This window comes from Erithacus rubecula (genome assembly GCF_903797595.1).
Source record: "Erithacus rubecula genome assembly, chromosome: 11".
In the NCBI taxonomy this organism is placed as follows: Eukaryota; Metazoa; Chordata; class Aves; order Passeriformes; family Muscicapidae; genus Erithacus; species Erithacus rubecula.
In genome coordinates, this window is record NC_136663.1 from 1,018,279 (window position 1) to 1,083,280 (window position 65,002).

Here is a 65,002-nt window from a genome sequence, read left to right on the forward strand (position 1 = left end):
CCCAGAGGAGCTGTGTGCAGACAACGCCGCAAAACCGCTTCCCGCGCGGCTCTTTGCACGGAGCAAACATAAGAACAGCCTAAAGCCAGAGGGCTGGGATAAAAGTTGGGTTTCTCACTGTTCAGAGAGTGCTGCAGGTGTGGACACACCTATTCACCCTGCCAGCCCCTCGGCCGGTCCCGCTTTGTGCCAAGAGGGTGTTGGTGTTTATTGCCTTTTCCCCCAGCTGCCCACTGGCACTGGACTTTGCTCCTCTGTGCTGGGATTTCTTAGCAGCGGGAGGCTTTCCACGTGTGTTTGAGAAGGTACAAAGCCTGCCGGAAAACAATGGAAATAGCTGCCTTATGACTGCTGCGTGTCACGCACTCGGTTCTTGCCCGTTCGTTTGTCCTTGGAGCCGCTCGCGCCGCCTGGAACCTGATCCCGAGCGGTGCCGGGGCTGGCACGAACACGGCACCGCGCCACGGGCACAGACACACGGGCGGAGCCGTGCAGGGCGGCCGGGCCCCGCCGATGTGTGCGGAGGGCTGTGGGTTCCGTGAGGAGCGCGGGGCTCGGGGGGGCTTCCTGCTGCCAGGAAACAGCTGCTTCAGAGCTGAGTGCTGCTCCCGTGCTCTGCTTCCCACAGGGCCCCCGGGGTGACAGCATCCCGGCCGGCTCAGCAGCTCTGCCAGCTCCTGCACACCTCCAGGACAGCATCTCCCCCGATCCCCTCGGAAAGGCCGCCCCGATCCCCTCGGAAAAGCTCCCGACCCCCTCGGAAAGGATGCCCCGATCCCCTCGGAAAGGATGCCCCGATCCCCTCGGAAAAGCTCCCCTGACCCCCCGGAAAGGCTCCCCTCAACCCTCCCAAAGGACAGGCTCCCTCTGTGCAAGCTCCCCTCACCCCCAAGGGCAGGATCTCCTTTATTTCCCCTATGACAGCTTCCCCTCAGCCAGGACTGATCTCCTCATCCAAGGCTCCCCTTTGCCCAATCTCCCTTGGGCCAAGCACAGGCTCGCCTCCATTTCCTCCAGGACTGGATCCCCTCACCTGCTCCCTCAGAACCCTCTGGGACAAGCTCCCCTCAGTCCCCCCAAACACGAGATCCCCAAGACCGGATCCCTTCAATTCCCTCTGCCCAAGCCGCCTTCAGCCCCTCCTCAGCGGGCGCGCCGGGATGCAGCAGCCTCCGTTCCCCGTCCCTCCCCGGCTGCCTGCTGCGTGCTGCCGCCCGCCTTCCCCCGCCCTGCGCCGCGCTCCCCCCGCTCGCCGCCCGCGGTGATCCGCGCTGAGCTCACGGCCGCGCCTCACGACACCCCGGCTCGGCACGTCAGCCCCGCCATCGCGTGAGAGCCGCCGCCCCCCCGCCCGCCGCCATCACGCACGGCGGGAACAGCTGCCGGCACGGCGCGGCCAGACCCCGCTCCCAGACCCCGCTCCCAGCCAAGGCGGGCCCTCGCCAGCTCCTATTAATGCAGATCTTAATTAATGACCCCCGCGGGGGGCGAGCCGCCCTTCACACGCAACGCGCTCCCCCCTCGGCCCGCGCCTGGCGTGGCGGCACGAAGAGGTTAAAATGGAGGCGGGGGCGTGAGGCGGCTGCCAAGGCGGGATTAGCGCGGCTCGGAGCTCGGCACGCAAGGCGGGACGGGGCACGGCGGCCACACGCGAGGTGACACGCGTGGCACCGCGCGGGGCCGGGGGGGCGGAGGGCAGCGGGGCGAACGGGCCCTCAGCCGATCCTCGGCCTTTGCATCCCTCTGTAAGCACCTACTCGCCCATTTTCCTTCCCCCAACTCACTATTTCCCCCCTCTTACTGTTGCTATTTTACTTTTTTTTTTTTTTTTTTTTTTTTTTTTTAATAAAACTGTTGTTTCTATCTCTTAAAATTCACTACTTTTTTTAACCCCCCTTTTCTCCCCTATTCAGCTCCCAACCTTACTGATGCTTCACCTCAGAAATGAGTCCGTAAATTAAATTAAAATCACCTCGTTTTTTTGCTATGGCCTGCCCCCAGTATTTTGTGTGTGCCCCTAAATTATAGTTTTGGGGGGATATTGTTTTATATAAGTCTGCAGGGAATATTTTGAGGATGCAGGAACTGCTTTGGGCAGATGGTCCCTGCTGTATGATCAAAACCCAACAGCGATTTTGGAGCCAACAGGAACCCACCAGCGCTGGAAAGAAGGGCAGAAAGTGGAATTAATCCCGCTGAAACTCCCGAATCTCGCTGCCAATCCTCCCCTGATTTATTTATTTGCATGGCTGTGTGCGCTCCAGTAGTCTCACCGGGCCCAGACGGTTCATGGCGAGGTTGAGCTCGTGCCTCGGCTCTGACACGGAGATGACCCGGCTGCCAGGGCCGGATTTGGGGTGTCAGTATAGGATTCGGGGAGGCAGAGACAGGTTTGAGTGAAATTTGGGATATTGGGGCTTTGTGAGCACAGGGCCAAATTTGGGGTGGCGGGGCCGAATGTGGGATGTCAGGTTTTGGCTTTGGGGTGGCAGGGTTTGACTTTGGGCTGTTGGGGGGGTTTGGGGTGGTAGCGCCGAATGTGGGGTGGCAAGGTTTGGCTTTGGGGTGTCAAAGTCGAATTTCGGATGTCGGGGCCGGCTTTGGGGTGCCGGGGGGAATTTGGGGTGCCAGGGTTCGGCTTTGGTGTGTCAAAGTTGAATTCAGGATATCGGGGTTGGCTTCAGGTCCAAATTTGGGATGCTGGGGCCAGATTCAGGGTGTCAGGGCCGAATTTGGGGTGCCACGGTTTGGCTTTGGGGTGCCAAGGCCCAGTTTGGGATGCCGGGGCTGTCTTTGGGGTGTCAGGGGGGAATTTGGGGTGTTCAAGGTTTTGTTTTGGGGTGCCAAGGCCCAGTTTGGGATGCTGGGGCTGTCTTCAGGGTGTCAGGGGGGAATTTGGGGTGTTCAAGGTTTGTTTTTAGGGTGCCAAGGCCCAGTTTGGGATGTCAGGGCTGAATTCAGGATGCCGGGGCTGTCTTTGGGGTGTCAGGGGGGAATTTGGGGTGTCAAGGTTTGTTTTTGGGGTGCCAAGGCCCAGTTTGGGATGCCGGGGCTGTCTTTGGGGTGTCAGGGGGGAATTTGGGGTGTCAAGGTTTGTTTTTGGGGTGCCAAGGCCCAGTTTGGGATGCCGGGGCTGTCTTTGGGGTGTCAGGGGGGAATTTGGGGTGTCAAGGTTTGTTTTTGGGGTGCCAAGGCCCAGTTTGGGATGCCGGGGCTGTCTTTGGGGTGTCGAGGGGAATTTGGGGCACATTAAACCCCGAAACGCAGCGAGCGCGGGCCGCGCTCCCCTCACGGCCCGGCCCCGCGCCGCGCACGCGCCGTTGCCGCGGTTACGGCGGACGCCGCGGCCACAAAATGGCGGCGGCCGCCGCGCCCCCCCCGCCCCTCACGGGTCCCCCGGGCCGGGACCCCGGCGGGCCCTGAGCCCCCGCCGCTCCCGGAGCCCGGAGCCCGGCCTGCCGGAGGCCATGGAGCGGCGCGGCCCCGTCCACGCGCTGCCCGAGGAGATCCGCAAGGTACGCGCTGTGGAAATGCCCAGCCGCAGCACTCGGAGCTCCCGCAGCGCTTCGGGGATGGTGCCCAGGCCTGTGAGCACCGGTGCATTATCTGTACATTTTGCTCCTGGGTTAGGCTGGGCGCTGGCTTTCCTCACTCTTTGTGCGCTGTAATTACAGTCATTCTGTAGGAAGGCTGTTGTCGCTGCAGGTGAGTTTTGCAGAGCACCTCGCCCTGTGCCGCTGTTGTCACTGCAGGTGAGTCTCAGATTTCCCCTCTCGTGGCGTTTCGCTGCCGGGAGTTTGGAAAGACTGCAGAGCATGACATGTTCCAGAGCAGTATCAACACCCACAGGGACGGAACATTCCCCTTCATCTCCCCTCGTGTCTTTGTGTGTTCTTTTGTTTGGGAGACAGATTATTGCCGGCGCTAACAGCGCTGTATGTTTGTATGGTTTAGGAGGAGGCTCGAGTGGAACACGAGTCACTTTTTGTAACGCTGTCAGGTTTTCTCTTTGCCAATACAACGCCCAGCTGTCCTCATTATCGCTCTGCAGCTCATAATTGACAAGTCATTTAAGAGCGTTGTGTACTCAGCCTGGAGAAATTCTCCCTGGGTTAGGCCAGGAAACTGTTCAGGCAATTTCTGAGATGATTTCTGAGAAATCAAGGATGGGCAAGATAGACAAAGAAAAGGAAAAGGATTACTTAGCCCTAAGAAAAGAAGCTGTGGGACACTTTCAGACTCGTCAGCAGCTGTTTTGGTAGCAGGAAAGATCCCACTAAGTTTGTTTATTTAGCTGTTAGTTTTTAAGCTCCAACGGGGTACAGTGCAACAATCACTGTAAGCTTTTCACAGAAACATTTGTACCAAACTATTGGGTGAGGGAATCCTCCTGGAGCTGCTCACTGCTTAGTATTTCCTTTAATGACTCCAAGCTGCAGTTTGGTGGCACTTGAGCCCGTTTTAAGTTGGGATCAGTTCCTGAACCAGTTCCTGCTCCAAGTGCTACGCCAGGCACAGAAAGGCAGTGACATTCTGTCAGCAGCAGGGTCAGTGGCTGCTGGTTATTACTGAGCCAGGATCTTGAATTACAATAAAGAATACACTGGTGTCAGTTGAGAAAGGGTGTGAGCACTCTGGGAATGGCATTAAATTTCTTAGGAAAAATAAGTCGTTTAAAATGAATCCAATGCATCAATACAAAATCCATAATCACCTCCTTGTCACTTGTCAGACCTAACAGTGAGGGCTGTAATCAGGTATAATAATAAGCAGAATAACATGAACAAAGGGATGTTACACAGGAAGAATCTGTTAATATATTAATAGTTTTAATATCTCATTAATAGGAATTGGGTCTTCATGCTTCTGTCCAGGGCTGTTGAGGTTTCAGTTCTGAGCTGCAGGCTTTAAAAATAATGATGTGACTGATGGGAATTTAGAAAAGAGCAAAAATAGTAAAGAGCTTTAAAATCTCTAAGAAAGACTAATAGAGCTGGGTTTGCTCATTCTGGAAAACACCCGAGGGCACAGTCAGTGCTCCCAGGGGGAGGGAGGTGGTGCTTCATTTCCAGCTGCAAATGAGTCTTTTCCTCACATTTCTGCATCTGCTTTGGTTGAATGCCCTGAAACTCTGGAGTTATGGAATTCACCCAGCTTTTCCCTCGGAGTGCAGGATGGGGCAGGCAATCTCTGGAGATCCCTCCAGTGCTGGGTACACATTTCACAAAATCTGGTGCAGAAGAGGCAGGATTTCCAGCTGTGGATAGAGCTGTGCTGCTGTCCCGTCCTCCTCGTGCCACGTGTGAGCTCCAAGGCAACGACAGCCCCGGATTTTGGGATGAGAAAGTGTCGGGGTTTTACACATCCTGTGCTCTTGCTCATCCCCCCTCAGCAGCACGGTTACAAGACACTACAAGTCATTATTCTCACCATTTCCTGTGCTTGTCTCTTCTCTGCACACACGTCCTGCTTCCCTTCCTGCTCTGCTGCTCGGATTTTACAGGCTCTCCTCTGGAATCTCTCACAGCAGAGCTGGGGCCAGCTGTGCTCTGCTCTGCCTGACACAGCACACGTGCTCCCAAGATGGGTTTGCAGGGCTGGAGATTGCAGCCAGAGGAGGATATTCCATTGGTAGGTGCTGCTTTGGGATGGATGGAGGATGGATGGATGGATGATGGATGATAGATGGATGATGGATGGATGGATGGATGGATGGATGGATGGATGGATGGATGGATGGATGGATGATGGATGGATGATGGATGATGGATGGATGATGGATGGATGATGGATGATGGATGGATGATGGATGATGGATGATGGATGGATGATGGATGATGGATGGATGATGGATGATGGATGGATGATGGATGGATGGATGATGGATGGATGATGGATGGATGATGGATGGATGATGGATTGATGGATGGATGATGGATGGATGGATGACGGATGATGGATGGATGATGGAGGATGGATGGATGGATGATGGATGGATGGATGATGGATGGATGGATGATGGATGGATGATGATGGATGGATGATGGATGGATGGATGGATGGATGATGGATGGATGATGGATGGATGATGGATGATGGATGGATGATGGATGGATGGATGATGGATGGATGGATGGATGATGGAGGATGGATGGATGGATGATGGATGGATGGATGGAGGATGATGGATGGATGATGGATGGATGGATGGATGGATGGATGGGATGGATGATGGATGATGGATGGATGGATGATGGATGGATGGATGGATGATGGATGGATGGATGATGGATGGATGGATGATGGATGATGGATGGATGGATGATGGATGATGGATGGATGGATGGATGATGGATGGATGGATGATGGATGGATGGATGATGGATGGATGGATGATGGATGATGGATGGATGGATGGATGGATGATGGATGATGGATGGATGGATGATGGATGATGGATGGATGATGGATGCTGCAGTTCAGCTTGTAGCACTCTCAGGGCATCCAGGAGCTGCCTCACAGGGTGCAGAACACTCATTGTTCCTCTCCTTGATTTTATTTTATTTTACAAGATTTACATTTCTTTTACAAGATTTTATTTTAAAGGAAGTTTTAGTCTAGAGGGGAGGGAATTTCTCAGCATTGTGTTAAGGGAATGATAGATGTGAAGGGACTTTGGTTCTTCTTGTTGGATTAATTTTGCCTCAGAGAACTCTGTAAAAACTTCTACACGTCCCTGCTTTCTTCTCTCTCTCATTCCTTCTTTCACAACACCTTCATTGCAAGATGGGTGCTAAATGAAAAAAAAAAACAAAATCAGTAGGTAAATAAAACATCCACATGTCCATTATTAAAGTTTATTTATTTATTATTAAAGTATTCTTTTGTATTTATAGTTGCATACTTCTTGGAAACTAATTATTAGTAAAGATGGAAAATACTGGCTTTTAATGCCAATTTTTGATATATTTACATAGAGTTTCTGCAGTCAGACTCTGAGAGGTGTCACAGGGTACAGAAGGGAGTTAGTGTTTCCTTGACTCCAGTGTCATGGATGTGTATTTTTGGGGATTTCTGGTTTTGTTGCTTGGTTAATGTTTTATTTTGGTTTAATTTTTCCTCAAGGCTTTTATATTTCACCTTGGTAGTTGTCTGTTACCAGTGGTAGATGAATTTTTTTTTTGTGCCTGTGGACTTTAATTACAGTTTTGTGGAAGTGAAGGGAAGTAGAAGGGAAGATGCAGCTTTGCACTGAGGATCTCTCTGAAACAGGAAACAGAACAGCAACAGAATGCAAACAAAGTTATACTTAATTTCATATTTTATTTGTGAAAAAAAAAAAAAAAATTAAAGAAGTTTCTAGGGCCAGGACAGCCTCAGAGATTGAGTTCTCCAAGCCCAGGAGCTGAAGAGCTGAGGACAGAACATCCTGTGGTGTCCCCAGACAAGCAGCAAATGGGCACTGGGTGCTGCCCAGTGCTCCAGACTGGGACAGTCTGGGCTCTGCTTCCCTCTTGCTGCTCCCTGGGAACCCAGAAGAGGAGCTGGAACACCCAGTCCCAGCTGTGGCTGGGAGCCCAGCAGGACAGCACGTGCTGCATTGGCACCAGCAAGCAGTTCAAAGCAGATAAAATTCCAATTTGTGCCCTCCAGATAATAGAGGTGGAATGGCAAAACCCTTTTCAGTTCTCCTGCAGGTGATGTCCCCAGGCTGCTCCACTGCCCACAGAGGTTTTCAGCACTTGGCTGGGGAATTTGGGATGTTTGGCTCCTGCTGTGGAGTTTGAGTGGCTGGGGAGTGCTCTGCAAATGGGAGAAAATCCTGGTTTGCTTTGGGTTGGAAGGGACCCCAAAATCCCATGGGCAGGGACCCCTTCCACTATCCCAGGTGGCTCCAGGTGTCCAGCCTGGCTGTGGCCACTTCCAGGGCTTGTAGCCAGTTATCCCTGCACTAAGGGACATCCACACCCTCCTAGGCACTACAGACAAGCTCTTCTCATCACACCAGGGCTGCATTCTCCAGATCCAAGGTTTTCCCACAAAACCAGGGCTGGATTCTCTGCAGTCAAGGTTTTCCACCCTTTTCTCACAGAACCAGAGTTGGATTCACTGCAGTCAAGGTTTTCCACCCTTTTCTCACAGAACCAGAGTTGGATTCACTGCAGTCAAAGTTTTCCTCCCTTTTCTTACAGAACCAGAGTTGAATTCACTGCAATCAAGGTTTTCCACCCTTTTCTCACAGAACCAGGACTGGATTCTCTGCAGTCAAGGTTTTCCACCCTTTTCTCACAGAACCAGGACTGGATTCTCTGCAATCAAGGTTTTCCACCCTTTTCTCACAGAACCAGGACTGGATTCTCTGCAGTCAAGGTTTTCCACCCTTTTCTCACAGAACCAGGACTGGATTCTCTGCAGTCAAGGTTTTCCACCCTTTTCTCACAGAACCAGAGTTGGATTCACTGCAATCAAGGTTTTCCACCCTTTTCTCATAGAACCAGAGTTGGATTCACTGCAATCAAGGTTTTCCACCCTTTTCTCACAGAACCAGAGTTGAATTCACTGCAATCAAGGTTTTCCTTCCTTTTCCTACAGAACCAGGGCTGGATTCTCTGCAGTCAAGGTTTTCCACCCTTTTCTCACAGAACCAGAGTTGAATTCACTGCAGTCAAGGTTTTCCACCCTTTTCTTACAGAACCAGAGTTGAATTCACTGCAGTCAAGGTTTTCCACCCTTTTCTCATAGAACCAGAGTTGGATTCACTGCAATCAAGGTTTTCCACCCTTTTCTCACAGAACCAGGTCTGAATTCACTGCAATCAAGGTTTTCCACCCTTTTCTCACAGAACCAGGTCTGAATTCACTGCAGTCAAGGTTTCCCAGCCTTTCTGCAGCCAATGTTCTCTGCTGAGAACTGGAGGGGCTGGGATGTGCTCCCAGGAGGGTTTGCTGGCAGTGACCCCTGGGGATGCACAGAGTCACTCAGGTAAAGGTCTGGTGAGCAGTGTGCTGACCCAGCCTTGTCAGGAGGTGCCTTGTGGCAGCACTCAGGTTGTGCTGCTGTTTGCAGGGTTCCTTATTCTGCTTTTCCTCCAGGCAGAAATGGCTTCAGCTACCTGAACTCCTGCTGGTGTTTCCTGTCCTGACACAGGCATTATCCCAGGGCATGTTTGGAATGAAGCAATTTTCTGGTTTTACTGCCAGCCTGTTTCTCCACTGCTCATGGGGTCAAAGCAAGCACGGGGATTTTTATTTTGCAACTGTGATTTTATGGGCAGGGAGCAAATAATGAAGTGAGCAGAGTGGCTCAGCAGTACCATCTGTGTTGCTTTGGGGTAGATGCTGACTGAAAACTTGGCTCAGACTACACTTTGTTTCTTTTAAAAGAAGTGAAGTTTCTGCTGAGGCTTTTAAAAAATCTTTCTTTGACTCAGGCAAATACCAATTTCAATTTGGTACCTCCTCATTTTGCATTTACATGAAAAGACTCCCCCTTCTTCCCCCCAAAAAATCAATGGTGTGGTTTGAGTCATCATTTCTTTTTGTGCAATAGGGATTGACTGGTGTGTCAGAAGAGGGACAGACAGGATGAGAGACATGAAAATAATGTGGGAGAGGAGTGAAACAAAAAAGAAAGTAGAATAAAGCAACATACAGAAATCATTTAAGACCACCCAACTGCAGCATAAGGGTTTTTTTTTTTTTTTTTTTTTTTTTTTTTACTTTTATCTATTCAGCTACAAGTTGATTTTGGACAAATACAGAGTTTTTTTGTTTTGACCAGTCCTTGCTGAAGCAATCTGAGTCCTGACAGATGCACCAAGGAACAAGAGCTGTGGACCAAGGAGCAGAGGGTGTTGTGAAGGATTTCCAGCCAGGGCAGTGGGGTGTCCATCCCTGCAGGGATTGGCATGTGGCAGCTCTGGGCTGGGGATTTTTGCCATCCTGAGCAGTTTCAGGGCTCTGTGGTGAGTGATCCATGCTGAAACACCAAAGCCCTGCCAAAGGAGAGAGCAGCTCCCTCTCCTACCAGAGCCAGCTCCATCGTGGCTGTTTGTGGGTGCAATGTGAAATTCCAGAGGAGAGGGGTGGTGGAGCACAGCTGACACACCCTGCACTTACTTGGTCAAGTTCAAGTGCTACAAATTCCTGTCTCATCATTCAAAAGGCTAAAAATGGTCCAGACCACCAAATTTTTTTTTTTTTTCTTATAACTTATGCTCTGCAGATGAAACTGAGTCAGACAGATATAATTTGAGTGATTATCCCTCTTGGCTCAGTCCTCCCTTTGCCTTGGTAGCTAAAGAAATCTTTGTAACCAGGGGATGATATTTCCTTCCAAAACCAACTGCAGAGTGGAAACTGCTCCCCCAGATGCTTTACAGCATCTGTGCATCACAACTGGAGCTCAAAGTCTTATGGATAAACATCTTCCCACATCAAGCACTTTGTCCTCAGCAAAATTGGTTTTTTAATTCCTGTTTGATTTTTTTTCTGTTCACTGTTTGTCCTCAGGACATGCAAGTCCCCTTTCCACTCAGAGTTCTGATAGTTTCCTTTTCTATTCCTTCCAAACTGTTTTTCCCCTGATTTTTTTTTTTTCTGCTTTAAATTTAAGATGACAACAGTGTATTTATCAAATGGAAACAGTGAAATGTAGAATCTGAAACCATCAATTTGTATTTAGTACACATCCTTAGTGGTTACTCAGCAATCTCACTGTTCCAGAAAAGGTCATTTGTAAGCATAAGAACTGATGACAGTTTGTATCCTGCATATTTTGTGTAATGGTTCATCAACTCTGTGTCTAAGAGACAAGCAAAAAAATCTAGTGGAGCTTTTCTCCTAGAAAGACCATTTATTTATAAGGCTTTTTTATTTCATTTATTTACAAGGGGGCAGGGATTGGTGGGATATTGGAATTCCTGGGTCCATATATTAAGGTGGATATTTGGATCAGGTTCAGTCTGTGCACTTCTTGCAGGGTAATTATTAATGTGCAGAACAACAAGGTCCTGATTTACACAAAATTTCCTATTCTGTGATTTTTTTTTGACTCTGTAGCCAATACTGTAAAAATCCAACCTGATCAGAAACCTCCCAGATTTTCATTTCACCTGAGGCATGGATGGGAAGCAGAGCAGGACCCACTTCCAGAGCCCAGACAGAGAGTATTTCTTGTTCTGTGACTTCACTTCTTTTGAAATTCAGTAACAAAACCGCCTTTGAAAAGGAAGAAGGTTTGCTACTTGCACAAACCCTTTTCAGCCCAGGCCCCTGGTGGTTGTCTCTTGTTTTTGGTGGGAGGAGCAGTGCCAGCTCAGTTTGTGCTGCACAGAGCACCGTGTCCTCTCTGATAAACCCCTGCCCTGCTCCCTGCACAGCTCACTTTGGCCTTTTTCACTGCACTCATTCCACTGCTCTGCAACTTTGGGTTGCTTATCCTCAACAACAGTTTCAGGTTTCCAAGCACAGACTGCAGCTGCCAGGAAAAATAAACTTGCATTTTCGGCTCCCTCAGAGCAGCTGTAAGCAGGGGGGGTTTAAACTGGGGCAACATTAAGAAATGGGGAAATAAAGCTTGTCCAGGGCATCCTGAAACACCATTTATATCAAACTGTATTTAAACTGCTAAAGGTTGTTGTATGAGTCTTTAATTTATAATTTTTAAAAGCTCTTTTCTTTCCTCTAGCTAGAGTTTCTTTCTGTTTATCCCAATGTCTCAAAACGTCATTTTTTTTCTTCTTCTGTAAAACAAAGTTTCTTAATTGGACGTTAACTGTTTGAGCAGGTGCTTGTGTGTTCCCTGCTTCAAGGTTAACAACCAGATCAGTTGGCAAAGTCAGTTTGCCCATGTAATAAATGAATTATTTCCAGTGGATGTGTGTTACCTGCTCTGTGTTGTGTCATCAGCCCTGAGTCCTTCATCCCTGGCAAAGGGGTTCCAGACTCCACAGCACACCAGCCATGAAGTATTTTTGTGAAGATTGTGGATTACATCATTTAATTCCCTCTCCCTCTCTTCCCTCCTTCACTTGGATACCAGGCACAGAAATGACATTTATCTGGCACTGGAGATCCCAGATTCATTAATGACATAGCTTTATAGAACACAGCATTTCATTTTCAATGAACACATCCAACCTGACTCAGAAGTACTTTAGCATTTCAGTGGGAGTTCCCACATACCAAATTCCAGAGCTGGTGTACCTTGGGAAGGTGCCCAGAAGGGAAAGTGCTGCTCTAGCTGGGGCTCATTTGCTAATGAGGATTTTTGCCTTTATTTATTAAAGCAATAACAAACCTTAAAACTTCCAAAGCAGCAAACGGTTTCCATTATTTTGATTTATTATTATTTCTTAGCGTCCCTGAGGGTTTTTTAGCTGAACCTGTTTCTTACAGACCCTTGAAGCATTTTGTGTCTTTGCAGATGCCCCGGGAGCAGACAGTGTGCAAATACTGTGGAGTCAGCTACCTGACCCTCCACGAGCTGAAGGTGATGGAGGACAAAGTGAAAGCAATGGAGAAGGAGATGAAGGTTTATAAAGGATGCCTGGAAAGGGAGCAGAGGCTCCAGGCAGAGCTGCAGGCTCTGCACCACGACCTGGAGCACTGCAGGGCTGAGAGTGAAGCCAAGACAGAAAGGTCAGAGCTCCTCATCTCCTGTGTGTGGCAGGCAATTCCAGCCCAAGGCAGCTTAAAATACTAATAACTTTTGTCTTTCTTTCCTCAGATGGCCCCTGTAAACTGCAATGCTTGGTTTAAATCATCTTTCATAGTCTCCTTTGGAAGCAGGTTCAGAATTCCTGAGTTTATGGAATATGTGGAAGGTGAAGGGAAGGCCAGAAGGCACTCAGAGGGATTTTCCCTGCACACACTCCCAAAGGGAAATGATGAATATTTCATCTTATTCTCTTCTAATAAATCTCTGACATTCCAAATGAAATTCCACAGGTCTGAAATTTGGGCTGTCTCTCAGTACCCTGGGGAAGAATTCCCAGTGTGTTTCCCTGGGGATCTCAGGATTCCCTCTCTGCTGGCACAGAATCCTAAAGCCATGAGGAACAGTTTGGGAACTGCCAGGGGCATTTTGCTTCACAAACAGGAGGTTTCAAATCCTTACAGATATGGGAAGGCCCCAATAAAGGGGGATTTTTGTACCTTAAAAACTCCAGTAATTAATGACAGATCTCAAAGCCACATTTGGATTTTCAGGGCACAGCCAGGACCTTCAAGTCTGTTCTTTCAGCTGATACTTACAGGGTTTGTATCCTTTCCCATGCACATATTTTGGAATTCCATTAATTTATTACAGTAGGACTATAAATAATTGATGCTTGTAGTCAATTAATAAAATATACTTTATAAAAATGCAGTTTGCTCAAGTTTGCTACTGATGGATTGAGACCACCAGAAACTCCTGGGTAATTTTTTTCTCCTCTGACTCCATTGGGCAGAAGTTTTATGTAAGGATGAGGTTCTAATTCTAATTATCAGCTCAGTTTGATTTTTGGGATTCCCAGGAGGGGAATTCCCTTGTGTGACTGCCTCACATCAAGGGATCTACAAGGGATCCAGAGCTGAAGGTGCTCTTGAGATTGGACTGAAATGCTTTGGAAACCTGATTTTTTTTTTTTTTTTTTTGGAAAATCACTCAAATACTGTTAAAAATTTAACTTAATTAATTAATGGATTTAGTTAGGCTTTTGCTTGCCAATATTACTCATAAAAGATTCATTTTCGAGCACAAGTTCCCACAAAAAAAAAAAAAAAAGCATTTATCTTGTAAATTACTCATAATGCTTCTTGAAATATCTTCTTCATTTAAATTTAACATCTTCCACCTCCCTCCTTCCCAATATTTAATCTTTTCTGTGGTTTAATATCTATTTTTAAAGCTTGTTTGCTCCTTGTCCCTTTAATGACCCTGGGTGGCAGCCCTGGTGGCAGAACCCAGTGTGTGAGCAAATGCACTGACAGCACATTCTTCTTGTGGGAGATCATTTACCAGAGCTAAACTTTAAATTTTCATCGAGCTGACTTTTTTGTAGTAAAGCTGGAACAGTTAATAAAATTTTTATCTCTGCACTTTTCCCCCCTAAGGCTCCATTTGATTTAAAAGCTGCTGAAATCAAGTGGAATACTTGCAGTAGGTTTCTATTCCAGCCACAAATCCACCACTGAGCCTTGTTAAGTAACTTGGCTGAATATTCCTGATCTTCTCCTTGCTGTCCTGGATTTGTTTGAGTTTGGATTTGTTATTGATCAGTGATAAATCACTGGTTTTGTTTTTTTCCTCATCTGCCTGCCTTGTGCTGTGGTATCAATATTCAACATCCTGGTCTGACAAATCACTGCTCCCACAAACCAAACATGCCTTTTTCTTACTTTTATCTCTGCTAGACACAGGGGTTGAATCTCTTATCAGTTGCAGAATGTTTCAGTTTTCTGTTTTCTCTAGGCTCAGGTATTCCTGTGTGTTCCTGTGGTTAACCTTGAAAGTCACCTGGAGTTTACCTGCCCTCAGTTACCTTTGCTTTGGGATCCTGGCAGGAGGAGGGCAATGAACTGCACTGATCCCACTCAGCTATTCAACCTTATTCTGTGTTAAAAGCACTTCAGTCTTGATAATTAATTGAATTAGTATTAATTCAATTAGCAAAATTCTTGCCACATCCAATGTAGGAAATGTAAAACAGATGTAAATGCTGAATATATCCTCGAGTGCCACATCCACACGTATCTTGAACACTTCCAGGGGCGGTGACTTCAGCACTTTGTGAAGTGAAAACGAGCCGCTCCTGGCTGTGAAATGAAAGCGAGCAGCTCCTGCCTCGGGCAGCTCCCAAAGTTTCCTGGCAGTGGAAACAGGGCGGAGCTGCTTTGGGCAGAGATGGTTTTGGGCAGAGCTGGTTTTGGGCAGAGCTGGTTTTGGACAGGGCTGGTTTTGGGCAGAGCTGGTTTGTGCAGAGCTGGTTTGGGCAGAGCTGGTTTTGGGCAGAGCTGGTTTGGACAGAGCTGGTTTTGGACAGGGCTGGTTTTGGACAGAGCTGGTTTGGGACAGAGCTGGTTTTGGGCAGAGCTGGTTTTGGACAGGGCTGGTTTTGGGCAGAGCTGGTTTTGGACAGGGCTGGTTTTGGGCAGAGCTGGTTTTGGGCAGAGCTGGTTTGTGCAGAGCTGGTTTGGACAGAGCTGGTTTGGACAGAGCTGGTTTTGGACAGGGCTGGTTTTGGGCAGAGCTGGTTTTGGGCAGAGCTGGTTTGGACAGGGCTGGTTTTGGGCAGAGCTGGTTTTGGGCAGGGCTGGTTTTGGGCAGAGCTGGTTTTGGGCAGGGCTGGTTTTGGGCAGGGCTGGTTTGGACAGAGCTGGTTTTGGACAGGGCTGGTTTTGGGCAGAGCTGGTTTGTGCAGAGGTGGTTTTGGGCAGGGCTGTTTTTGGGCGGAGCGCTCCAGGCTCTCTGTGCGCGCTGTCCTGGCAGTGCCATGGGCTGCAGGGATCCTTTCAGTCCCTTAAACACGGAATTGGGGCTGTGTGCAGCTCCTGGCGGCTTCTCCCGTGCTGTTCTTCTCCTGTTCTTCTCCTGGCCATCCCCTGACTCAGCTCCCACCCCGGGCAGGATTCCCCAGGAGCAGAGCGGGGCTGTGAATCCTCACTGCCACAGGGATGAGATCAGCGTGTTCCCACCATTCTCTAAATGCCAGCTTCTAATGAGCCATCGCACTCCTCCTTTGTGCTAAAAAGCCCCAAAATAATATGTTTATTTTGCTTCCTTCTGATGGTATCAGTGGAGTGCAACTGCCTTGCCTTTTCCAGCTGCTCTTTTGTGTGTGACTGGGCAGGACATGCTGGAAACATCCCTGTAATGTCAGTTCTGGAATGGAAAGAGGAAGAAAACGTGTCTCTCATTGTTTACTAGTTTCTTTTTAATCCAAAAGATTTTCAAATACTACCCATTGTAGAACAGGAATGGAAAATGAGGATCTGGCTCTTCCTGACTCCTAGAGTTTGGATTTGTTACTGGTCAGTGATAAATCACTGGGTTTTTTTCCTCATCTGCAACCATAGATTTGGATCCTGTAGCTGTTTAGGGACATTTCCTTGTGAGTAACAACAGTTTTGCTCCCAACCACAATCCAACAGATTTAATCTTTCCCTCCTGCTCTCCTCCTCCTGGAAATTTCCAGGTAGCAATGGGTAAAATTTCCTAGAAGGGTAATGGCAGAAATATCTTCAATTTCTTGATTTTTCTTTTGGCTTAGGGAATCACAATTGCACCCCCAAAACTTTCTTCTTAACCCCAGATGTTCAGTTCAGATTTTGTCAGAGCTCTGAAGATTCAGGTTCCTTAACCAAGACTAATATTTTTTTAAATGTGCATTTTGGTGCTGATCTGTGTGATAACAGTAACTAATGCACTGTCATCGTTTGCTTTAACTTTTATATATTTTCAGTATAAATCATTCTCATTCTCTCCTGCTGTTTAAAATTGAAGCCAAGGCTGATGTAGTGCCAGCCTTTGGTTTTGTAAAATACTTGTCTATTCAAATATTATTTATTTACTTGTGACAATGAGTCACCAGCAGACAAATAGATCATTTTCTCTGTGTGAACAGTAAGTGTTGAAAGCTTAACCAGGGGCTGGTTTTTAACAGTTGCTTGTCACTGGAGTTGTATTTTGGGGCTGGAAATCTGCTTTAGGATGGTTATCTAGAGAAAACAGCTGGGGCTGATGTGCTGGGTGGGATTGTTCCTCACATGTAGCACAGGAAGGGAATTGGATTCAGCTCTTTTATTCTTGTGCAGTTCCATTTGTTTCCTGACAATTATGGGAGCAAGTGCTGAATTGTTGAGAGAGCAGTGTTAAAACTCTCTTTATTTACACTGGGATGGCTGTGCCTGAAAGTTCCCAAGGTAAATGTTAGAGGTGCAGAACACCTTGGGGTGGTTCTGGATGGTTCTGGGGTGTTTGCTGTGCCTGAGGCCAGCACAGAGCTGGATCCTGCCCTGAGAAAGCTGAAACCAAAGCTGGAGGTTGATTATTGGTGCAAACAATTCTGATTATTTTATTTACATCCACAGGATAAAAGCTCTGACAGTGGAACTTAAAACCAAGCAGGAGGAGATGAAGACTGTGAAAGCTGACTTGCAGTATTTCCAGGAGGAGAAGGAAGCTGCCTACAAGCAGTCACAGGTGCTCAGGTGAGAACCCAAAAAGAAATGCTAATGTTGGAAATGCTCTATTTCTTACATAAATATTGTTCATAAAGACTCACCACAAACTTGGACATACTGTAATTTAAACATGATTACTCTGTTCTCTCAATTAAAAAGTGATTGTGCAATTTCCTGTACAGGATTTTGTTCATGAAACAACCCCAGTTTTCTTCATTCATGCATAAAAGCTCTAAACATTTAGATGAGGAAGTTTACCATACATATCTTCAGTACACAACACATTTCATACACTAAATTATTTTAACCCAATGCAGTATAAATGATCAGATAATGGGGAAAGTAGTTGTCAAGCTTAGTCTAATTCCCAAGTTTTATTTATAAAATAATTTCTAAATATGTATCTGGTGTGTTTTCTTCCTTGCAGAACTACCTTGGAACACCATTGCTCCACTCTGAACAAGGCTGTCTCACTGTTCCCTTTCATTAGGAGTGAATTAGACAGTATTAAAGAGGTCATCTCCACCAACCTGGAGAACTTTGCTGCCATGAAGGAAGAAATTTTTCAGCAAATAAAAGCTGTGAGCAAAGAAGCTCTGACAGGTAAAAAGCATCCTGCAACCATTTGGGGCAAGAGAAGAAAGGATCCTGTTGTATTCAGACATGTTCCTTTCCTAGCAGTTGTTCAGTGTGGATGAGCTGCTGTTTCACTGAATCACAAAACCCCAGAATATCCTGAGCTGAGGGGGATCAAGGATCAAGCCCTGCCCAGGACAACCCAGAGATCCCAAATTAACCTCTGGGGCCAGTTTGATCAGGGCTGGGGATGTGCATCTCCCACCTCCCTCTGTCCCTGTGGGCTCCTGGGGCAGCTCAGGAACCCCGGAGCTGTTTCACTGGCCCACAAAGGGCCCAAAGGGCTCCCAAAGGGCTCCCAAAGGGCTCCTGCCTGCTGGAAATGTGTGCCCAGAGCATCCCTCCCCTGCAGGAACATGAATGAAGTGTCAGTGTGCACATGGCACAGCAATGTGTCCTGAGGATTCCTCTCCCCTGGCTCATTCCCTGCCTGCTGAGGCTGAAGGGAATGGCAGCCTCAGGGGGATCCACACATCTCAGGGCTTCTTTTCTGGAGTATTCCTTGTTCTGGTTGTTGTAGTACTCCAAATAAACAGAGGATCTGTGTGAAAGCAGGAGTGGAGCCTTTTTTACACCCCTCACCCAACATCTCCCACTTCAGACCAGGAATATCACACCCATCCTCAAATCCAGCTTTCTGCATCAAAACCATTTAGCCCCACTTATTTTTTTATTGGCCTGTGAATGCCATTTAAAAGCTTTGATATTCTTCTTCACGATTTAACACAAAATAACAACAACAGTCTGCACAGATTTGTTTTGCCTCCTCAGAAATCCCCAAACTGAACCAAAGATTGGCCAAATCCCAGCGGGAGAACGAGTGTCTCCAGGAGAAGATCAGACACCTCACCGGGGTGGCTGACACAGTTGAGCTGAAAACTCAGCAGCTCCAAACTTCCCTTCAGCAGGGGAACGAGCTCCAGAATCGCTGCCGGGAGCTGCAGAAGGAAACTCTGGGTAAGAGAAGCTTTTATCCTTTCTAGCAAAAATCCGAGGGGAAAAAAAAAAAAGTGGTTTTTAAAGCACCAAAGTTGTGGTTGTTACTGTGAAAAGATTCAACCTGAATAAAAGGTGGGTGGAATAAAAGGAGGAGGGAATGTCCTTTCGGTCCAGCTGACTGGGAGGGCAAGGGAAGAAAAAAAGGAAAGTAATGAAAGTGCTGGAATACAATCCTGCTGCTAATTGTCCATCTTAAATAGAACATCAGGCTCTAGTGTAAAATTCAAAGGATTGGTGTCACTTTGAGTGCAGGACCAGGAAGGAACCCTGGCTCTCAGAACACTGAAAAGAGAACAGTCCAAACCCTTTTCTCTGAGTCATTAAACATGAGACTAATGCCCCACCCCTGGCTGTGTGTCAGGAGCAGAGAATGCTCCTGAGAAGGGTGAGAGCAGTGAGAGCCCTGAACGACACCCTGGGAGCTCTGCAGGCCAAAACTGACTGCAGAGGGATTATTTACCTTGCTGCCTCTTGCATCTCTCCTCTTGCATTCACAGCTCTGGCTCAGAGTGTTTGAAGACCTGAGTAACCAACCCCTGGTGCTGAGGATGGGCACAATAATATCTTAATATTAATTGATTTCTTTTTATAGCAACACTGTTAAAAAGCTCCAGCAAACACATCTTGTGTCTTTGTGGAAATAATAAGGAGCAGTGGACACAAAATCTCATCAGAAATACTTGGGTTAGCATCAAACAGTTGTGTTTTTGTATTTATGCTGATAGCAAAAGTTCTCTTTTCCCCTCTGTTACTCCAAAGGTTGCTGCAAACAATGAATTCAGGTTTCTCCATGAACGTGGCAAACAAACACTTTCATTTTCAGCTTTGCCCCCCTTTAACTCCATGAAGAATTGCCTTGTTCTTATCTTAAAAGAGAGGTTTTTACATTTTATTATATACTAATAATATACACACACACACACACACATATATATATATATATAATACTCTATTTTATGATCTTTTTTAAAGATCATTCAATGTGTTTTATATTTTCTGGGGTCCTGCATGGCTTCTTGGATTTTCTGAAAACCTGAATTTGCTTCCCTAAACTGGCCTGTTGCATCAGCCCATCACAGTTAATTATCACAGAATTCTGGAATGGTTTGGTTTTGGAGGGAAGCTCATCCATTCCCACCCCCTTTCACTATCCCAGGCTGAAAATGTGCAGTAAAATATAAAACAACAGAGATTTTATAGAGAAAACACAGCTAAAACATCATGTATAGAATTCATACAGAATATTAGGACTCTGCAAAATCTTAATGATGAATAAAAACACCCTCGAAGCTGGTTGATGTTTTATGTGAGACATTTTAAAATGTATTAATAAAAATGTAGCAGACACTTGCTAATAAATGAGTTATTAAGAAGCAGTAAAACGTTTGATGTGGGTATCCAGAAGGAGCTTTCAAGGCAGGAAAACTGCTGGCTCAGGCATTTGGATTCCCCCCTTCCTGAATGGATCAGTAAAACACAAATCCAGGAGGATTTGGAAGGGGGAACATTGCTGGATTGGGGTAATAAACCCACTTCATGCACTGCTGATAAAATGGTTCTCTTTGAAACACCAACCAGGATTTTATTTTTTTTCATGACACAAACAATAATATGAAATGAGTTTGCCATTGTGTTAAAATAAATGAGTGGGAACAAACAACATCTGACTGGAAATCAGTTCCAGGGAGTGGATTTGCCCTGTCCAAGGTTGGGGTGTGGAAATCAGCCACACCCTGAGTGCCCACACTTTGGGGCCAGCTTGGGGTTTTACCTTATTTTGCTTTTTCCCCTCCCACAAACTACTCCAAAGTCCCTCTTTGGTACTGAAATAACACTCCAGGAATAACAAAAAAACTGCCAGGATTTGTTATTTTCATGTTTTTAAAGGATTTCCCTTTCTGCAGCCAATATTTGGTGGATTCTTCTGTTGGATATTTCTCACAGAATTGCAAAGTCATGATTATTTCATTTGCACATGATCACATTTGCATTTACAGGAACCAAGCAGTCGTTCCTGTGTTGTTTTTTGTGCTCATGCCTGTGGTGGCTTTCTGAGGATTCCCTTTGTAGGGGATTTGTGGGGTCAGTTGATTGCTGATTCCAGACATTTGCACCTCCCAGAGCATCACCCACATGGAGGGAGGTGACAAAAGCTCAACACAGGGTAAGGTCTGCTGGATAATTGTCTAATCAATCAGACTCCCCAAATCAAAAATCAATAATGATGATGTGTCTGTTCCTAGTGCTGGGAGCAGCACAGGCTCCTAAGAGATTCCTGCTTTCATTTTATTACCAGCTAATTCCTTCACTTAATCACAGATAAAAAATAATTTTTCTTCCCCAAAGTCCTTGTGGTTTTTCTTTAGCTCATGGCCTTGCTCTGGATGGGTTGAAATTGCTGGTGATGCTCCCAAAATCGAAATTTTCAGCCTTTTGCTGCTCCTGCTCCATAGGCTGCTTCAGCTCCAAATAGAAACTTGGTGGAGGGTGATGAGAGATGATGGAAAACTGTCTGGGGAGGGGAATATTATTACACTCCTGATGGAAAGAAGGTTTTTCATCTCCTCAATGTCTTGGATGGAGTTTTCAAGACCACTTTGAAGAGCTTTGAAAATGCAAAGGGGGAATGGTCTCCTGCAGTTTAAACAGCCCCTATTCATGCTACAAGTGCTGTTGAAATGTGTTTTTTATCAATTCCAGCTGCGGTGGAAGGCTGGGGAATGCAGGGCTGCTGTTGGAGCAGGGTGTGATGAGGCAAATGGTTATTTGCACAGGAATACGTGCAAAACAATCCCACGAGGGGTGGGACTGAGAGAAGGGTCACATTTTGCTTCCTGAGGAAAAGCAGGAGCCCAGGTTCTCCTCTGGAGCCAGGCTGGGAGAAGGGAATGATCCAGGAGAGCTCAGAGACCTTCCAGGACCTAAAGGGGCTCCAGAAGAGCTGGGGAGGGACTGGGGACAGGGATGGAGGGACAGGACACAGGGAGTGGAGAAGGGCAGGGCTGGGTGGGGTTTTTGGAAGGAATTCCCAGCTGGGATGGAATTCCTGACTTGCTGTGGCTGCCCCTGGATCTGGACACTGGGACTGGAGCCCCTGGGACAGTGGGAGGTGTCCCTGTCACACCAGGGGTGGCACTGGGTGGGCTTTAATGTCCCTCCCAACCCAAACCATAATTCTCTATTAAAGAATGTGTCTTTATTGTATTTTGTTTTGTCTGCTTAACCTAAACATTGAGGTAAAAAAATTATCCCCAAGGAAAAATCAGGTCAGAATCTCCATTTTTTTCCCCCCTGTTCAATTTTCCCAGCCAATAAGTAAAGACACTGTTTCAAACCAATTTTAATGTGTAGGAGAAGCAGGTCTGTAGGAATTTTGACATATCCCAATTAGCTTGGCTTCAGACAGGCAGGAATACAGGCAGAAAATTCAGGATCAGACTCAGTCCTTTGATGCTGGAGTGTGAACTCTGGCCCTGGATGAGCAAATCCTTCTGAGTGCAGCCATGCTTGTGGTGTGTCACTGGGGGAGTGCAGGGGAGCAGGCTTTGCCAAAATACCATTTTTCCATATTTAAGGATGTTTAATCTTTGGAGATTGCCATGTTTGCATTGTTGTTTTATTCTGTTGAGAGCACTGAGGCTGCCCTTGGTTTGTGCCACTCACAACTATTGAGAATCTGGTGCATTTTCCTGCTTTTTCTCTGCTGGTTTTCTCTATGAAGGTGAAAGAAAGAAGCAGAAATCCCAGTCTGGCAGTGGCCAGCAGCATCTGCTGGGGGAGATAAGCCCAGTCCCTCCTGTGCTGGCACATCCTCCCAGTTCCTGCCAGTTTGGGGTGATTTGGACACTCCTGATGCCACTGTGAGGTCTCCAGAAAGGATCTGAGTCCATCCCTGGGCTCCTTCCAGGCTTCTGTGAGTCACAAATTAACAGAAGGACTTTCTTGTGTAGACAAAACAAAGAAATTATCTTAGAGAGCACAGTATGTGAACTGTTATAGATACAAATAATTAGTTCTGTTCTGTGCAGGGACTTGGGGTGTTACTTCACTTCTTTGGTCTCCTTAGAAACACGTGGTGAGGCAACATTTTCCTGCTCTGACACTAATTTTTCATGGATGTATTTCACATTTCTCACAGATTATCTGCTGTGCTCTTCAAATAAATGTACTGGAAACTGTCTGTGTTAAGTGTACATCTGAATTTCCCTGGAATTAATGTTCTGAGAAAAATAAATATTTCTGCCCCTTTGGCACAGCTCCCTGACCAAATTCAGGGCATCTACAGGGAGTAATTATTAAGTAAGTTTTAAATAATTACTGCAACTTCCTCCTTCCCAGAATAGAAGAGAAATTCAGCAAGAGGACAGGGTTTGGAGCAGCCTGGGCCAGTGGCAGCTGTCCCTGCCCATGAGACATTGGATGGGATTTAAAACCCCTCCCAACCCAAATTATCCTGGCAGTCTGGGATTCCATGATCTCCCCATAAATCTTAACTACAGGGGAAGAATCTTCTTTTTTTGTGCACATTGTGGAGCACAGATCTTTTCTTTAGATCCCTCCCAAATTGTCAGAAATTCCATTGGGTTGGAAAAGCAGAAAATGTCACAGCTGTGCCACGTGTGCCTGTGATCCAGCCTCTGTTAGGAATTAGCTGTGGAGCTGATGGCTGCCAGAGTGGCTGCTCACCCAATGTGCTGCTTATTATTTTGATTTTTCCACTGCAGACTTGAGCAGTTGTTGCTGTTTGCAGGCAGGAGCTGGAGCCCAGTGCCCTTGGGTGCAGAGTGGGGTGAGGTTCCTGAAAGGCAGCCCTGGGCAGCCTGTGCTGGGTGTTTGCCCTGATCCATTCCAGCAGCAGGAAACTGCCCAGCCTTGTTCTGCTCCTGTGCTTCAGCAGCTCCTCAGCTCTGTGCCTGTCCCAGCACTCTCACTGGCAGCTTACTGCCAGGTTTAGGGCTCCTCCTGAGTCACCAAAATAAACAAAATTAAAGATGAATGAAACTGAGATGGATTTGCTGAGTGTTTGAGATGTGGTTCTTGCAGCACTGGCCCACTATCAGTATTACAGTGTGAGCTCTTTCTGTTGGCTTTGCATCTTTTGCAATAGGCTTTATTTTCATTTTTACATAAGTGTTTGAATACATTTCCCTCTGTTCAGCAAGTTTTCAGCACAAGTTTCCATTTGTGTTGCCATTCTCCTCGTTAGTTGCCTCATTTTCATTGAAATCTGCCTCCATGGGTGTGGGACTGTCTGCTCACCAGCTCCCATTGACTGTGGTGGGAATTCTCTCTAGAGAAGGCTTGCAGAAACCATTTGTATAATTAAATCCATCTATTCTCTCATGAAAAACTCCTGTGCATGAAAACTTCTGAAAACAAATGGAGTGAAAGAGGAAACAGCATTGAAAGAGACCACCCAGAGTACAGAACCAAACCCAGCATCATCCCTCTCCTTTTCCTTTATTCCAGAACTTGTGTCCATACTCCCACACTGAGGCAGAAGAAAAAATACCACACTTATCAATTATTGGCAGAGACTTTTTTAAATACCAATTTATAAAAGGTCAGAAAGAGCTGTTTGGGAAAATCTTCTCCACAGCAGCCTGTGAGGATGGGCAGAGGGTTCTGCTCTGTGTCCACCCACACTAATCTGGGTTGAATCTTTTCCCAGAGCCACATTCCTGCTTCCAGGGCTGTGCCTCATCTGCTTGGCAGCCAGAGCTTCTCCTTTTCCTGCAGGAATTCTGCCAGCACCAGCAGCTGAGGGCTGGGGCCACAGGTGAATGGCACAAAAATGGGGTTGGTGGGTGCAGGGGGGGCTCCTGCAATTCACTTCCATGATTTTCACAAGGGTTTAGTCAAGTCCAAGAGATTTCACTTTTCATAAACCTCTTTATAAATGTTGGTAGTTTGGGAATGGATCTGACAGGTCCTGTGTGTTTTGCCCTCCCTAATATATATATATATATATTTTTTTTTTTATTGTTGTAATCTTATGAACAATTTCCCTTTTCTCTTTACTGAAAAAAGGGGCTCTTCCAATTGTGGGATTCACCAAGATAAGGTGTGGCTGGCAGGAAATCCCACACTGGGATCATCCATCATCATTGCTGGAAATGACTGAAAGAGACATGAGGGAAAAGTTACAGAAATTCAGGGAATGGGGGTGAAATGATAAATTTAAGAACAGGAGTGACAGATTTGGCTTCTGGGAAGAAACATCAGAGAATTTTGAAGGACTGACTGTCCTGGGAACTGTTCCCTTTAGAGACAAGATCACCTCACTTTGTTTGCTGTTGCTTTCTGAGGAATAATCTTAGTTTTTCTTTCACTTCCAGATCTGTTGCAGTGATTTGTCACTGGATTTTTTTTTTCCCATGTAGTTTGTGGTGCTGTCCTTTTGATTTAAAAACTTTGATTTCAGATCATTCCTTGGCTTTCTGGAGAGGCAGCTGTTGTTGATGAGCATATCCAGAGATGCCCAGGATGGGGCTTGGGCCAACAGTGGAACTGGAGGAGCTTTAGGGTCCCTCCCAACCCCTTCCATGATTCTGTGATATGTTCATGGAGATGAAAATCAGATTAAACCATGTGCTGGTGCTTCAGTTTAAATGGCATCACTTCTGCAAGTTAAGGCTGTTCTTAGGATTTAAAAGCATAGGAAAAGATGATATTAAGGCACACAAAACCAGAGATAATTTAACTAAAAAAGCAGGGATTGTACTGGGGAAAAGGCAGATTCAGAGGATAAGACCAGTACACACCACCATTAAATTACTGCCAGGGTTTCAAATGAAATAAATTCCAGGTGAGGTTTGGGGCCACCTGCCTGCTCAGCTCTGTGTACAAATGATCTGATTTAAAGCATTTCATGTCCCAGTGTAGTTGAATTTGATGTTTTCTGGTGGGATAAAAACCCCAAACAGAAACACAAACCCCAAAGTAACCCCAGCTTTTTGCTGAAAAGACTCTGCTCTGCCTGAGGTGGGAGCAAGGAGCTGCAGGTCCAACCTGCAAACAAACCACTGAAGTGAATGAATTGAACATTAACAGAGACACAACTTTGTATTTTTTCTTCCAGATTTAACAAACCAGGTGGAGACAGCTGGCCTGCAGCTGCAGAAGGTGACAGCAGAGCTGGACCACTACAAGAAGCTGCTGCTGTAAGATTCCCATTCCTTCTTTGCTCCCCACTGCACATAAAGAATATAAACTACTTTTTTTTTTTTTTTTTTTTTTTTTCCCAGCAAGTGCTGCTTGTCACAGTGATCTGAGAAGGTTTTGAGCAACAGAGGAACAATTCTGTCTTCATATGATTATTTCTGGGCCAGCCTGGCTGTGGGAGCAGGGAGGGACAGTGATCCCCTAACACACAGGTGTAGGATGGATTTTGGGAAATCCACATCACTGCAGGACTAAAACTGTGTGTGGGAATAAATGTGGGAATGGCTTCCCACTGCCAGGGTGAGCTGGGATGTTGGGAGGGGGTTGTTCCCTGGGAGGGTGGGGAGGTTTTCCAGGGGGTTTGTGGCTGTCCCTGGATCCCTGGCAGTGCCCAGGGTTGGGTTGGATGGGGCTTGGAACCACCTGGTCCATGGAAAGTGTGGGTGGAACAAGATGAGCTTTGGGGTCCCCCCCAACCCAACCCAACCCAGGATTTTCTCCATTTCCAGAGCACTCCCAACCTCTCAAACTCCACACTGAGCAACACCCCAACACCACCCAAACATCCCAAATTCCACACTGCTGATAATTCCAAATTCCAAATCCTCTGTGGGCAGTGGAGCAGCCTGGGGACATCCCCTCCAGGAGAATTCAGAGTGCAGGAAAGGCACAAATGTTGTTTTGTGGCAGTGCCAGGCTCAGCACCATCACCCTCTGCCCATGTTCCCTGGATCCTGAGCTGAGCATTTCTGCTTCCAGCTCCTCTGTCAGGGGGTCTGAGCAACCAAGCTGCAAATATTTGGGATGCTTAGCAACCAGCAGTGATAATGTAAGGATGGGGTGGGAAACAGAGATGTCATGAGCACAGTTAAATAAACACTGAGGCCATTCCAAGTGTAAATTAACATTTCAGTGGAATATGGGCACAATTTAATAGAACAACATATTCTATATCTGTTTAAATGTAAATATCAACCTTAACCATGGTTATTAATTGGTGCAATGGTGACATAATGACACAAAACGTGCAAACTTTCCAACCCTTTACCTACAAAATTGGGAGTTGTTCCATTTTATTCATTTTTTTACTCAAAACTCTCATCACTGTTGCAAGATCTCACATGTGAGCTGCAGGTCAGGCTGAGATGGCACTGGAGGTGGAACTTCCAATTACTGCCAACCTCTGCTGGAGCTGACAGAACTTTCTGTTTGTGCCCTTTGACCTGAAATGGAAAACTCTGGGTGGAAAATACACCCAGAGGTGATGTCCAGGCTGCTGCAGGAGTAAAGGTTCATTTCTTTGGATAAAACCCCTTTTTTCCCAATGTTTTTTAGGGTGAAGTCAACAGAGCTTGATGCCTGTCAAAATGAACTGAAAAAAATCAAATATGAAAATGGAATTGCTGAGTCCAGGTAAATGCTGAAATGATACTTCATATTTTTGAGCAATGACAGCAAACATTTTATTGTTTTAATGCAGTTTTCATAGAATACATTTTAGAAACTTTTCTCTCATGTCAGTAGATTTAACTTCATAAAGAACACATGGAGTTTTGACCAATATTTCATTTTCCAGGCATTATTATTTCTGCCTATAAATAAGAACATAGTAACTACAATGCTGCTATTTCTTTATTTCATCTGTAGGCTTATGAAAGAGCTGAAGGAAAAGGAAGAATCCCTTCTCATTTGCCAACAAATCTGCAAACATTTACAGGAGGAAGTGGCTGAGAAAGAAAGGAAAGAAGAAGATCTGAAAAGAAGAACTGGGAGATCAGAGAGTGAGCTGGAAACCCTGAAAACTCTCCTGAGCCAAACAGAGCAGGAGGTGCTGATGCTGAAACAGGAAAGGTAAAGGGAGCTGAGCTGGGCTCAGTGCTCCTGAAAATTCTGGGGATTTGGAGGTCATTGGGTTATTTTTTAAAATTCTTGTGGAATAGACAAAACTGGGATGAAGAGAAAAAAAATCCTATTAAAAAATGAGAGCAGAGAAGTTCTGCTTGGGCTGCAGGGCCTCAGTTTGTGTTGAATGTGAGCCCCACATCCCCATTTGTGCAGCTGCTGAGCTGCTCTTTGTGCTAAAGGTGCAGGGAAAATTCAATCCCCAGGAGTTGCTGCCTCCTGGCACATCCAAATGCTGAAAAGGAACCTGTGGCTGTCAGGAGTTAAAACTGCAGGTGGAGATTCTCCTGCAGGTAACTAAAAAAATATAGATTCAGATTGGAGAGTCCAAAGCAAAAGCACTCAAACTCCATCCCTTTCCAGGGAGAACAGCCCTCAGAAGGCCAGTTTTTATTTTATAATTATTATTTATGTTTATAATCTCAGGAGCAATCCCAGGGACTGTTCTCAGCTTCAGGGCCAGCCTGCCCAGGTTCCTGCCCAGATTCTGGCTGAGGGAGCACTGAAGCTTTTTTGTGGTGGCCAAGTTGTTACCAACACCCCTGGCAGGAACTGAACCTCTGCAGGAGTCTGCAACCCCACATAACAAACAGCACATATCACTCAGTGCTTTTCATTCCAAACCCATTCCAATTCTTAAATTAACAATCCTAAAATTCCAGGTTAATAAAATGCAAGTCCTGGTTGGAATATTGGATGTTTCTCTGCGTCCTTTGAAATTTATCTTGAGAAATAGCAAAGAAATATGAATTTGAAGTGGATTTTCTTTAAAACATGAAATTCAGGAGGGAAGTGAAGGCATGGTGGAGATTCCTGGATCAGCAGGGAAGGGGAGTGGCAGAGGGGAGGTTTGTAGGGATCTGTGTGATTCAGGGATCTCTGTGTGATTCAGGGATCTCTGTGTGATTCAGGGATCTCTGTTTTTCAGGGATCTATCTGTGTTTATGGTTCTGTTTCATGGATCTGTGTTGCAGGCATCTGTTTTTCATGGATCTGTTTTTCATGGCTGTGTGTTTCATGGATCTGTTCCATGGCTCTGTTTTCATGGATCTGTTTTCCATGGCTGTGTGTTGCAGGGAGCTGTGTTTATGGATCTGTTTAATGGATCTGTTTTTCATGGCTGTGTGTTTCATGGCTCTGTTTAATGGATCTGTTCATGGCTGTGTGTTGCAGGGATCTGTGTTCATGGATCTGTTTTCATGGCTCTGTTTTCCATGGCTCTGTTTTCCATGGCTCTGTTTTCCATGGCTCTGTTTTCCATGGATCTGTTTTCATGGCTCTGTGTTCATGGCTCTCTTTTCCATGGCTCTGTTTTCATGGCTCTGTTTTCATGGCTCTGTTTTCATGGCTCTGTTTTCCATGGCTCTGTTTTCCATGGCTCTGTTTTCCATGGCTCTGTTTTTCATGGCTCTGTGTTCATGGCTCTGTGTTCATGGCTCTGTGTTCATGGCTCTGTGTTCATGGCTCTGTGTTCATGGCTCTGTGTTCATGGCTCTCTTTTCCATGGATCTGTGTTCATGGCTCTGTGTTCATGGCTCTGTGTTCATGGCTCTCTTTTCCATGGATCTGTGTTCATGGCTCTGTGTTCATGGCTCTGTGTTCATGGCTCTGTGTTCATGGCTCTGTTTCCATGGCTCTGTGTTCATGGCTCTGTGTTCATGGCTCTGTGTTCATGGCTCTGTTTCCATGGCTCTGTTTTCCATGGCTCTGTTTTCATGGCTCTGTGTTCATGGCTCTGTGTTCATGGCTCTGTGTTCATGGCTCTGTTTTCATGGCTCTGTTTTCATGGCTCTGTGTTCATGGCTCTGTGTTCATGGCTCTGTTTCCATGGCTCTGTGTTCATGGCTCTCTTTTCCATGGATCTGTTTTCATGGCTCTGTGTTCATGGCTCTCTTTTCCATGGCTCTGTTTTCATGGCTCTGTTTCCATGGCTCTGTTTTCATGGCTCTGTTTTCCATGGCTCTGTTTTTCATGGCTCTGTTTTCCATGGCTCTGTTTTTCATGGCTCTGTGTTCATGGCTCTGTGTTCATGGCTCTGTGTTCATGGCTCTCTTTTCCATGGATCTGTTTTCATGGCTCTGTTTTCATGGCTCTCTTTTCCATGGCTCTGTTTTCATGGATCTGTTTTCCATGGCTCTGTTTTTCATGGCTCTGTGTTCATGGCTCTGTGTTCATGGCTCTGTTTCCATGGCTCTGTGTTCATGGCTCTGTTTTCCATGGATCTGTTTCCATGGCTCTGTGTTCATGGCTCTGTTTCCATGGCTCTGTGTTCATGGCTCTCTTTTCCATGGATCTGTTTTCATGGCTCTGTGTTCATGGCTCTGTTTTCCATGGCTCTGTTTTCATGGATCTGTTTTCCATGGATCTGTTTTCATGGCTCTGTGTTCATGGCTCTGTTTTCCATGGCTCTGTGTTCATGGCTCTGTGTTCATGGCTCTCTTTTCCATGGCTCTGTTTTCATGGCTCTGTTTTCATGGCTCTCTTTTCCATGGCTCTGTTTTCATGGATCTGTTTTCCATGGCTCTGTGTTCATGGCTCTGTTTTCATGGCTCTGTTTATGGCTCTCTTTTCCATGGATCTGTGTTCATGGCTCTGTTTCCATGGCTCTGTGTTCATGGCTCTGTTTTCATGGCTCTGTTTATGGCTCTCTTTTCCATGGATCTGTTTTCCATGGATCTGTTCCATGGCTCTGTTTTCCATGGCTCTGTTTTCATGGCTCTCTTTTCCATGGCTCTGTGTTCATGGCTCTGTGTTCATGGCTCTGTTTTCATGGCTCTCTTTTCCATGGATCTGTTTTCATGGCTCTGTGTTCATGGCTCTGTTTTCCATGGCTCTCTTTTCCATGGATCTGTTCCATGGCTCTCTTTTCCATGGCTCTGTTTCCATGGCTCTCTTTTCCATGGATCTGTGTTCATGGCTCTGTGTTCATGGCTCTGTGTTCATGGCTCTCTTTTCCATGGATCTGTTCCATGGCTCTGTTTTCCATGGATCTGTTTTCCATGGATCTGTTCCATGGCTCTATTTTCCATGGCTCTGTTTATGGCTCTGTTTTCCATGGATCTGTGTTGCAGGGAGCTGCTGCTGGTGTCCCAGCAGAGCAGGATGGAGCAGCTGCAGGAGGCTCTGAGGCTGAAGGTTCAGAGTGAGGATTCCTGGAGGGACAAGGTGACTCTGGCCCTGCTCAGGGGCTGCACTGCCACAGAGGGCACAGGGGGCAGGCAGGGACCCCCCAGTGCACAAACTGCCTTGGCAGGACTCAGACAAACAGTCCTGGCAGCAGCATCACAAATCTCATTTGTCTTGCACCTCTGGGTCTCAATTCCCAGGGAAGGGTTGGTCTGGGGGAACCTCCTGTTTCCAAAAGCAATTTAATTTATAAATAAAATTTAATGTTTGCTGAAGTGTATGGAATTACAGGGTCCCAGACTGGTTTAGGGCTGTCCCAGCTGCTCCAAACCCTGCCAGGGATCCAGGAGCATCACAGCTGGTCCACAATGTCCTGGAGTTCTCCTGCCAGCCTCTCCCACTGGGATTTGGGAACCTGTTTCCATAAACAGCTGTCCTCATGTTTTCACCTGTAGCTTTTTCCCCTGAGCACTAAAAAACCCTGAACTGAATAAAAAATTAAAACACATTCATCTATTAAAAAGAACAAGAAATTAAAAAAATATATTTCTGTATTAAAAATAATAAAAATAGGTATTAAAAAGAATAAGAAGTAAAAATAAATGTATGTAGCTGTGAAGGAAAATTTAAAAGCAGAGTTGAACAATAATTGTGACTTGTCTGATTTAAGCCTCACATAATGGGTGACTGAAATTACTGCATTTTTTGTGTCAGTGTCTCAAAGCTTTGTTTAGTGCCAGGAAAACCTGAGCACTGGTGGCAATTAGGATCAGTTACATTTCTTTGGAAAACCCTTCACCTCCCTGTCCCAGGATGTAATTTGGGAGGGGGATCAAGCTGCCTCCATAATCACAATCCTTTCAACCTGACATGGGAACAAAATCAGCATTGGTGGGAGGGAGAGGGAGAGCAGCAAAACTGCTCAGCAGCCAAAAAAATCCAAGTGACAAAGTGACAACATTGCCTTTGTTTTGTGCCACTGCACCAGAGGATCAGGTTTTCTGTTTAAATACATATAAACCTGAAATTGCTTTAATGGAACAACAAAAAAAAAAAAAAATCACTTTTAGAAAGTAATTTAATAGAAAAGTCTATTGGAACACACCTTATTTATGGAATCCTGGGAATATTTGGGTTGGAAAAGTCCCTCAAGATCATCAAATCCAACCTGGGATTGCCCAAAGCTCTGAATGTCCTGCCCTGGACACTCCAACCTTCCCTGAGCCAAGGAGAAATTCCTCCTGGAAAGATGGATGCACACATTTAGCTTTGGATTTCTAAAATGTTAATTAATGAGGGGCCTGTAAGTGGGTTTCAATTAATTAGAGGCCATTTTGCTCTCTTGGAACATCAACCTCCACTTTATTTCCTGCTCTGGTTCTCAGCTTTATTAATTTCCAATATTAAATGTCAAATGTTTTGAATGAGTGAGCTCAGGTCTTTATATTGCCTTTATTTCTTTGTTTATTATTTTCATTTCTTTGTTTAGTCTTTGGAGTCAAGGAGCTTCCAACAAGTGATCAGGATCTATAATAATAGATATATAATAATAATAATAGGCAGAGTTAATAAATCTGGGGATTTGTGCTCAGAACCCCAACTCCCATCTGAGAATATAGAAATCAATAAATAAATAAACTAATAAACAAATAATAATGAGAGTCTATTTTGAGCATCTTACAAATACAGCAATTTTTAAGCTATAACTTACAAGGGAATTTGCCTTTCACACCCAGAATTGAGTATATTTTGGTTTAAAAAATAGTGGAAATATTTCCAGTTTCCCTTTTTGCCCCTAAAGACATCAGGGAGATTTATTATAATATATAATTATCATAATAATGTCTGGAATTAGATAATTGTAATTAAGCTCATTGTGGGCTTTTGTGCTTTTAATCATTTGAAGTAATGAGGTTTGTGTTGTGCATTTCACGTGCCTGTTGTGCTCTCAGCCTGCTGCAATTAAATCCATCAGAATCTGCTGCACACAAAGGGAAAAGGAACATCCTGGGGCAGGAAAAGTGTTGAATCCAGAGTTTTCTATTGGGGAAATGATGGCTGAATTTTCAGATTTGAATTTATAATGGGAATTATTGGAGATGCTGTAAGGACTGGGAGATTTCAGTCAGTATTCCAAGGTGGGATGAGCTGATTGTGACCTTCCAGGGGGAGAGGGGCTGGGGACAGGGAGCACACAGGGACTGGAGAAGGGCAGGGCTGGCTGGGATTTTGGGATGGAATTCCCAGAGCTGTGGCTGCCCCTGGATCCCTGGCAGTGCCCTGGATCATCCTGGAGCATCTGGGGCAGGGCAGGGGCTCCTGTCCTGGCAGGGAGGGGGGTGGGATTTAGGGTCCATCCCATAATGCCATCAATGCCCCCATTTCTGCCCCTGCTGTCCCCAGCTGGAGATGGGCCTGGCCAAGGGGGAGGCTCAGCACAAAGAAGCAATGCAGAGGCTCAGGGAGGAGGCCAGGCTGGAGCTGCAGCTGCAGAGGCACAAACAGCAGGAGCTGCTCAGCAAATGCCAGAGGGAGCACGAGGAGCTGCAGCACAAGGTGAGCAGAGCCTGGGAAGGTGCACAGCACCCAGAGAGCTGGGAATGGCAAACAGGGTCACCTCCCTGCAGGTCACCCACCCAAAGAGCTGGGAATGGCCAACAGTGTCACCCCCCTGCAGGACACCCACCCAGAGAGCTGGGAATGGCCAACAGGGTCACCCCCCTGCAGGACACCCACCCAGAGAGCTGGGAATGGCCAACAGGGTCACCCCCCTGCAGGACACCCACCCAGAGAGCTGGGAATGGCAAACAGGGTCACCCCCCTGCAGGACACCCACCCAGAGAGCTGGGAATGGCCAACAGGGTCACCCCCCTGCAGGACACCCACCCAGAGAGCTGGGAATGGCCAACAGTGTCACCCCCCTTCACACACCCACCCAGAGAGCTGGGAATGGCCAACAGGGTCACCCCTCTGCAGGACACCCACCCAGAGAGCTGGGAATGGCCAACAGGGTCACCTCCCTGCAGGACACCCACCCAGAGAGCTGGGAATGGCCAACAGGGTCACCCCCCTGCAGGACACCCACCCAGAGAGCTGGGAATGGCCAACAGGGTCACCCCCCTTCAGACACCCACCCAGAGAGCTGGGAATGGCCAACAGGGTCACCCCTCTGCAGGACACCCACCCAGAGAGCTGGGAATGGCCAACAGGGTCACCTCCCTGCAGGACACCCACCCAGAGAGCTGGGAATGGCCAACAGGGTCACCCCCCTGCAGGACACCCACCCAGAGAGCTGGGAATGGCCAACAGGGTCACCTCCCTGCAGGACACCCACCCAGAGAGCTGGGAATGGCCAACAGTGTCACCCTCCTGCAGGAGACCTCTCCCCATCTGAGGAGATTTCAATTTTAATGGAATAGGATGAAAAGAACTATTCCAGTTCAAGTTAATTGGCTGGAAGTTCTTTATCATCTCATGTTTTCACCTCTAAAACTCCATCTGTGACCCCAGAGTTGATAATTGTATTCAATCTGATATCATCATCATCCAGTATAATTGTATTTAATCTGATATCATCATCATCCAATATAATTGTATTCAATCTATCATCATCATCCAATATAATTGTATTTAATCTGACATCATCATCATACAATATAATTGTATTTAATCTGATATCATCATCATCCAATATAATTATATTATTATTTTGAAAGCTTGGGACTGTTTCAGGCTGTGATGAGGTGCCCCAATCTCACCCATGTGGGATTTTTTTTTTTTTTTTTCAGCAGCTCCAGGTGAGTGGCCAGTAAAAGCCACCTGGGCTGGGCTGGTACTGGCACCACAGGGGGGCTCCAGATCCCCCTTAGGTTTTATAGAAAAATTGAGAAATTGTACCTGTGAGCTGAGTTTTCAAAAGGTTTGATACAATTCCTGAGAAAATCTGAGAAATCTGAAAGAAGAAAAAGGAATGTGATGAGTGAGGTTATATTGTTATTTAAAATCTGGGACATTGTGTGGTGATTTAGAGCTGAAAATAAATTTGGCTTTGTTCACTTGACAAATATTTAACTGTGAGGAAACACTGCCTTGCAGTAATTTTAACTTGAAGTTAAATTTTCCCTTTTTCACCTCAATGTCTCTGTTTGATCTTGAACACACTAATTAATCTCTGTGAGTGGTGATTAATTTACAGCTCTTGGGTGTTCTCTGAGGTAATTATGTAAATTCAGATTTTTTTTTTTCTCTCTGAGGACCTGCAAGTTTGAATTTGTTGGTTAATTCTCCATATTTAGAGGTACTGAGTGGAGATGAATTCCTCTGTGATCTCCCCCAGATCCCAGGTTTAATATCCAGTGCCACCAAGAGTTTGAGGATGGAGACAGAAATTCTGGAGAAGAAGCTCCAAGATGCCCAAATGAAACTGGCAGAGAAGGATGGAGACAAGGACAAAGAAATCCAGGGCCTTAAAAAGCTGATCAGTGAACTGGAATTCCAGCTGACCATGGAGAAGAGCAGCAATGAATCATTCCTGGACAAACTGAGGAAAGAAATGAAGCACAAGTCAGAGGAACTGGAAAAATTAACCCAGGAGAAGACACAGCTGATTCACAGTTTGAGTCAAGTGCAAGAGGAGGTAGGAACAGGACCCAGGAATTCCTGGTTATTTTTTTTACTTGCAGACATGTGATTTCTAAAATCATTCAGAGGTCTGGGTTTCTGACCAGAAAATCCATTCAAGCACAAAGATTTCTCAAACAAATCCATCATCATTTCCTAAATCTGGTAGATCACAAAAGATGTGAAGCTTTAATTCAGCAAATGTTTAAATTAGTGTTTTATAGGAAAATATATCTATTTTTCAGGTCCTGCAAGGCCTTTCATACTCTGTAGCCTCATGTCCCACTGCCCAAAGATGAGTAAACAATGAAGAATTCCCAGTTTTTAGAGTAGAAGACACAGATATTTCCCATTCCTTGAACTGGTGTCCCAGCTGCCACCAGTGCAGCCACATTCCCTAATCAGGAATGCATAAAAATGAATTAAATGCAAAGAGAAATCCAACTGATGGCTGTGCTGACCACAAACATTTGCTGAATGCTTGGAATATGATGGGAAGGGAGCAGAGAGCTGCTCCACAAGGGAAATGTGCAGAGGGGCTGCAGATAAGATTGGGCTGGAATGTCCAAAGCAGGAAAAAGGATTGGCCGAGAGCAAAAATAAAACTCTTCCAAGTGAGTTAGTGCTGGGGTTGGAACTGATGTGCTCAGGAAAGGTGGGGAAAGGTGTGAGGGGAATTCCAGTGAGGCTGAGGATGGGGAATGGGATGGAGGCAGTGCTGGGACAAGAGGGGACAACATGGCCTTGCCAGGAGTGATTCTAGGACTTCATGGGTTCATTCCTGCTTCCATACCTGATTCCATACCTGATTCCATACCTGATTCCATATCTGCTTCCATACCTGATTCCATATCTGATTCCATTCCCAATTCTATACCTGATTTCATACTTCATTCCATACATGCTTCCACACCTGGTCCCACACCTGGTTCCATATCTGATTCCATTCTTGATTCCACACCTATTCCATACATTATTCCATGCATTCATACCTGATTCCATACATGGTTCCATATATCTGCTTCTATATCTGATTCCACACCTGGTTCCATGTGTTCACACCTGGTTCCATGTGTTCACACCTGGTTCCACACCTGCTTCCATGGCTCCATGCAGGTTGTGCTCTCCCACTGCAGAGGCCCACAGGGAAAAGCAGCATTAACCCCTTGGTGTCTGCACCTCTCTCCATGATTGCCTTTCCTTCCCAGAGCAGCATTCCCAGTTCTCCCAGCTGCAGGGACAGATTCCCAGCAGTGTCCAGGTGTGATGGACAGACCATTCCTGGTGTTTTCCTTTGCAGAACTTGCTGCTGCAGGACAGGTGTGATGGATGGAGCATTCCCACTGTTTCTCTTTGCAGAATTCCCTGCTGAGTGTCCAGGTGTGATGGATGGAGCATTCTCACTGTCTCTCTGCAGAACTGGGTGCTGTGTCCCCAGATGTGATGGACAAACCATTCCCACTGTCTCTTTTCACAGAATTCCCTGCTGTGTATCCAGGTGTGATTTACAGACCATTCCCATATTCCTCTCTCCCCAGAACTCGCTGCTGTAGGACACGGTGTGATTTACAGACCATTCCCACTGTCTCTCTTTACAGAATTCCCAGCTGTATCCAGGTGTGATTTACAGACCATTCCCCATATTTCTCTCTTTACAGAATTCCCAGCTGTATCCAGGTGTGATTTACAGACCATTCCCCATATTTCTCTCTTTACAGAATTCCCAGCTGTATCCAGGTGTGATTTACAGACCATTCCCCATCTCTCTCCCCAGAACTCGCTGCTGCAGGACACGGTGCGCCGGGAGTGCGAGGAGCGCTGCGGGCTGACGCTGGCGCTGGGCCGGGCTCGGGAGCAGGTGCTGGAGCTGCGGCGGCTCAGCGGGGCTCTGCCCCCCGAGCCGCGGCCCCCCGAGCCGCGGCCCCCCGAGCCGCGGCCCCCCGAGCTGCGGCCCCCCGAGCCGCGGCCCCCCGAGCCGCGGCCCCCGCCCCGCTCGCTGCCCCCCGAGCCGCTGCCCCCGCCCCGCTCGCTGCCCCCCGAGCCGCGGCCCCCCGAGCCGCTGCCCCCCGAGCCGCGGCCCCCGCCCCGCTCGCTGCCCCCCGAGCCGCGGCCCCCGCCCCGCTCGCTGCCCCCCGAGCCGCTGCCCCCCGGGGCCGCGCGGGGCTCGGGCCGCAGCTGCTCCCTGGATTCCGCCCCCGCCCGCGGCCGCGGCCCCTCCGCGCTGAGGCTCCGGCCGAGCCAGCTCTGACACCTCCGCCCCAGCCCCCAAAGGAACCCCGAAACATCCCTTCACACCGTTTCAAAACCCGTCGGATTCTTATTTATTTTTGGTGCGACAACTTTTATCTGTCCGTTAATTTATTCATGGTGTAATTCAATGCTGGGTGTGGTTCAAGAAAAGAGTCTGTCCAAGAGGAGCACAAAGAGCAGCACATTTTCTATGAGTGGGATTGAAATCAGAGAATCCCTGGATCCCAGAAGGTTTGGGTTGGAAGGGACCTTCAAGTTGATCCTGTTGCAATGCCCTGGGCAGGGAATGATGGCCCAGCAGCACAGGATCCAGGATGGGTCCTGGGACAGGGAAGGTGGAACTGGATGAGCTTTGAGGTCCCTTCCACCCCACAGCAGTCTGTGATTCCATGATTCCATCATTTCAAATCTGTCTCTTGTCCCCTGTTTGTGTCCTGGAGCAGCAGCTGGAGCAAGGGGGAGTGTGGCCAGGAGGAACAGCAGTAAAATAACAGGAGTGGCCAGCTCCTGGATCCAAACCAAGCCCAGAACAAATATTTCCCTTCTCCCCCTCCCTCCCAGAACCCAGAGCTCCTGCTGCTAAGCAATAAACAAAACATGGAAATGTCAGGGATCCTTTTTTACTGGCTTTGAAAACAATTTAGTGAATCTTCCCATGCCAAGGAAAGTTTACCAAGTGTTTTCCATGGTGGGGTGAAAGGCAGCAGCACCTGATTACAGCCCTGGAATTTTAGGAACTCAAACTTCCTGCAGGAAGTTCTTGCAGGAGTGGTGGCAGGGACCTGCACTCCAGGACTTGAGGCACGAGGCAAAGCCAAACAAAGCTCCAGGCTGGAACAAACCTGTCCCTGTGGATCCTGCCCTGCTGCCCGAGGGGACACCCCAGCCCTTCCCTGGGAGAAAACCTCCCGTGGCACTGGGAAGGTTCAGTTTGCCCCTGGCTCTGGAGGGAGATCCCAGAGCCCTGAACCTTCCCAGGAAGGATCCAAATCCCCTGAGGCAGGCAGGGAAATGGGAATGGTGGGGTGGCTGTGATGCTCTGTGAGCCCCAGGGGATCCATCCCTGCTCCCAGGTGACGAGAGGAAGCCACAGAATCTGTCAGTGCCTCAGTGTGGCTCATCCTTTTCCCACCTGAAGTTGCCCAAAATGTTCTCCACAGGCAGGATGGAGAGTCCAGCCCCAGGCTGGTCCTGATGGGCTCAGCACTGGCCATGCTCAGCTTGCCATGGATGTCACTTCATTCCCACTGGGAGATCTCACACCAGAGCTGGGGTGATGCAGACCCTGCTCTGAGGTGTGTGTAGGATCTGGGATCCAGACTGTGCCTTGCAGATGGAGTTTTTCTACAAAAGGAGAAATTGGACTGCAGGAAAAAGCATCTTAATTCCTAAGCAGTGTTAAAAGTGCATGGAAATAGAAACTGATGCCACAGATCATTCAAATGTATTAATCAGAATAAAATGCTGACTGCCTTGCTTTGTGCTGTGCATTTTCAATGCCTAAATAAGAGCAGGATGATGAAATTGGGGGAATTTCCTTTCTCAGGCAACCCCTCACAGCTGCATCTGTAGCTATTTAAAACTGGCCCTTAATTCCATCATGAAAATTCAATGCTGGATTTTGTCCTTGTTGGTTCCAGGTGTTTGAGAGCTGAAGGAAGAGCAAACCCCAAACAGAGATGGTGTCAAACACTAATCCAGGAGTTTCATCCTCACAGCACAGAATTCACTTGGGTGGGATAACAAAAAGGGCACTGCCTGAGATTAATGTTGAGATTTTAAGCCCAGAAATAAATTTGTGTGGAGCATCTGGCTCTGCCCTGGGAGCTGTTCCCAGGTCGTGGCAGCTCCCATGGATTTTTCTCCTTGGTTCTCCAGGCTCTGGATCAGGGGATGGAGATTCTTCCCTTCTGAAACTCCTGGTCCACGCTCATTTTTCCAGTATCTGTAACAAACCTGAAAGTGAAGGACAAGCAGAACAGTTTGCATGAAATGCCTTGAAACCTTTGCATCTTTTTGTTTTTAAAAAAAAAAAAATTAAACAAAATCTTTTTCAGAGAAAAAGCAGCTTTGAGGGTGAGACCCAGCCAGGCACAGCCTGGACATTTCCCTGTCCCTGTGTGTCTCAGATGTTCAGAGACAAGTGGCAGCTCCTGATTTCCAGAGGCTGCAGCAGCAGCCAGGACAGGAATCCCCAATTTCCCAGGAAAGTTGTCTCAGCTGCTGAGATGTGAGCAGAGTGCAGCCTCAGGGCACTCCTGGAGGTCACCAGAGGAGCTTGAAGTCCATGAGCCCCGTGAAATGATTTATTCCTGTGACTCAGAGCTCTGAAAACACAGGGAAACCTCAAAACTCAGGAATTCTTCCAGATCTGAGGAGAGGCAGGATGTGTGGGGCAGGCACAGCTCAGCTGTGTGTCCTGCAGGAAGGAGTGGGGCAGTCAGGATTGTCACCTCCCCTGTCCCCACAGGGAAATGGAGCTCACAAAGCCAGGCTGGCCCCAGGGCTCCTCTCTGCTCTGACCATCCCAGCTTCGGATCTGGGGGAAATCTCCTTCCATTCCCATAGCAACAAACACATTTTCCTGAACCCAACACAAACAGTTCTTACAGACTCGGTGGTAACCAAGAAACAGAAAGAGACATTTTCCCTTTTCCTCCTCAGACATTCCCTTTGTGCCCTTTGCAGAGCAGCAGCACAGGGGGAAGGATGGATGTTCCATTTTGGGGGAGCCCAGGGGCTCCAGGTGAGCAGCAGCACCTCTCACCTGCAGGCTCCAGGCTTTGGCTGCTCTCCCACACCAGCACAGCTCCACAATTAATTCCAACTGCACCCCCAGCAGGACACAAACATCCCAATTTCCCTCCCTAGCACATCCACACCCTGTGTCCCCACTCAGGCACAAGGGTCAAATCCATGTAAGAAAACCAAAGTTTAGTTTGCACACATTTGGCATCCAACAGGCAGTAAAAAAAAAAAAAAAAAAAAAAAAAAAGCTTTATATTTTATTTCTTGTAAAAATCTTTGAACACATGCAGACTAAAACCAGTGTAAGAAAGTCTCCACCATGTTTAAACAAATAACTATACTTAAATATAAGCGTCTGCAATTGACTGGTATAAAAATAAGGTACATTTTTGCTTTTTTACAGAAATCCTTTCTCCAGTTCTCAGCTCAATAAACAATACACAACTCTAATACATACAGTGAACCTGATCGTTTGCCACCTCTGGGATACTGCCAAGGTATTATGTGCAAAAGTTGGTAACAGTTTCTTTCCCAAAAGAAAAAAAAACCAAGTCTCCTACACCTTTTAGAAAACCGAGATGGGGCTTGAAGATGCTGCAGCCCTGGCAGTCTGTGGGCTCGGTGCCAGGGGAAGGAGCTGGCCCAGCCCTGCCCTGCAGTGCCCAGGGGCTCAGTGCTGGTCCAGCCCAGCCCAGAGTCCCTGGGGGCTTAGTGCTAGTCCAGCCCAGCCCTGCAGGCCATGGGGGTTCAGTGCTAGTCCAGCAGTGCCCAGGAGCTCAGTGCTGGCCCAGCCCAGCCCCCAGGAGCTCAGTGCTGGCCCAGCCCATCTCAGCAGCCCCCAGGAGCTCAGTGCCGGCCCAGCCCAGCCCCCGGGGCTCAGTGCTGGCCCAGCCCATCCCTGCAGCCCCCGGGGCTCAGTGCCAGCCCCGCCCAGCCCCCAGGAGCTCAGTGCTGGCCCAGCCCATCCCTGCAGCCCCCAGGAGCTCAGTGCTGGCCCAGCCCATCTCAGCAGCCCCCGGAGCTCAGTGCTGGCCCAGCCCATCTCAGCAGCCCCCGGGGCTCAGTGCTGGCCCAGCCCAGCCCCCGGGGCTCAATGCTGGCCCAGCCCAGCCCCCGGAGCTCAGTGCTGGCCCAGCCCATCCCTGCAGCCCCCAGGAGCTCAGTGCTGGCCCAGCCCATCTCAGCAGCCCCCGGAGCTCAGTGCTGGCCCAGCCCATCCCTGCAGCCCCCAGGAGCTCAGTGCTGGCCCAGCCCATCTCAGCAGCCCCCGGAGCTCAGTGCTGGCCCAGCCCATCCCTGCAGCCCCCGGAGCTCAGTGCTGGCCCAGCCCAGCCCCCGGGGCTCAGTGCTGGCCCAGCCCAGCCCCCGGAGCTCAGTGCTGGCCCAGCCCATCCCTGCAGCCCCCGGGGCTCAGTGCCAGCCCCGCCCAGCCCCTCTCGGCAGTCCCGGCTCAGCGGCGGTGCCGCCCGTGCCCCGAGCGGCCGCTGCCGTGGTGTTTCCCTCCCTTGTGGGAGCGCTCGAAGGAGCGGGAGCGCTCGCGCCGCTCGCGGTGGTGGCCGCGCTCGTGCCGGTGCTTCTTGGCCGCCTCCGAGTGCTCCCGGGACTTGCTCTGCGAGCGGGAGCGCGACTTTTTCCTCTTGTGGCCGTGCCTGCCCGCGCCCTTGAGCTCGTCGCGGCCGTGCTTGGCCTTGGCGTGCGGCGAGCCGTGGTTGTGGTGCCGCCGCGGGCTCCCGCTGTGGCTGCGCGAGCGGCTGCGCGAGCGGGAGCTGTAGGTGCCCGACAGGCTGCGCCGGTTGTTGTAGCTGCACCAGAGCAAACAGGGAAAGCAGCAATCAGCGCTTACAGCTTCTGAGGAACTGGGGGAAATCTGCCTTTGTCCCTCAGGGAATGTCTCACCATCTGCCCCATGCCAGGCTGCGGTCAGCAGTGGGAGATTTAAGGTGCTTCCAACCCCAACCACTCTTGTGTTTTAGTTGAGCTCATTTGAAAATAAACAGCTCCAACTAACAGCACAATGCAGCATCTTTTGCCTTATTCTTTCATAAGCTGGCAGCCTCCAATTTAGCTGTGAGATTCTCAGAACACTCCATCTAAAGCCAGCAGCTGTCACTGCATCCCCCTGCTCCCAAAGCAGAGCCCTGAGGAGCCAGGCCCTGCACACCCGGGGCACCTCCCTCCCCTCCCAAGGGCTCTGTGCTGCCAGAGACTGCTCCACCTGTAAAACACCAGCCCATCCCAGCCCCCCGTGCTAAGAGCAGCTCCCCTGGCAGTGCAGCCCCCTGCCCATCCCAGCCCCCTGTGCTAAGAGCAGCTCCCCTGGCAGTGCAGCCCCCTGCCCATCCCAGCCCCCTGTGCTAAGAGCAGCTCCCCTGGCAGTGCAGCCCCCTGCCCATCCCAGCCCCCTGTGCTAAGAGCAGCTGCCCTGGCAGTGCAGCCCCCTGTGCTAAGAGCAGCTCCCCCCTTTGCCCTGGCAGTGCAGCCCCCTGTGCTAAGAGCAGCTCCCCCCTTTGCCCTGGCAGTGCAGCCCCCTGTGCTAAGAGCAGCTCCCCCCTTTGCCCTGGCAGTGCAGCCCCCTGTGCTAAGAGCAGCTCCCCTGGCAGTGCAGCCCCCTGTGCTAAGAGCAGCTCCCCTGGCAGTGCAGCCCCCTGTGCTAAGAGCAGCTCCCCCCTTTGCCCTGGCAGTGCAGCCCCCTGCCCAGCCCAGCCCCACTCACTGCCTGCGGGGTGTGTGTGAGCGCGAGCGTGACTTGCTGCGGGAGCGGGAGGGGCTGCGGCTGCTGCGGCTCCTCTTGCTCTCCTTCCTCAGCCTGCAGGGCACAAACCACAGAGCTCAGCCTCTGCCACAGCACCAGCAGCTCCCTGGCTGCTCACACACCTGCACTCGGCTGCTTTGGACCAGCTGAGTTGTACCTACCCGTTGTAAGGGCTCTTGGAGGTTTGCTGCCTCTCCTCTGGCTCTTTTTTAATGGTTTTGGTATTCACAGACACTGGAGATTTCTCCTCGGCTTTTACTTCTCTTGGGGAAGCTAAGAAGTAAATTTCAATTCAAAATCAGTTCTTTACTCGTTTTTTGTCATAACACATTGTACATCCTTCAGGCACCTTCGCCAAGATTTGCACTAAGTGTAGATATGAACTCTGCATTTATTATTTCATCCCATCTCTCCTCTGTATTGACTCCTGAAGTGGGATATTTGTGGGGAAACCCTCTGCCCATGAAGGAGGAACAGCCACATTCACCTGGGACCAAAAGGTACAAAACAGGAGCTCTCCTTGTGCCCCACAATACAGAACTTGTTACCTTGGCATTTATTTCCAATGCTGTAGAAAGGATTAAGCCTGTCCAGCCAAATTACATGGCACAAATCTAAGTGAGTAATAAATAAAATTATCTAGTTAATACATCAGCTTGTCTCTACAGACAGCTGGTACAGCCCAGGGATGGATTCACCTTTCATGGAAGGGCTGTTAAACCCAGCAGAGCTTTCAAACTCTTCCAACCTTGGCTTGCTCCTGGCAGAAAACACTTCCCAGTTCTTTAAGAGAAATTCACACTGCCCAGCCCAGAGACCTCTGAACACTCAGGACTCTTCAGGAGAAACCATGAGAGTCCAGACTGTTCCATTTAATTCCCTCTGGTGCCAAGGCAGTGCTGCTTTCATTATCTCATCCCCTTAAGGGTGTATATTATTAATAATGTATCACTCTCTTATCTGGAGAAATATGAAATAAAACATCTCTTTTCTTTCTAATCTGGTTTCAAGGTTTTGAAACTGGTTATAAAATCTACATTAAAGAAAACAAAAGATGTTTTTCTGTTCAGAAAACACTTACATGGTTTGGATGCAGGGGAAAAGCCACCCAAAGTTGAGAGTGCTGGAGTTCCATCTGGATTTAAACCTTTTGCCTTCAGTTTTGCCTCCTGTAGTGCCATTTTCCTTTTTTCTACTTCTTTATCCAGAAATTCGTAGTTGGGCTGTGGAAGTAACAACCAGGTAAGAAGCTAAACTAATGTAATCCGTATTTCATCTAATTTCTGAAAAATACTGAGTTGGCTTTTAATGATGTGTGCAGTAATGCAACTTCCAGAATCTGTTCTCTCCTTAGAGGAGCCTTTCCCATTTAGTACATCTGTACTGGCATTCCCAAACTTCTCTGGACAAGCATAACTCAGCTGCAGCTGCACTGAGCATCAAGCAGCAAAGCCCAACATATCAAACTCACCTTCTTTCTGGTATAAAGCTTCAGAGTTGTCAAGCAGATCTCCTGAATCTCCTCTTCCGTGGTGCCAAAGAGCAGGAACCAGTGGGGACGGGTAGGCAGCGGGATCTGAAATGCAAAGCAAGAGAAGTTTACTGGAGATTTCAGGTTTGGCTGCAGTATTTCCATGCATGGCTCTGAAAGCAGAGCTGGCAGGGCAGGCAGGGCTGGGGCAGGGCAGGTAGGGCAGGCAGGGCAGGGCTGGCTCACCTGCAGGGCTCTGGCAGCGAGGTAAATGCAGGCACAGGCGATGGTCTCCGGCTGGAAGCGAACAAACACGTTTGTCCGCAGGCTGTCGTTCATGTAATTCCTAAAACAACACAGAGGCACAGCTTGGAATCCACCTTGCTGCCATTTACAGCATAACAATACTGGAGACTCAATTGACTTTATTATTTTTTCTGTTGTTACATTAAACATGGGATTTCTGTCAGGTTGTGCTGGATGTTTACATGTGCCACTAACAGTTTGCACCACTGCCACTGTTTTAAACCCCAAGGCAATAATGTGCAACAATAAATCCAAATAGTGTGGAACTGCCACTTCCTAGGTTAAGTTACCCTGGGAAGTGCCCACTGAGTTACAATTTAACAAGTGCTTTGCATTTGTCCAGCTGATGGTCTTAAACACCAGCAGGTTTGTATTTAAAAATCAATGCAGAACTTCAGCTAATTGTCTTAAACATCACAGCATTTGTATTTAAAAAAATCAATGTAAAACTCAAGAGCCATCAGGAGAGCAAGGTGTATTTTCAACCTACCATTATCCAGAGGCTACGTGCAGCCTGGAGAGTTCACAGAACTCAAACTGCATTTCAATTTTGAGTGCTTTGAGTCACTGATTTCACCCAGGGAAGTGCACCCCATTTGCTCCCTGAGTGCTGGAACAGATCTGAGGCAGAACTGGGCCCCCAATCTCCTGCTGCTGCACAGGGCTGGCACTGCCCATAACACATGGCCAGAGATGCAGTGAAGAGCAGAGCTCCATGATTTCCAAATTCCCAAGGTGGGAGAGAGAAGAGCAGTCAGTCAGTGAGGACTCTACACCCCCATGCCCAGCCTGCCTGCTAAGTGAACATGCTGCATGCACTGGCCTCTGAATAACTCCAGTTTCAACCTTCAATCAACTCAAGGAAGGCTGGCAGAACTGTCCCCCACGTGTCCTTTAACATACAGCAGGTAGGTAGGCAACAAAGACATCGAGAAACAGTTGTAACAGTTACTTCTAGAACCAAATATCCAAATCCTGGCGCCAGGACAGAACTAGGAGGTGCTGCCCGCTGGCTTTGGGTGACGGCAGTGAACTCGCTGAGGCTTGCACTGGCTTGGCTGGAGAGAAGGGCAGCCAAAGCAGCCATCCCCAGGTCATGGGCTGAGGTGCAGAGGGCAGAGCTCTATGACTTACCAGCAGGGACTACCCTTCAATCAAAGAGTAGAAAAAAGAACAAAGTTAAATTGAGTTCTCCATCGCTAAGCTGGAATCAAGCCATGAAAATAGTAAGCAGAAACAAGCACCAGGAGATTGTCCAAATGTGTTGGGGTGGTAACTTACATCTCATTGCTTTGCATAGGGATCGGCAGGCTTGTTATTTCTGCTACTATTTTCCTGGCTAGGAAAAGAATGGAAAATAGCAACTTACCAGGCAGTCTGTACCAGGGTTTGATTACGTTCACATTCTAGGACTTGTAAATACATAACAATGATCTGAGGAATAAGCAGGGGGGAAGAGAAAAAAAAGACTCAGTTTCAACACGTACAGCAGGAGTAAGGAAGTAAATATATGCATATGTAAAACCAAAATCAAGTAGTTTGCCCAAACAGTGGGGGCTCCTTCTCTCCAAGCACACACTCAAAGCTCTCCTGTCAGCCCATCACATCCAGACAATTCTTTATTTCATTACTTTTCCACTATTTTCAAACCAGCCACCTTCACCCTTGTCCAGGGAAGTGACTTTTATCACAGTCAATGGGGCTGTTTTGCCCAAGTACTCTGGCAAAAACATTAGTAACTACAGAGGAGGAAAGAGAAGAACTCAGGCCATTCTGACACCTGTGTTTCTTGTTCCACAGCTCCCAGTGATGCCACCAAGGTAGGGTAAGAATTATAATTACATTATCATTGAGAACTCACCTTGTGAGGATGCTTGACATGAACACAAAATCCCAACTCCTTCAGTACCCTCCTTTCTGCTTTGATTACTTGATTTTTGGTGTTTATGTAGTTCTGATCAAGTATCAGGGGGCTTGGAGTCCTATAGTTTGCAAGAAATAAAATCAAAACTGTTTTGCATATCCAAAAACAATGGCAACTCTGTTTTCCCTTCCAACCAACTAATGGCAACAGAAACCGGTTTTCAACTCCTGCAAGCAAGTTTAAGCATTAATCTTGTGCTGTCCAAGTTTAGATAAACTAGTTTAGTTGCTGCTTTTGGCTAGCTACTGATTAGATGGCTGAGATAAAAAAAAAAAAAAAATAACCTTCTGCTCCTGTGTATGCCAACTGCACAGCTCCAGCTGCTGGAAGGAGTTGGCTTGAGGGGACACTCCCAAGAACTTTTCCTCTAGTGGCAGAGGTGGCAGAAGGAATCCTTTGCCAGGCAGGATTTCAAAGCACAAGTTCAGTCACAACAGGGTTCTCACTGGTATGAAGTAGCAACTCCAGAAATTACAGTCTGACCCTTGAGAGAAGCCAGCCCTGCCCTGAGCTGTGTGAGAAGCTGAGTGAAGCACAGAATGAACCTGGGAAATAAATGGGCAGGGATCTGCCTGGGACTCTGGGCCTGCTCCCCTCTCCAGTGGTACCAGGGATGATCCTGCTGCTGTGTCTGCATTTAAAAACAACAGCTCATTTCAGAGAGTTTCCAACTGCAGCACTGTCAATCCTAATTCCTTCCAAATCCAAGCCCTGAACTGCCCAGAGCATGTCAAATCACAATAACCTTCTGTACACTTGATGCACAAGTGTCACACTCCATTGCATATTCTTTGCTTTGTGTGTGCTGAGACTTGACTTTTCAACATTCCACATGGGATATTTTAATCCACTTCCTCCTGAAGACAGACCAGCTTTTTCCCTGCAATATGCCTCACACATTCCATGTGCTTCCCAAAGCAGAATCATGTTTTTGCAGCTTGTTATGCTCTAATAAACCATGGTCTGTGTGCACGATGCACCCCAAGCACTGGTGACACATTTATTTTACATTACCTTCAAAAGAAAAAAAAAAAAGTAATGCAAAGTGGATTCAAAGTACAGCTTTTGTTGTATGAAACAAAATATTTCACTGCCAACTTGCAAATCCCATGAGTAGATCTCACTTCTCTTCCCTGATAGGCCACAGAACACAAAAAGCACTCAAAAAACCCAAGGTTCCCAGCCCAGGTAGAAAGGCTGCAATAATTCAGTTTGTGCCAGGACCTCTGCAGTCACTGATGGCCATGGGCAAAGGACACAACAAACTTCTAAAAGCATCTTGTTGTAGCATGCAGCTGAAGCATGAGCTGTGCCTGCCCTTCCAAGGGGCTGAGGTGCAGCTCCCAGCCCTGATTGCAGAGCTGCAGCAGCTCAATTCAAGCACTCATTCATTCTATAAAGTGCCACCTTTGCATGTTCCAGCTCAGTAACTTTTCTCTAGTTAAATGTTACTCTCACTCATCAGGGCAACTTTACATTAATTTTATTTCAGCTCCTCTAAATAAACCCAAAATAAGGAGACTTTTTTCTTTTGTTTATGGTTGGCTGTTTTTCTTTTCTCTCCATTAATTAACTGAAAAAGACAAGTTTTTCAAGCCTCTTTAGGGTAACTACTTGAGTGAGGAGCTGCTTTTGTCTGAACACTCCAGCACTAGAGAGGCAGCACACAGTGCTCTGGAGTGGGACAGTGGAACAAGATTTGAGTTCTTCCCACCACTGAAGCTGATTCACTTCCAGTTCAGTCCCACCAATTTTACTGATACCATTTCCTTCAGCACTGCTGAATTTCATCTGGAGATCACTGCCATTAACAGGATGTGCAGAGCAGCACCCAGAGCCAGCTCAGGCTGTTTGCAGCAGCAAGTTTCACCACACGTGGGAGATCCTGGGTTAAACACTTAGCACAGCCATCATTTCCAGTCTATTAAAACAATCCCCAGGGTCATCCTTCCATGTGTCCCTGCATTCCCTGAGAGCTCTGGGAGGAAGTTCAAGTGCTCCAAGTGCAGCAGGACAGATGGGAGCCTTTAGTGCATTTGAAGTTTTCACTGTCCTTGCACAGGGATACAGGACAGCACAGGGATGTAAAACCCAACATGCCCAGTGTGCTTGGCTTTACTCTGCTGTCCCACATTGCTGTGGCCACAAGTCCTACAGCCCTAAGGAAGCCATGAAAACCATCTGTTATCCAGACAAATACAGCCTTTTATCCACTCATGGAAAAATAAAAATTTGCAGGAGACTTAAGTGTTTTACTGCACCTTAGTACTGGCACAAGTCAGGCTCTCCACTGCATTGATTCACCAATTTAATACTTTTGCCACAAACTCTGCTATGTTGGTAAATAATTATTTACAAGTTAGAAACTTCTGAGATTCCCCTTTGAAAAACTGTATTTTCTACTAAGGAAAAAGAGGAAACTTGCCAGTGCATTTGCTGCACTTAATTCTCAGTCCAAGAAATATCTTAGGGCCGAGTAACAAACCAGAGAAAAAGAACTGATAAGCTTATATATGAAATATAAGCTTCAAAATCTGTACAGCCAAGGAGTGTTGCAAGTTCCTACAGGCCAGCACAAGAGCTCCAGGCAAGACTTCACCTTTAAGAACAGAGCACTCAGTGACCCCTCTGGGAAGCCAATCCAACACTTCAGATGCAAAACTTGACTGGGATTTACATTGTGTAACAACCCAGATGATTAACACACACTGCAATGTGTTTGTAACAATAAATAAATTACAAATACCTTTTTTTTTTTTTTTTAATTGCTCTGAGCAATGAGATCTAAGTTCTCCACAGAGCTGCAGCTTCATTTGGTGCAACACTAAACTTTGATGTCTTTGGCATGACTAACACTTGGAGGAGCAGTGCCCTGCGTGGAGTTTTGTTCCTAACGAGCAAAGCACTTGTGACAAGAACAGCAGAGCATCAGCACCTCATCTCCAGGAGCAGAGATCTGTTATGCTGGGCAGTAAAAGAACAGCAGCTCTCTGTTTGTCTCCAGGATCACAAGCACAAGCAGCACAGGTTTGCAGGCAGTCTGAAGGCACTAAGGATGTGTCATTAATGCAGCCCCAGTGCAGGAACAGCTGACTGAGCACCTCAAAGCACCATGTGAGATTACAGCACCACACCAGTCACATTTTCAGTCTCGGGACCTTCTGCAGCTTTCAGGCACAGTTAAAAGAAATAAAATCAACTTCAAACTACATTCTACAAGTTAAACAACAGTTGCACTTGGCTCAGAACAGAGAGGTTTTGGCACACAGTTATTTCAAAAGCAGTTTTTCCATAGTACGAGCTTTTCTCCATGCACACAAACATTTTTACATGCAGTTCTACATCACATATGCTCGTCAAAGATCCCAAGAAAATATGCTTGTCCAAAACACTTATTTAGCTTTTTCTTACTTCTCAGCATTAGAAATACCACCTCAGTGGACTACATGTCTCATAAAAAGAAAATTCCAATGCAATTCCCAGTTCTGCAAACAGGTACATAGAAGGGACTGCTTACATCATAATTGATAAAAAAAGTACAAATTCAAGACTTCTGTACCTTTGTTTTACTGTCAATTCAAACTGCAATTATACAGAGCCAGAAAGTGGAACTAAGAACCCAAAACTGGTTAAGAAAGAAAGCAAAGCCTACCCAAACTACCCCAAATTGGTGTGCAGGTTAAGAGCTTCAGTTAACAGAAATGCTAGACTAAAAAAGAAAGTACAGCAGCCTGTTTCAGTTCTGGGTTGTGTGTGAGAGACTAACTACAGCCTAAGTGTTAGCTTCAGTAAAAAATAAAAATAATAATAATAAAAAAAAAAAAAAGTTCAAGCTAGTATTCTAAAAACCTGGACAGCAAAGAAAAAAGCTTATAACAAGATACAGGAGTTCTTCCAAATGGTTCACCAGCGGCCAACCTGTTAGTCCCCCGGTTCCAGTGACCTATGCTCAGAGCACTGGCTTCTCCTTGGGGATTTTCGATACTTCACTCACTGTTGCCATGACGACAGCTTCATCTTTATGTACCACTCCACATCACCCAGGCTTTGGTAAATGTAGCTGGTCGCTGTATAGTCGGTTGCAAGGGAAAAAAGAGTTGAAGTTAATAACGTGTACAGGTGATGGAATTGACAGCTTGTAAAAAGTACAGAAAAACGTTTACATCCTGCTTGCTAAAAAAAAAAAAAAGGGGGGGGGGGGGGAGTGTGCATGTCTGAATGTCAGACTGCAGCATTTTCAAGGTTAATTTCATGCAGATTCACTCAGAATCGCAGAGCAACAATACCCATTTCTCCCGAAAATAATGGGTAGCAGTGCACGATTTCTCTGGACATGATGCACTTTAGGCACCACGTAACATGCACAAGGTGGGAATTGGAACAGGCTAGCTGGAAAGATTTAAATTCACAGGTTAAGTTCAGTTTCTCTGGTCCTTCACACAGCACAAAGAAACAACTAATTTGTATTCTCGTTGCAAAGAGAAGCAAGGCATATGATTAATTAACCTTTGCTGCCTGGACAGAGGCCAGAACGTTACTAACCACTGAGCCTGCTCCAGTAATTCCAAAAACCAGACTCTCTTAATAACTGTGGAAGACAATTCCACTGAATTCACACCTGGCACAACTTCACACAGCTCTCAGCTCCCTATCAGGGAGAACAGCCTTAAACACCAGACAGAACAAAACTAAATTACAAAGTGCAACACCAACTCTTCCTTCTTGGATCTAGAACTAACCCGGACAACACCATCAGCAGGCAGTGAAAGCCAAACCTGTGGCTTCCACAGAAGCATAACCAGGATAAAAACACCAACGAACAACTGGTTACCCTAAGGGATTTCTACTCTGTTTCTCAGAAAAGCTTGCACAACACGAGTTTAAATTCCTGCCGTCACCTGGTGACACACGGCAGGGAAATTAAGTATGAATTTAACACTGTAGCTGACAACAACATCCTTTTGTAACTACAGAGTACCTGAAAGTTTAAGCAATCAGGCACCCATCAGCCTCCAATCCCAGACGGAGACAGTGCTGCCGGACTGAATGAAGGAATTTGTGTTTTAACAACAACCTACAGAATTTCCATTCAAGCAGAGAACTCTTTCCATTCAACCACGCCTTCCTTTCAATGCATGGCTAATCAGCTTTACACGTGAAAACGATGCCTTACACATGAAAAACTATGTTCTAAACACATGAAAAACGCTGCTTTCTACGTGAACAAGGCACAAAGAGCAGCACTGAGCACTCAGACCTGGGCAGCTGCACAGGGCCAGGTGAGTCCCCACTCCACCTCTGTAGGCACCTGGCACCACAACAACGCAGATCTCTGCACCTAAAGATGCCCAGACTCCATTACACGTTCCTCACCACTACAGCTGCAAACGCTGCAGAACAAACCTGATCTTTTCTCAGGCACTTTCTAAAATGGCTTTTTCTATAAGGCAACGTGGTCAACACTCAAAGTTCAGCTTTTTCTTAACACCACAATTACACCTGGGCAGCCACAGATTAACGAAAAAAAAGCATCAGGACTGCTGGGTATGGTTACAAATCTGAAGAACACAGAGTAACTTACTCACGCCTTACAATCCAAAAAAACAACCAACAGACCTGAAACTACAACTAGAACCAATACTCGCCAATCGTAACTTGTAGCTCAACCAACAACGAAAACGGGTCTACAAGTGAACAAAAGCAGAAGCAGCCGAGATTGCACTGTACTGCCTACACAGCAGCCAACGGGCACTCCCTTCTCAATTTTAGGTCGTTGAACTTAGCCTGGAAAAATACTGTGAATTGAGAACTGCAGCGTACATTAGTGGTAACAGGTGCTTATGCTCATAACGAAGCTGATCTTACCTTTTAGCTCTTAACTGCCGCAAGTGATGGAACACGTTGATCACGTCCCTTATCCGACGAGGCGCCTCTTCGATTTTGGACGCGAGATTGATGCAGGCCATAGCAACAATCTGAAAAGAAGCCCCGGTGCCGTTAAGCAAACAATTCTCAGCCCAGCTAAAACGAGAGTTACGTAACTAAGAAGCAAATCCGCCAGGCTCGAAGCGAGCGGCCCGCGTGGCCGCCCCGGCCGCCCTCTCCCGGTGCCCCCGGGCCGCGCTCACCTCGAAGCTGTGCTTGACGAAGGACTTGGAGTAGAAGAACCGATGGAACAGCACCTGCCCCGTCGCCATGGCCACCTGTGAGGGCAGAGCAGGAGGAGGGAGAAGGAGGCGAGTCAGTGCCCTGGCCCAGCCGCCGCCATTTTGTGTGAGGCACCGCCGCCCCCCCCGCGCCGCCTCACGCCCTTCCCGCCGCCACAATGGCGGCGCCCGCCCGGCCCTGCCTTCCCTTCCCTTCTCCCCTTCCCTGCCCCTGCAATCCCCGGCCATGGCTCACCTGCGGCAGCCGCAGCAGGATGCCGGCCGCCTGGATGAGCTCGCAGCCCAGGATGCGCAGGTCGGTCTCGCACTGCAGGTCCAGCCCGTCCTGCATGGAAGGAGTGGGCGAGAGCCGCTCCTCGGGGATCAGCGAGTGGTCGATGGTCAGCGACACCTCGGAGTAGAGCCGGTCGCCGATGAGGATGCCCGGGGCGGGGGGAGGCGGCGCGGCGGGGGCTGCGGGCGCGGCGGGGCCCGGGTGCGCGGCGGCCATGGCGGCGGAGCGGGCGCTGGGTCCGTGCGGCTCCGCTCCCGGCAGCGGCCGCGCGCCGACTGCGCGGCCCCGCGCGTGACGCACGCGCCAGCGCCGCGCGAGCGCGCGGGGGGCGGCGGGAAAAAAGAGTCCGCGGGTCACGCCCCGGGAACGGGAACGGGGAATAAAACCGGGAATGGGAAATAAAACCGGGAATGGGAAATAAAACCGGCTTAAAACCAGCGCAGAGTAACGCAGTGTGCTGGACAAAGCGCGGTTTAACCCCGCACTAGTTTGGTTTGGAAAGGATCTTGCAGGGTCACTCCAGTCCAACCCCGTCCATGGGCGGAGACACGGTACAGATTAAATTTATAAAATACAGAAATATCCCGTAGGTGGTTAAGCAAGGATCCTGCATCCGAGCCCTGTCTTGGAGTTTTTGGTGCTTGGAAAATGCCACATAGGAGAAAAAAAAAAAAAAATCCGTAAATTTGAATTAAAATAAGGTGATTGTGGGTTATTACTGGCAAAAGATGGGCTGGAAACGTTCAGCGGAAAAGTTACCTCCAATTTCATTTATTAGGGAAAAATGAAATAGAAATAAACCAGTTCCTGGAGTTTTAGCCGTTGTAGGTAATTTATTCACAATAAAGGAAGAAACATTCCCACATGGCGAGACGCGCGGAAGAGCACAGCGGCCGCCAGTGTCCCGGCGCGCCCGGCCAGGCCCGCATGTCGCGATATTCCCCGCTGTCAGCAGTGTCCCGGCGCGCCCGGCCAGGCCCGCATGTCGCGATATTCCCCGCTGTCAGCAGTGTCCCGGCGCGCCCGGCCAGGCCCGCATGTCGCGATATTCCCCGCTGCCGCGACCACGCGGGACGCGGCCCCCGGGCCAGCGCGGGCGGTTGCGTCACTTCTGGGAAGAGCCGCAGCACAGCCCGAGCCGCGCGCCCCAGATCCCTCCGCGGCCGTAACCGCACGCGCGCCAAGTGGGGAGCCCCGCCCCTCCCGCCGCAGCCGCGGCTTCTGATTGGCTCGCTGCGTTTGAGTGACAGCGGCGCCTGAGGGGCCATGCCCGCCATGTTGTGTGGGGCGCAGGGGATCGTCCGGGAACAGTTACAGCATCCCGGAATCCCAGAGGTTGGAAAAACCTCCAGCATGGACTCCACGCTGTGACGGGTCCCCACGTTATCATCAGCCCAGAGCACTGAGTGCGCGACACCTCCCCGGGTAGTTCCAAGGCCTGAGCACCCTTTCCATGGAGAAATTCCTGCTGATGTCCAGCCTGAGGCCGTTCCCTCTCCTGTCCCTGTTCCCTGCGAGCAGATCCCAAATCCCCCCTGGCTGTCCCCTCCTGTCAGGGAGTTGTGTAGAACCAGAAACCCCCCCGGAACGCCCCTGATCCCCCTTTTCTCCAGGCTGAGCCCCTTCCCAGCTCCCTCAGGAATTCTCCAAACCCTTCCCAGCTCCCTCAGGAATTCTCCAAACCCTTCCCAGCTCCCTCAGGAATTCTCCAAACCCTTCCCAGCTCCCTCAGGAATTCTCCAAACCCTTCCCAGTTCCCTCAGGAATTCTCCAAACCCTTCCCAGTTCCCTCAGGATCCACAGGATCAGCATGAGGAGGAGGCCGAGGTGCTCAAGGTCTGTTCATCCTCCTCACAGGGTGTGGATCAGCACTTTATTCTTTGTCACAGTCATTAATAAACCTGCCCAGTTTTACGATCATGACTTTTAGAAAGGTCCCTGCAGTACGTTTGGTTTTTACCCTTCTTTTCCTATTTGGGGCTTTAGAGTCTGTAACTGTCACCAAAATAGCAGTTTTTAAATGGAAATAAAACATTTAATTGGGAGCTGTTTTACGTGCAGGTTCATGACTCAGCAGGGGTCCTGGCTATTTGGAAAGGACGTTATTTATTATTCAGTTATTTAGGATAGTTCACACTATTTTCCTGGCCCTTTGACAACTCCCCTCCTACAGCCATGTGTTGTACAATCCCTGAGAATTTTAAAAACAATTTTACACGGAATAAAAAAAATCTCACTGGCCTTACAGAAACCTGGAATAGGCTTTGGAGTTGTGATAACAGACCCAAAAAAAGTCCTGTGAGCCCACACCACTGCAATGGCAAAAAGCAATTTACAGCCCACAGAAACGCACTGGAGATTAAAGAAATCGTAATAAAAGGAGAGCTGGGAAAAGTTGTCTCAGTTCTCTGACCCTCAGAATATCCTGCAGTGAAAATCCTGGTATTTGCAGGAGGAACTTTCCATTTCCCTCCCAGGTACCACCGTGTGCCAGAGGGGCTGGAAAAGGAAAAATGAGTTTTGGAATCAGCAGGTGTCAGCACAGTGGAATTTGCCCCCTCTATTTTTTTTTTTTTTTCCATGCACACACCCATCATTTATTGCTTTTATTGCACTCCAGTTTTCCAGGTTGGATATTTCCACAAGCTGGAGAGATTTGTACTTGCTCCTGTGACCAATCCTTGGTGTTTTCCTGTGAGTGTTTTTGAAGATGAGCAATGTTCTGTTACCAGGACACTGCTGGAAAATAGCACCAATCAAGACCTCATGGAAAGCGAGTTTTGGATATCCCAAACATCACCTCAGTGCCTAAATCCCCTCAGGATTTACAGGCTTGGCAGCAAATGTTTCCCAGAACAAAATATAAAAACTTCCTTGGCAAATCACTATAAATTTAAGTGTGTGATTACCTTAACAGAAAAAAAAAGGATTATTTTAGGAAAATAAGAATCTGTGATGACAGAAAAGTCTGTTTTCCTTGAAGAATGATGGCTGTGAGAAAGAAATGTGTCAGGAATTTAGGCAGCTAAATATTTTGACACGAGCTGATATCTAAAAGTTTCTTCTGTCATATCAAATACACGAGAGTAAGATAATGCAAAATATACTTAGATCAACTTATTGATCAATTTATTCATTAAATTCTAAAATCTCAAAATTAAAACATTAGCTGAAAGTTGTTTCCTTTTTTTTTTTTTTCCCTATCAAGTAATTTAGGAGATTGACTTTAATTCTTCATGCTGAATGTGATAAATTAACTAAAAACCTGAATTTCCCTTCCACCTCAGTGGTAAAAATCTGCACTATGAGCTGGAACAGAACTTCTGATGGCAAGTTCATCCTCCATATGTATCAAGTACTGGGTTTGCACTGATATAAGAGTTTGGTGCCAAAAAAACTCGGCACTGGGATTTATTCCAGCTGGATAAACCCTGTTCCACTCTGCCAAATTATAACTTGAAGAGGAATTCGTTAGATACCTTTATGAAAGATTCGCAGAGACTCCAATTTCGGGCTCTGAATTAACAGCTCAGAGGCACAAGGAGGATTATTTGGAATCGTTCCCAGAGGGCGAGTTCTTTAAGCTGTTACTGGTTTTGAAAGAGAAAGCAGAACTTGGCTGAAAATGTTTCTCTGTCCCAGGTTCACTGAGCCTTCCCCTCCCCAACCCCTCCCTGCCTTGCTTTCAGCAGAATTCCTCTCTTTTTTACTTCATTTCTTTTTTACTGCAGTGAAGGCACGGCTAGCAACCGGCTTAAAGCATCAAGAAACGATTTAAATGTTGTTCATCTATGAAAGCAGGTTTGGGGTTTTTTTTTTGGTTTGGTTTTTTTTTTTCAATTATTCTGTCATCCAGAATCTAAAATTCACAGCAGAACTGGGAAATGGGTGTTCTTCAAACCTCATATTCAAGGCACAACATTTGTTGCCTTCTGATTTCTCAGTAAATCTGCATTTCTGTGTGATAACAGATTTTTTCAGAAGATTCAGTACCTAAATGAAGTCCATTTCTCTCAGTTCATGAGTTTATAGACTCGAGGCTTCAGATTTCCCATCACAGTTCACACAAATTGCTTAAACTTCCATCAGAAGTATTGGGAAAACATGGAAGTAAGGAATACTCCCCATGAAGTAAAATTAATTTTTCCTACAGACTGATGTTCAATAATTCTTTGCAATAATAGTAATAATTTAAATAAATATAGCACTTTGATACATTTACAAATTCAACATCAGGCGTGAAATCACTGAAGTTCAAACCCGTTTTCCAGCACACTTAGGACTCAAGCCTGCCTTTCTCCTTGAGACACGCTGGTATTGTGGGAGAAGCAGCTGGAGTTGGATTTATTGGATGTTATCCAGTCCCGCCGAGGTGTAAATCAGCAACAACAGGATCTTTAAGGCTGGATCTGCCTGGAGAGGCTGGTGTGAGCAGCGCTGGCTCTTCCCCAGGGCGTTTGTGCACGGCCACGAGCGGCTGGAATCGCGCAGCTCCGGAGGGAAGGAGGAGAGCTGCGCCCGGTGATTGTCCCCAAGTGTCACAGCGCTGAGGTGACACCCCCGCTGCCAGCTGCCCCCGGGGACAGGCGCTTTCTGCTCGCCCCGGTTTGACTCAGCACCGCGCCTGACACCCGAAACCGTGAAGGTGTGACAGGAACGAAGCGCCTCGTGTCCCCGCTGCTGGGGTGACAAACCCTGCTGCCACCTTTGGGGACGGGGAGAAGCGCACGACCGGCCTGGGTGACATCCCAGTGCTGGAAATCCCGTCTGGCCCTGAGTGCGCTGGGTCTGCTGCTGCTCCCCGTGGGGTTAGAAAAGTGGGAAATCAGCACCTGGGAGAGGATGGAGCAGTTCCAAACCCCCTCTGCTTCGGCAAGAGGCTCTGGCACTCGGGATGATGCTGATGGGGAAAGGCCTGGGCAGGGAACAGCTGGTTTGTCCCACTGTTTGTGGGGTGCAGTCCCCTCCTGTGTCCTTGCCTGTCCCCGCAGTGCAGGAGGGAGCAGGGCAGTGCAGCAGGTCACAGCAGAGCCAGGCACAGAGGGGACAGAGGAGAACAGGCTGTGTCCTGTTCACAGCAGGGACAGATAGAGCTCTGGCTCCAGCAGCAGGACATTTGTCACTAGAGCCAGAGCCCCAGGCTATTTATAGAGATTTCCTCATGAGTCTGCAGCTTTGAAGGACAGAAAAAGAAAGATGAGGCTGGCTTGGCTGGCCAGGCTTACCTGGCTCTTGTGGGACAGGACGTGAGGAGTGTGTGCCAGCAGGGACAAGCCACCCCAGGAGCTGGGGACACATGGACAAACCACTCCAAGGGCTGGGGACACATGGACAAACCACCCCAGGAGCTGGGGACACACGGACAAACCACTCCAAGGGCTGGGGACACATGGACAAACCACCCCAGGAGCTGGGGACACATGGACAAACCACCCCAGGAGCTGGGGGACACATGGACAAACCACCCCAGGAGCTGGGGACACATGGACAAACCACTCCTAGAGCTGGGGACACATGGACAAACCACCCCAGGAGCTGGGGACACATGGACAAACCACTCCTAGAGCTGGGGACACACGGACAAACCACCCCAGGAGCTGGGGGACACATGGACAAACCACCTCAGGGTGGGGACACATGGACATGGCACCCCAGGGGAAGGACACTGCCACCCCAGGGGGGACACTGCTGTGCAGCAGGAGCACAGTGCCTGCCCCAGCCAGGGTCCCAGCGTGGCTCTGGGGTGTCTGTGAGCCCCAAGAGGCCCCGTGTGAGCACAGCCAGCCACATCCTGCTGCTGGGGACAGGGCTGTCACCAAACCCCTTATCTGATCACAAGAAGGAAATGCTGAGCTGCAAGCAGCCAGCAGGTGCTTCCCCTGCTCAGACACAGCTGCTGCAGAGATGCTTCACCCCATGGAAATACTGAGCAAACCCTTCACCACCTCACCAGCTGCAGATTTGCATCTCCCAAGGTGTGATCAGCAGGGCTGAGGTGAGGCCAGGGACAGCAGCAGTGTGTGTGCACACTGCTCACATCTGCTCTGGAAGAGGAAAAAAGCTGCTTTAATATTAAACAAGTTGTTGCTTCAATCATCCAAGTGTTGAAATAGCAGCTGGCAAAGCAAGGAGGGCACAGAGCTGGGGGTGATGTCCTGGCCCCTTCTCTCCCTGCAGGAATGAATTCTTGTCATGGTCTGTGAGCTCTTCTAGCTTTTTTTCATGCCTTTGCAAGTTTGTTCTGCTTTTAAAGCATTTTCAAGTGTCTCCTTAACCTCAAGAGGTCTTTTATGCTATTTTTTCCTCCTCAGAGAATGATTCACAGCAGAAAGATCAGGGCCATCAGTCCTTGCCTCTTCATCTACTTCTCCTGCAGTATCTGAGTGAAACCTCCACTCAGCTCTGAGTCACTGGCAAATTCCCCACTGATTGCAATAAAGAACCAAATTCAGAAATGCAGAAAAGCAGCAGGAGCTCCTTGAGGTGTGTGTGACACTGTCAGGGTGAGCTCAGACAGGATTTGGGGAAGGAATTCCTAATTCAGGGTGCCCAGAGGAGCCCTGGCTGCTCCTGGAGCAACTTGGGACACTGAAAATGTCCCTTTAAAGGTCCCTTCCAGCAAAACCATCCCATGTAAAATCTCATTTTGTACCTCAGCATTCAACAACATGAAACAACTTTTACTTTTATATCTAATTAAAATTTTTAATAGATTTTTCTATACTCTGGTATTGGATCCCTGGTCACTGAGAATTTTAGACTTTCTGTGCTGACCCCCAGGAAAACACTGCATTTGACCTGAGGTTATTAAAAAAAAATAGAAAAAAAAAAGAAAAGAAAAAAACTTCCAAAGAAATAAAAAAAAAAAAAAGAAAAAAAAAGGAGTAAATAGAAGTACTTCCAAAGAAGTAAAGAAAACTTAAATTAAATAATAGAACTAGGATTACGAGTGTGTAGTTTAAATAGAAGTGTGCAATATCACATAGTAAAAAACTTGAAGTTTTGGAAAATAGTAATATATTTAAAGCAAGATGGAAATTTTAAAGTGGAAGCTAATCCTACTTCACCTTCTTCATGGCTTTAATTTAGGTAATATTGTATAATTAAGAAAGTTTGCATTGCAGACCATGAGTAGTTAGTTATTAAGTTAAAAATAAAAGTAATTTAAGTGTTATTTCTTAATTAAACAATTTATCCTTAAAAGAAAACCTCATAAAAAGAAAAATAAAGCTCCATTTTTCACTGGCTTGGTTTAACTGACAGCAATATTTGTGAGTTTTTTCTAGGGGTTGTTTGCCATCTAGTGGGTTGTTGGGATTTTGCAGAAAAGTCTCAGGATGGTTATTTGGTTATTTTTGTGTCACTCCCTCTTTAAAAGGGACTTGAACATCAAGAGCCTCCTCAGGAAAGGGAGGGGAAATCCAAGTGAGAATATACAGGCAAGATTTCCCTTAAAATAATATTTTTCCTGATATAACAACAGCAATATTGAGCACACCCAGGTATTGCCACTGATGAGCCATTGGTAAAGAGAAGAAATAGAATAAATTGGTTTTTTGGAGTAATTAGTTATAGGTGTCATCAATAATTTCTCTGTCCTCAGAGCACCCAGAGAAAATTTGGTGAACATTGTGTAGAAATTTAGTCTGGGGTTTGCATATCTCAGAATATTATCAGTTCCTGTTAGTTAAGGGAATTACACAAGGAATAAAATTAATTTTTAAAAAATCGTGTTAATAAGTTATTTATGAAGATGTGGGAAGACATTTTGTTCAAGGCTTGACAGAAATAGGGATTTCTGTCTTTATGAGCAAAGTTGCCCCACCGAGTACAGTGTCATATATCAGAGTAAGGCTTCTCTTTAATCTAAATCTCCTTTTAGTCAACATTATTCAGTGATTCTGTCACTCATTTTTAGAACAGGTCACAGTCTGAACATGGAGATTCTTACAGATGCTTTAAGGCTTCTCTAGTTTCTGGAAAGACTGAAAATATAATTTTGTAGTATTTCCCTAATTCAACTTCAATAATAAAATTTAATTATTAAAAAAATAATTATTAAAAAATAGGGTTTGGCAAGTGAATGTAATAATAACACTCAGCAATGTCTGCAATGCCTTTTCCAGAGTTCAAGTGAAGGAAATTCTTTACACTAAATTACTGACTAATTTCCAGGGCCCTGCACCCAGCAGGAGGCAGCACTTCACTGCAAAACAGCCCAAAACTTCCTACATTTGTCTGTGACCTCAGGTAAAACTCAGTTTGGGGGTGAATTAAACTGGAAAAAAATCAGAATAACACCCCCGGTGTGGTGCCTGTCTGCAGCAGCTCTGAGGGAAATCCCACACTTCTCCTGCACTAGTTACAAATAGCACTGTACTAATAAAAATGTTTAAAACCAAAATTCGGATTTTGTGGCCCTTCTGTTGCCAGCAGGGCTGGAAGAAACAATTTGTGACCCTGTTGTGCAGCAGAACAAGATTTGTGATCCTACCCTCAAACTTCTGCTCTGTGCCCCAGGGGAGCCCCAGAAGGGACCAGCACAATCCAATCGTTCCCTTAAAACCCGTTGCATACATCATTATCAGGAGAAAAGTCACAATTTACTGTAATTACCATTGTAATGTGCTGGAGCTGAAGAGAAAAGCTGGGTGACTCAGCCAGCTGAAAGCACCAGAATTCAGCCATGCACAGAGCACTCCTGGCTCTCCCATGCTCCCAAAAAACCAAAAAACCCCACCAAAATAATCCATTTAGGATTTCAGACTGATGGATTTCACAGGCTGGGCTTCCCCCAAATTATTGATTGCCTCTTCCCTCAGAGCAGAGCAAGGCTGTCCCTAAAGCTCTTGGCTGCTGTGGGGTGACACCAAAGCCCAGCTGTGACACTCACCTGCTTCCCTTGGCAGCACCTGCAGGGAGCTGGGGCCAGCTGGGACCAACTGGGACCAACTGGGACATCCTGAGCCCCAAAACATCTGCTCTGAGCAGACATCCTGCTCCTGGGACTCCTCTCCAGTGTCCAAGACCAAGCATGGCTTTCTCAGGAGCCTCATGGATCACAGCCAAGAATTGTTGTTCTTTAAGGTGGACTTTTCCTGCTCCACATTTTTGGTTTGTGAGCCAAAAATCTGCTCACTCAGCAGTCCTGACTCACAATCCCCTCCTTCTGTCTGGAGCAAATCCTGCTCATCCTCTCCATGCCCCATTATCCCTCTGCCACCTGCACATTACTGCCTAAGCCCCTGCAGCTGGAGCTGTGCCAGGCACCCTCCTCCCCATGCCCACCTCTCCAGGAAACCTTGTTAGCTCACTGGTTAATGGGAATATTCCAGACACTTGTGGCAAAGTCCAGCTGCCCACTCTGCAGGGCCACATTTTGGGATGGGAGGGAGTGAGAGCTGTGTAACCTCACACATCAGCCCAAATAAAGGAAGGATGTCTCCATCACAGGCCTGGTGGGGTTTGGGCTGCCCAAACAATCTGTGAGTGCTTAACAAGCTGCTGAAAACCACTGGTGGACAAAAGGCATTTTTGGATTTCCCTAACCCAAAATGTAATGATCAAAACAAGATGCAGCTGTCTGGACTTTTGCAGTGACCAGGCCTGGTGGGAGCTGTGGCTTTGTAGCATCAGCAGCAGCCCAAAGGTGCCAGTGCCACTGTGCTTCCATGATTTCCCTGGTGCTGAGCTTGTCCTGCTCCTGCTGGAAGGACAGAGGGACACAGAGGGACCCCATGGAACCACAGCCATCCTGGGGGTGTCCAAAGCCAGGCTGGATGGGGTGTGGGGCACCCTGGACAGTGGAAGGTGTGGGATGGGGTGGGACAAGGTGGTTTTGAAGGTTCCCCTCCAACCCAAAGCACTCTGGATGGTGTGACTGAGCTGAGGCATGGGCAGCTGGACAAACAGACCCTGCTGTGCCTGAGCAGCACCTGCACTGGAGCAAAGGATCCTCACACCCGCCTCCCTACAGCAAAAACAACAGCCTGCAGTGTTTTCCCTGCTGCAGCACAGCCAGCCTGGGCTCTCAGCTGGAATCTGTCCTGTCACACGTGGGCCTCTCCTCTTGTTTGCCCCAAGGAAATCCTGCTCCCACCTCGGCAGCTCTGGAGCCTTTGATGGGAGCGCTGGTGGTGACGCAGAGTGATCCTTTACAAAAATCCCTGCAAACAAACCCACAGACACAGCTTTTCCATGAAGAGCTGCCAGTGAAAACCTGGGTTTTGTTTTGTTTTGCTCCTAACCTGGGGGCATTGGCGTTGCTGCTGTGATCCTGGTTTCCAGTGACCTTTAGCCACGCTCTGGGTGGTGGAAGCACATCCAAGGCAGTGGCTGAGCAGTGCCTGAGCCTTGAGCCCAAGGAGCCACCTGCTCTGGCAGGGCCATGGCCTGGCTGGGATGTGCCCTTGGGTGCCAGTGTCCCCATCCATCCATCCATCCATCCATCCATCCATCCATCCATCCATCCATCCATCATCCATCCATCCATCCATCCATCCATCCATCCATCCATCCATCCATAATCCATCCATCCATCCATCCATCCATCATCCATCATCCATCCATCCATCCATCCATCCATCCATCCATCATCCATCCATCATCCATCCATCATCCATCATCCATCCATCATCCATCATCCATCATCCATCCATTATCCATCCATCCATCCATCCATCCATCCATCCATCATCCATCATCCATCCATCATCCATCATCCATCATCCATCATCCATCCATCCATCCATCCATCCATCCATCCATCATCCATCCATCATCCATCCATCATCCATCCATCCATCCATCCATCATCCATCATCCATCCATCCATCATCCATCATCCATCCATCATCCATCCATCCATCATCCATCCATCCATCATCCATCCATCATCCATCCATCCATCCATCCATCCATCATACATCATCCATCCATCCATCCATCCATCCATTATCCATCCATCCATCCATCCATCCATCCATCCATCCATCCATCCATCCATCCATCCATCCATCCATCATCCATCCATTATCCATCCATCATCCATCCATCCATCCATCATCCATCATCCATCCATCATCCATCATCCATCATCCATCATCCATCCATCCATCCATCCATCCATCCATCCATCCATCCATCCATCCATCCATCATCCATCCATCATCCATCCATCCATCCATCCATCATCCATCATCCATCATCCATCCATCCATCATCCATCATCCATCCATCCATCATCCATCATCCATCCATCATCCATCCATCCATCATCCATCCATCCATCATCCATCCATCATCCATCCATCCATCCATCCATCCATCCATCCATCATACATCATCCATCCATCCATCATCCATCCATCATCCATCCATCCATCCATCCATCCATCCATCCATCCATCCATCCATCCATCCATCCATCATCCATCCATCCATCCATCCATCCATTATCCATCCATCATCCATCCATCCATCATCCATCATCCATC

The 65,002-nt window shown here is 47.5% G+C and overlaps 2 protein-coding genes across 3 annotated transcripts; one reads left to right on the plus strand and one right to left on the minus strand.

Moving 5' to 3' along the window:
* Nucleotides 1-3,299: 3,299 nt before the first annotated feature.
* Nucleotides 3,300-37,863, plus strand: LEKR1 (leucine, glutamate and lysine rich 1; the record flags this gene model as incomplete). Its single annotated transcript, XM_079315289.1, has 12 exons — nt 3,300-3,515; nt 12,427-12,641; nt 17,076-17,195; nt 17,596-17,771; nt 18,576-18,761; nt 25,885-25,966; nt 27,303-27,380; nt 27,615-27,818; nt 30,941-31,034; nt 33,399-33,551; nt 35,332-35,631; nt 37,390-37,863. The coding sequence occupies exons 1-12, from the start codon at nt 3,468-3,470 to the stop codon at nt 37,861-37,863; spliced, it is 2,130 nt and encodes a 709-aa protein (XP_079171415.1). The 5' UTR covers nt 3,300-3,467.
* Nucleotides 37,864-42,043: 4,180 nt separating this feature from the next.
* Nucleotides 42,044-53,847, minus strand: CCNL1 (cyclin L1). 2 transcript variants are annotated; one of them, XM_079315147.1, is made up of 11 exons: nt 53,469-53,840; nt 53,195-53,269; nt 52,932-53,041; nt 47,004-47,124; nt 46,512-46,576; nt 45,083-45,182; nt 44,837-44,941; nt 44,447-44,588; nt 43,527-43,638; nt 43,327-43,419; nt 42,044-42,415 (listed from the first exon to the last, which is right to left on the minus strand). In XM_079315147.1, the coding sequence occupies exons 1-11, from the start codon at nt 53,721-53,723 to the stop codon at nt 42,064-42,066; spliced, it is 1,530 nt and encodes a 509-aa protein (XP_079171273.1). In that variant the 5' UTR covers nt 53,724-53,840; the 3' UTR covers nt 42,044-42,063. The 2 variants fall into 2 exon arrangements, with proteins under 2 accessions (XP_079171273.1, XP_079171274.1); XM_079315148.1 differs by lacking the exon at nt 43,327-43,419 and having other exon boundaries at nt 53,469-53,847.
* Nucleotides 53,848-65,002: the final 11,155 nt, after the last annotated feature.

Coding starts and splice junctions, on each gene's coding strand:
- CCNL1 (XM_079315147.1), bottom strand. CDS start 53,723: ATGGCCGCCGCGCACCCGGGCCCCGCCGCGCCCGCAGCCCCCGCCGCG. Junction 46,577..47,003: donor ATGTCAAGCATCCTCACAAG/GTGAGTTCTCAA, acceptor CTTATTCCTCAG/ATCATTGTTATGTATTTACA. Junction 42,416..43,326: donor TCACACACACCCCGCAGGCA/GTGAGTGGGGCT, acceptor GCTCTGGTGCAG/CTACAACAACCGGCGCAGCC.